The sequence below is a fragment of the Liolophura sinensis genome, chromosome 7, assembly GCF_032854445.1.
Source record: "Liolophura sinensis isolate JHLJ2023 chromosome 7, CUHK_Ljap_v2, whole genome shotgun sequence".
NCBI classification, from domain to species: Eukaryota; Metazoa; Mollusca; class Polyplacophora; order Chitonida; family Chitonidae; genus Liolophura; species Liolophura sinensis.
The window spans coordinates 34,132,171-34,204,259 of record NC_088301.1 but is presented as its reverse complement, the minus strand read 5'-3'; the positions used below and the strand labels follow the sequence as shown (position 1 = coordinate 34,204,259).

General features: G+C 37.3%; 2 protein-coding genes across 3 annotated transcripts; both read right to left on the bottom strand.

The window, feature by feature from the left end:
- Nucleotides 1–2,297: 2,297 nt before the first annotated feature.
- Nucleotides 2,298–21,057, bottom strand: LOC135470334 (coiled-coil domain-containing protein 78-like). Of its 2 annotated transcripts, XM_064749203.1 has the most exons (22): nt 20,945–21,057; nt 19,866–20,006; nt 18,986–19,203; nt 18,212–18,381; nt 17,538–17,681; nt 16,468–16,664; nt 15,532–15,706; nt 15,020–15,145; nt 14,557–14,688; nt 13,599–13,685; nt 13,280–13,459; nt 12,460–12,627; nt 10,907–10,957; nt 10,223–10,311; nt 9,892–9,970; nt 8,428–8,553; nt 7,568–7,767; nt 6,903–7,077; nt 6,363–6,392; nt 5,275–5,327; nt 4,440–4,619; nt 2,298–3,823 (listed from the first exon to the last, which is right to left on the bottom strand). In XM_064749203.1, the coding sequence occupies exons 2-22, from the start codon at nt 19,967–19,969 to the stop codon at nt 3,757–3,759; spliced, it is 2,751 nt and encodes a 916-aa protein (XP_064605273.1). In that variant the 5' UTR covers nt 19,970–20,006; nt 20,945–21,057; the 3' UTR covers nt 2,298–3,756. The 2 variants fall into 2 exon arrangements, with proteins under 2 accessions (XP_064605273.1, XP_064605274.1); XM_064749204.1 differs by lacking the exon at nt 6,363–6,392.
- Nucleotides 21,058–37,149: 16,092 nt separating this feature from the next.
- LOC135471529 (uncharacterized) lies at nt 37,150–43,301 on the bottom strand. The gene is made up of 5 exons (XM_064750795.1): nt 42,908–43,301; nt 42,059–42,238; nt 41,273–41,545; nt 40,320–40,558; nt 37,150–39,430 (listed from the first exon to the last, which is right to left on the bottom strand). The coding sequence occupies exons 1-5, from the start codon at nt 43,213–43,215 to the stop codon at nt 38,748–38,750; spliced, it is 1,683 nt and encodes a 560-aa protein (XP_064606865.1). The 5' UTR covers nt 43,216–43,301; the 3' UTR covers nt 37,150–38,747.
- Nucleotides 43,302–72,089: the final 28,788 nt, after the last annotated feature.

Genomic DNA, 72,089 nt, shown 5'->3' with positions numbered 1-72,089 from the left:
AATTTCCCATGTATGTTGGCGTAGGTGTTCAATGAATCATGCGGAGGCAGAGAGAGAGAGACGGAGACGAGCAACCGTATTAACTGGCCAACAAGGCTCTTCGAATACGCCTGTGAATAGGCTGGAAATTTTTCAAGGTACATGTACCACAAATGCTGGTATGGTAAAACAGGACCTGAGTGTAAATCAACCAATCAAAACTGTGAGAAAGGATGTCGGCAGTTTGACTCTGGAAGAGAGGCAAAGGTTTGTCCCCCTCCTGCAGCAATCCAAGGAGGTCCAGGGTGATTATATGGTATTAAATACCAGTGAGGTTGCAGATCCTGCCGTCAAACCTCACTTTCTAAACGTTCCGGTGTATCGATATACAGAGCAGAGCTCCCAGAGCAGTGAATATGGATATGATGACATCAGTGGGGAAGTTGTAAGTGTGTCATTGTATTTGGGATAATGCGGGTAAAACCAGGTTGTAGATCTGTCATTATTAAATATACACTGACGATTTCTTTACTTTAATGAGACTACATGAACTTTATACGAGCTGAAGCTTGTAAGTTAGGCTTACAAGACGGGCGCTGTATAAGCTCTCATGACAGTTGTTTGAGCTTAAGTTTGACATGAATTTAAGTTTGAACCCTGTCTCCCTCTGACGAGACGCCAGCTGTATAAGCTCTCGGACACAGTATAACTTAAAACATGAAATGACCGAACCTTGAACCCCCCGTCTTCCGCTTAGGAGGTGCATGCATGACTTGCATTTACAAGTCCGGCGCTGTATAAGCTGTGGGCTACAGCTTGACTTCAGACATGTACTAGTTCAGGATTAAATTCATGCATGCTCCCACTTACGAGGCGGACGCTGTCATTTGCGAGGTATAAGCTAAAATTTGCATTCAAAAATGATTGTAACATAAGAAAAACAGATTCATGCATGCACATGCTTCATTTTTAAAGAATACATAATTCTATAATGTATATAGAGCATCAGTTTAGAATCCATGTCTTTACATAAACACCCACTAAAATATATGGAAAATGTTTTTGGTATAATTTAATATATTATTATGAGATACATTATAAAATGTTATTATATTATGTTAAAATATTAATAAATTATACACACACATGTACTACCTGTGAGCATTTGCTTTGCATTAGTATGTATGGAGTGATATTGATCGAGCGACCAGAAAACCCAGTGCGACAACCTTTATATGACACTGCACACAAACAGCAAACATGTTGACGCCGTCGACTGAAGTATCGATCGTTCCCGCCGCAGCCGATCAAACTTTATGAGTGAGACAGCAGCTCGAATCTAGCGACCCCTGTTTCGGATGCGTTTTTGTTTTGTCAGGTTTCTTATGCACGAGGCGAAAGGTATGATTTAATCCGGATACCTCTTTTTCAACCATTCATAATCATCGTCCTTATGTGAAAAATAGTTCAGGTGAACTCAATATGCGCCAAAACAAATACATTTTCCAGACCTATTTATAGTAATATAGATATATATTATACATAGGGAATTTTGCATCCATGCAGGTTATCATAATAACCATACTAAGGTGATCGTCTAGAATGCCTGAGGACGGCTTTAAAGAAATAAAAAAAATTAGATTAATTAAGAGTATAGTCTCACGCGATTTAGGTTTTTCTTACGGGACAATATAAAAAGCCTTGTTCATAGAATTTGATATCTTCTACACAACATAAGCCTACGTGTGATTTTTACCTTTATTTAGTGAAGGTTCAAAGTCTCATTTCAGATCATTGGATATTGATAGTTTAATTGAAACTCAGAAAGATGCTACACAAATTATGGAAAAAATACGTGGTATCCATGATTAAAAACCCCGATACAACACCAAGAGACAACCAATGTACGGTGGAACTGGAAATTGGGTATCTTAATCCCAGGGTGGAACTATTCACATTACGTTTATCGCGGAAATCATTATCTTATTTAACAGATTTAAGTGTGTTGCAGCCATACTAAAAACCGGAGGCTCGAGGCATGCATTCGGCCAAGTATCCAAGCTAATCTGAATGACCCACTAAACATTATAGTCACCATGTAGCTTTTCTGGTTGGCGACCCAGCAAGACACGGATTAATACAAGGGGAGTTAGTCGTCAGACTACTAAAATAATAGTGAAAGCAACGTGAAATCCCCAGCATAAACAAGATACAGAAGATTTTTTGATGGTGTTTCATTAAGAAGTATGACCGCAGTAAAATTCGGACGATCACAAATACAACAATGACATTCTTTATTCTTTCAATAACGTATTTTATTTCTAAGTGACATGGTCGCTTTTCAAAATGAAGAATAGCAATCACAGCACCATCATTACACAAAAGTTATACAGTGGAAACGGTTTCATTATTACTTAAACAATAGAATGTATAAAACTATTACACCACTAACATCAAGTGATCTAAAGAGGCCATAGAATTGTATGGATTCTTTGTGGCTCAAGGGGACTGTCTTAATAATTCTTCATATACATGTCCACATATGCATGTAAGCCTAAATATATAAGTGAATTCTGGAGGTATGTTTTACATCCAGTACTATGCATGAAAAGTTAATAAAAATAGAAAGTATGAAAACATACAAATGTATACAAAAATACAATACTTGTATACAAAAATACAATTCTAAATGTATCACAGATAGGCAACATAAAGCGTAGAAATGTAAATTTAATACATTAAAATAAGTAATAAAACAATCTACAGAATCCCCTATGTATATGCATATCAATAACATATAACAAATTCCACATAAAAATTACCGCAATAATCACAGATCGCTCTTGATAATTCAATGAACTATATAAAATTAATAAATTTTACACATCTTAACTAAACAACTAACAATGAGGGAATTATTTAACTGATGATGAAGTCTCTCTTGTTACTGGTGTATTCATTTCACAGTGTATATTCTCAAACACTATAATGAACATATATAAAGCAGAAAATATTAAGGTCTTGACAGTAGTTCATTAAGTTTCATGTATATAAGGTTTTACACAAAATTATGGTACATTAGTTCAAACATGTAGTGCCAAAATGTACACAAAAAGACAAATAATAACAGCACAGACATCAAATTGTTTGATTTCATAATGAAATTGTAGACAAAACATTGTCTTTCACACTATGGATTGGTTAACAAAACAGACTGAGCTCTGCAATACAACTGCATGTGCTACATGAACAAGTAACATTCATACTGCGTTGATATGCTAGTTTTATGCCCAAACATTGCAATCTGCAAAGTGAAAGTTTACACAAAAGCTATTTTCCCTCAGATACAGCCTGAAAATTTTCTTGTTATATGCTATTGTCATAATTTTTTAAACCACACTGGCTATTTGAACCAAATGAGGCAAACTTTACATTTTTCCACAGTGAGCCACAATTCTCCCACTATCACTGCGTAGATTATTTAGTTTAATCACAAATACTGGTTCCTGTTGTAATTTCAAATCAGCAAAGAGAGGAAATTTGACATTTTCAGATCCTGATGAACTGTCCTACACAAGAGCAGATAATTTCTATCTCATGACATCTTATTGTGACTGGTAACACAACACTGTTCCAACTAAGACAAAAAAAAGAGGACACTGATAACATCTGGAGCACTATTAAGATACAGGCCAATCATAAGTATGTGGAACAAAAAAAAAGGGCCTTTCTGCTAATGATAGTGACGACCATTGTCTCTGGTTATGTACTTGGACATCAGAGGAGTACTTGTCTTTCATCTTCTCCATAGCGACGGCGAAGTCTAACAATCTCCTCTTTGTACCTTTTGGGAAACAAAAACCCAGATACTTGAGAAGGTTTCAGAATGATCAAATCATCACTCCAACACTGACTATTGCTAGACCCTCAAAGAAAGAAATACAGTTCCATTTATTTATGTAATTGTAAATATTTATTTATAGGCTAATCCATGAATACTTCATCTTAATGATACGGTGGTTAACTGACTGATGGCAAGAGAAGACCTCTTGAAACTCCCACATCCACAGTGTGGTTATGTGACACACCACGTGATATAGAGCCACATGTAAGCCAGGAGGTGGATTGAAACATTCCTTCGTCACTTAGACATTTCTTTTAACATCTGGCTATACTGGAGATTTTTGGCTAAAAAGTGACCATTGCAAATGCAATCAAAAGTTTGCTATTATTTTGCAAAAAGCAAAATAATCACCTTTCACAAAATATCAGGCTTGCCTGCAAGTGCCCATATTACATGTACCATTCAAAATTGGCAACTTTTTCAAACTTTAGGCTCATTTCAATACAATACATACTACAGGTATGAGTATGATATTTACAGAAAGGCAACATTTTGAGTTGACTGATCCTGCGCCCATGCGGTGACTCACTTTTTTGACGCTCATGCGGTGACTCACCTGAGCAGATGACTGTCAATGTAATTTTGACACTCCTTCAGCTGTTCCTCCAAAACATGGTTCTTGGTCAGTAACTCTGCTCTCTCATCCTCTAACTGCTGTTGCGTATTTAGAGTGAACTCTCTCAACTGCTTTCGCAATGCAGCCCAATGTTCTGCATTTCTCATACCACCAACTTGGCTAAAATGACATGAGAATACATCTAATCAAATGCGTATTCAGTAGAATGTAGTAATACAATTATGCCAGATGTAGATGATGACAGAAACCAAACATCTTCTGGAGGAAACCATATGATGACAGCATGAAACATGAAGTTATTGTCCTCAGATAACAGAGTGATGAGGCTTATACCAAGGCCTAGTGGTCAGTGTGCTTGCACAGCACTATGACTCGGGAGCCTCTCTCCAATGCGGTTGCTGAGAGTTCAAGTCCACCTCCTGCTGGCTTCCTCATCCATCGTATGTTGGGAGGTCTTCCACCAACTTGCAGATGGTCGTGGGTTTCCAATGAAATGAATAAGTATACCCAGTGTGGATCTCAACCACATCATTACAGGTATTAGACTAAAAAACAAATTCCCTCCTGCCCAGAGGTAGACAGTATTTATGCTCTATCTTCTTAGTACTTTGCCAATTAATATTTTTTAGACCGTTATCTTCATCTTTATTTAAAACATTTATCTCAAGAAACTCACATTTCTCAAACTCAAATTTCTGTAATTAAATTTTGAGGACATTTTTTTCTTATATCAACCTGTAAATTTCTGAAATTTTAAGATGTTGTGGAAATGCTACATGTATTACCCATAAAATATTGATGCATAGCAATTTACCCCATTTCCTTCTTTTCCCATGAGTCTACCAGTTTGTCCCCCACTGTGGAAAGCTGAAAATAATGAATAATGATGTTTGTGGACATAATATTGACTGTATCAACATGTACAGTGTGTTTGAATGGTGATAGGCCATAACTGAGTAATCAGGACTCTTTCACTGCTGTGAGGTCATTAAATATATAATCATATAAAACTAAAATAGACACGCACAACATTATAAAAAAAATGGAAAGGGAAATAATCTCTATTTTCAATACACAAATGACAATGTCTTAGATCAACACATTATTTTTAAAACGAATATAAACTTAATCATAAGTATAAAAAAACTTCACATGACGTTAACGTGATACCAAATAGGGTTATTATATGTACATGATACCAAAAATGCAAAAAAGAACTGAAAAACGAAGTCACTAGTTACTGTATTTGAATATCCACATGTACATGAACAGAAACTCTGGCTAAGTTCAGGTCCACTACTGGAAACAGTTCATTTCTTATTTATACAACTTGAGTATACACTTGCATTAGCTCCAACAAAGCAACTGCTAAAAATCCATCTAACATGCATTATGTTAATGTTATACATATGCTTGATTTAGCTGCATCTGTACATGCTATATAAATAGTAAATGGCAATATTGCCAATAAAGAGATTTCAGTTGAAAACAAAACATAATCACTACAAAGCATTAATATATTGCATTTCAAAAACATAAATCATCTTACGGAAATTTATAATTTTTTTTTTGTGCTATATGTGCTTATTCAATCCATTTTTTATTTTTGCATAAATGCCTTTTTACAGTGATATACATCTGTTATAATCGATGATTGATGGAATTATTTCCTATATGTTAAACCTCTGATATCTCAACACAGATTAAATGCCTTTGGTATTCTCTTGTAATCTAAACATTTAGCACACATACAAGTATAAGTTTACAGCCACCAAGCCGAGTATAAACATGAATACCCACAGCATGAAATGAGACCTAGCTCAAAGAACAACTTCTATAAACTATGACACTACAATGTTCATGGCTACAGGAGGACTACAGGATGCATTCATGATATCTCACCTTTTCATTAATAGCTTCATAATATCTCACCTTAAAGTTTAATGATAATCATATATTAAGACCATTGTTCAAAGCTCAGTTACTGGCACAAGTATATACATGTATTTACTGGCAGAATCCTTCAGGTTAACAAGATCAAAACCTGTAAATCTACAAACAGTAAGGTACAGTATTTGTGTTAACATGTGTTTTTTACCTGGGATAGACAACCTCATCTTTCCATGTAGGTTTTACATGTGATATCCAATAGTGAATGCATGAAGTGGCTAGTTATAGTGCAAAATACAATTTTTTGTGCTTAGGTTTACAGCAATACACTTCCTCAGGTTTACGGCAATACACTTCGTTAGCTTTCCAGCAATACACTAGGCAAGTGGGAAGTAGAAAGAATGAACAGTTGTAGAGAAAATCATATGACAAATTCATATTCCTTCCATAATAGTTAGATTAATACAAAACTTTCTATCATTTCAGGTCTTCCCAACGTGTCTGATTGCTATGATAAGTAAGGTATGTGTAGATGTCACAACATGTACCTACCCTCAGTTTAAGAGTGTCCACTTCATTTAGGGCTGTGTTCAGCTCATCTTTAAGGCGTCTGATTTCCAGCTGTTGTGTGGTTTGGAAGTCAGCGTCAGGCAGGTAGAATGTTGTTTCATCTGGCCCAGTCTCATCACTGCTCATACCCTGGGATCTACATTTGAACTGCAGGTTCCTAGATACATACAGAATTCAACTCATACATGCCTAGTATTTAATATTCAATGATTGATTCTTTGCTACATGTTCTACTTACATGTACATGTTTTGGAGCAACTGTTCATGTCCACACAGATAGACAATTAAGCCTCTACAAACATGTATACACAACCCAACCCCAACCTCACCCAAATGAACAAATAACCCTATTCATAAAATTCCATTACAGCAGTACAGCACTTACTTTATGTACTTTATCATTTTGCTTTATTTCATCAGTATAACTATTAAAGGCCATGTGATATTAAAGATAGCAAAGAATTACAAAGTCCCTAAGTAATTTCTATTGAATTTGCCTCAGCCATTCCATTCTTTAGCCCTTAAAATTAACTTATTGTATTAATATTTAATACACATGTACATAGGTATCCATTAATTTCAGTGCAGATCAAATCTAGATTGATTTTCATATACCAGCTGTTATATATTTATCAACACATAGGTACCTGTATGCGACGATGAGCTCTTCATGTTTTTGTATGGCTTGTTTCAGTCGGGCCTTGAATTGTTGAACTGCCTGGCCTAACTGCTCCTCTCTGTTCTTGAAAAGTTTGCGTATGTCCTTCAGCATTGAGTCCACATAGCTCCTCATCTTTGTCTCTGTCTTAACCAGCTGGTTAGTGTCATGGACTTTGTCCATGTATTGCTGTTTAACAATCATTGTGAAAATGCATTTTTTCAAATTACAGGTTGTGAAAAAATGGTAAATAAACACAGAACTTAGATTTGGTAGCAAGGCTACCAAAAGGGCTCCTCTGTTGGAGACACATGAATGCAAAACTTCAGCTCAATATATAACGTACAGAAATTGTGAATATGGTAAATTACGGGAATCAATATGCACACATTGTATCAATGATGGAATATCTCCATCGTGTTATTGTGCTCAACATGGGTGCAAACCCTCAATAAATTCAGTACTTTTTCAGATACCCAACATCCCCCAATCCCAATATTTTGCTTAACTGTGATTCTAAAACACAATACACTAAGTCAGGAATTTGGTAATTTATGGTATTTAATATGTACACACCGAATCAATGATGGAATATCCCCCTCGTGTTATTGTGCTCAACATGAGTGCAAACCCTGATCTCAATATCAGAAGTACTTTTTAGGATACCAACCCTACATGTTGTTTAACATTGCTTTCCTTGTTATTGGATGTCGAGGCTGAGTCTTACTGTGTGACATATGCTACATATATATTGTGTACGATTCATTGGAATTTCACAGATCTATACATGTAAAAGGCTTTTCCAATAACATGTGAATTAACACCCATTGGAAGTATAGTACTACTCACAGCAATGTCCTCCACATATTTGATGAGTCTAGTACGGCACTCCTCATTAACATCCTTCATTTTATGCTGGCTTCTGTTATACAGAGATTCCAACTGCTCCTTCTCACTTCGGATGGTGATAAGTTTCTACAAAAAGCCAAACACAGAACAGAAACAAGAAATGATTAATGTATACAAGGTTAACGGGAAAATAATAAAATTTAATGTTAGTTTTATGCTGGACATGTTAGAAGTGAAGTCTTGCTGAAAACAGAGAATTTCACGCAAAAATATATTTACTAGTCAGTCACATTTTTTTCACATCACTTTTATATCTTTGCAAATATCTGTTGCTGTTTCATCCCTATGATTTTATAAAAAAAAAAATCCTAAAATATATATGTACAGATTTACAACCAAAACTAATTGTTATAAAATCAATATAAAACCAAGCTGCTGGGCAGATTTTATATTCTTACTGAGGAACGACCCCTTCAGAAATACTGCCCATATAAGTTTTTGACTTGTTGTGACCAGATGGGTGAATGCTATCACAAACATTTCATATTTTTACAAGAAACATTTGCAAGATTTCAGTGTGTTAAACAAGTTATTCTGCTATTGAGAAGTTTAACTAAAACCAAAATACATAGGACTACTTTGACAATTTTGTACATGGTGGTATGTTATGAGCTTGCGGGTACAACTGCTGCCCTCATCAGATAAAAACACACAGTTTGGTTCACTCACCAGCTACATATACAAAAGGAAAGTTAACACTACAGTTCACAGCTTGGGGAGCTTAACGGTGTCCTATACAATATATACAGAACGGGTTTTGGATGCTGGACACAATGACTATGCGTGGACCAAGTGGTGTGTTCTTACACAGACTATCTGACAACAGTGAAAAGAAATTGAACATACTTAAAACAGTAAGGGCAAAAAACTAAGGGGGTGGGGTGGTGGTGTGTTCTTATAAAGACGTGGAAATAGGAGACAATTAAATATCAAACAAACAGAGGGACATTCATATAAGAGCTCACTTGAACATTCAGATCTGGAGTATGCAATATGAAGGGACTCTAAATAGGCAAACTTCAGAGTGCTGTTGGAGTAGTCAATGATTTTGAATGTCAAAATCTTTGGGTTGTGATTCTGATTGTCATTATGCTCAGCCACAGCTGACCCCTTGCTATTTTTGTGATATATACAATGTTTGGCAAACTTCTAAATTGGTCTGTATTGGTCATAAAATCCTATGACCAATATACTTTCCTTGTAAATAAATACTCTGTTTTTTCATCTGATGATGGCAGCAGTTGCCGTCGAATGCTCATAACATACCACTGTAGAAAATTGTCAAAATAGTCCTAAGTGTTTTCGTTTTAAACAAGTTCCTGAAGGAGTGGACAGAGGGGTACAAAACAGAATCAGATGGATGAAAAAAGACATAAATGATTATGTACATGAAGACAAACTTACAGCATTTAGCTCAGACACCTTCTGCTGTTTGTCCCTGGCAAGGTTTCTAGAATCCTGAAGTTGATCGGTCAAAGAAGCACTGCAAACAAGTAGAAAAGGAAGAGTAAACAGTGTGCCAATTTTTGTCTCAGTCATATGCTTTCTTAATTACTACATGTGAAAAAATTTATTAAAAACTACTAACGAACTGACTGGAATTAAAACAGGTGTGTACCAATGGGTCCTGGAGCATCAATGATATTATAATTAAATTTATACAAGTAAGCACTTTCATGTTATATTTATTTATCTGATTAAATATGAAGGTAAAACAGGTCTGTCATAAACTTACATCTTGTCCTCAAGCTTCTGCATGCTTTCCTCATGCTGAGATTTCATTTTGTCTATTTCACTGTCAAAGCGTCTCTGGTTTCCAAACAGCTATAAGCAGAAAGAACTATACTGTATATCAGAGATCAGAAATATACTTCTGTAAATGAAAACACAGCGTCCAGTTTCACAAAGATGTCGTACTTGTATGATAATCGCACATACAGTACAATGGTACAGCAGTAGTGAAGCACAAAATATCATAAGACAAATGGACGATAAAGAAATGACATACGCTGTTTTGTGAAACTGGGACCTGAAGTATAAATAAGCAAATGTATTATTTAACCGAATTTATTGGTGAGCAACCTGAATCAAAATGTTTTCACTGATGCAAGTGCAAAAAGGCAGTCTTAGTGTTAAATCTTTAATTCCATCATGTCTGTTGTTTATTTCAGTTCTGAAAACACAAATCAAAAATTTGGTTATCATGAAATTGATAAACGAAACCTTCAAAACTGTGGTCATAAATAATCATCATATCTATATGTAATTCAGAATACTTACTGTGTTAGGCCTACATGTTACATATTACAAATAAAATAAAATAAAAGATTGGGACTTTCTCAATTTCTGATCATGACTGCATGATGAAGCCATTTTTATCAAGGCAGTTTTATGTATACTTAAGCAACAGATATCATACCTGTCTTTCCATGTCTTCTCTCTCCCTTTGTGAGCCAAGAATATCTTCAGTCTGAAGAAGACAAACACATTTGGCATTTCTGCTTAACACAACCACTAACAAACTAGTACATGTACTTCAGAAAAATCAAGCCCTGAAATAGCTGAAAGTAAATTCTATCACCAATAAAAAAAAACCTCTCCAAAATAACAAGAGTTCAGGTGAACACAACATACAAGAAATGCATTTGTTTGAAATGTATAAAAGAATACCAGCATCATTGTGGTAAGTATAATCCCCATGGGGAATCTTCATGGGTGTTGATGATAGGTATGTGGTTGCCATGACAACTGTGCAAGTGTAAAAATGTGCATGTTCACCACAATAAAACTTTATGTGGAAAACAGTTGGAGTTGTAGCTGGGACACGAAATTGCATCTATTTATACAGTATATGTAAGGAAAATAGCTACGTTGTTACCATGACATCTGCAAAAATGGACAACGAATGATGTGAGACGTGACACATCATCATCTGTGTATATATGTATCCACCAAAAATTAAAACTCTATGCAGCAAACAGTTGGGGTCACAGCCAACTATGGACATAAAATCATATTTATCTATATAACATACAGAAGGAAAGTGGCTATGAGGTTACCATGACAACAGCAGAAATGAACAAATGAGGGTCGTGACACATTGTCATCTGTGTATTTATGTATCCACCAAAAAGTAAACCTCTCTGTGGAAAACAATTGGAGATGTAGCAAGGACACGCATAGAGATGGACAGAGGGACAAAACTGCTATAACATAATACGCTGTGCCTAAAGCTGGGAACACACAAGACTGATTTTTTGGCTCGTATATGCATACTTGGTGAATTTCTAAAAATCCACCTAGTGTGTCTGTGCCAGTGACGGCGTATTTCGCAGGCGATCTTGTCCGCCCTGAAATTCGCTTGCAGCAAACATATACTAGCGAAGAAATATGCCGGTGGTTTCACTCAGTTCTCCTAGTGTGTCCGTACCAGTGAATTTTAGCGATTGTGACAACTAAGCACACCACTCAAAAAATGCAGAATTGTGTTAACCTGTGACATTTTGTTTCTGTCACACAGTTTACCAGATCACATGACAAAACCTACTGAGCACGATCAACGAAAAAATCCACCTAGTGTGTCTGCCACTGTGCTGTGAATATCATCAACGTATTTTCTGGGCGAAATCCTCCTGATGTGTCCCTGGCTTAATGGTGGGGGCATTTAAAAAGGTAAATAATGATAAAATATTAAAAACAACATTTAAACTTTAAATTTCTTTAACTCTTTAAAGAAAGATTTCCATAATAAAAACATAAGATGTTTATGTCTCCTTTAGTTTTGGAAGATCTACTTCTTCCTCCTTTATACAGAACAATTTTACTTTGGTTTTGCAGGTGACATTTATACACATATTGCTTCATCTAAATGATAACAAAAACATTTAATTTCCAGAAAAAATGACCCTTTTTGTTTCACTTTATCATTTGGTGTTTTACGCTATGGTAAAGTACGCTAACGCTATTCCATACCTTTCTGCGGCTGTACCTGCCAACCATGGCCCGGACACGATCTACCTCCTCATCAGCATTGCCTAGCCGGTAATTCCTCTTCTCTGCCACTTCCAGTTGCTTCATCAAAGTGGCCTTCGCATTCACCAGATTCAGAAGCTCCAGACTCAACTCTTCATTCCTTGACACCTGTACAAAAAGGTAATGCAACTTACACTGAACCATAGTTTTTTTCACCCACTTAATGATCACAACATAAACAAAGTACTGTTATACTGACAACATAACCAAGGTACCGTTAGATTGACAACACAACCAAAGTACTGTTAGATTGACAACACAACCAAAGTACCGTTAGATTGACAATACAACCAAAGTACCGTTAGATTGACAACACAACCAAAGTACCGTTAGATTGACAACATGACCAAAGTACTGTTAGACTGACAACATTACCAAAGTAGTGTTAGACTGACAGACAAAAGCACTATCTTTATAATGACTGCATGTTTCAGTAATGGTTAGTCTTTACAGTAATTACTGTAATAATAGATAAAATGCCTCATATTACAAGAAGAGTTTTTTTTGTTTTTAAAGGCACTGACATTATCTAGGATAAGTTTCACAAAGTTGCGTATACATGTATTTGTTCTTTAATCATTTCAGTTTCAAATTTGAAGTGTGTAGCGCATTAGAGGAAAAAATCAACGACAAAAGAGTATATGCTGTTAGGCATTTTATTAATTTTATCACCCAGTGTTTTTTGATAGCATTGTTAAAATGAATGGTTGAATGGTATAAATCACCAAAATACAATTGGCAAAATGGCCAGAATACATACCTCTCTCTCGTGCTCCTTCGTCAATGCCAGGTAGTTCGTTTTCAGTACGACATATTCATCCGCCAGATCTTTGCGATCCTGCTCCAGTTCTTCCAACCTGTCTGTAGCATTCCTGTTCACTTTAGCAAGTTTATCTCTGGCAACTTCAGCTTGCATCAGTTCATTCTCCAGTGCCAAGATCTACATGCAGGAACCACAATACACATATGTTAGTTGACATCCCCTCAAAATTGTTCTATATTCAGAATGTTTTGAAAGACGGAATATTTCTTTCGCTTTAAGTTTGAGACTTTTGCTTTTGAATAATTTACATACATACCTTATTAGTGAGTTCAAACTTTGTGGATTCTGCTTCTTCTTTAAGTCGATTGTTTTCTATCTGCATCTCAACCAGAGACTGTGACACCTGGATAGGTTCAAAGAACTACATGTAGGTATGCACTGTAGACAATGAAATTGTGACTACATAATAATGAACAATACCTTACACTTACTGCAGAGAACAACATGATCTGACCAGACCTCAGAATATATCTTCATTGCACGGAAAGTATACAAAAACAAGTTTACCCTGTGAAATAATCTGAAAAATCCCCGAAATTGGTTGAATTTGTTCTGCAATACATTTGAAGTTTACATGTATGTTGTTATGTGCACAACTGCCGTCAGCTTCTAAATTTAGCTTGCCACTGTTTACATATGCTGAGATCAGGCCCTGCTGTCTGCATCTGCCTTAGAATGCTACAGAATACGCTCAGTTCGGTGCCTGTTTGTTTACATCAAGTGTTCAGGAATTTTCTTACCCTAGACAATTTCACCAGGCTATATAAGACCTATGAAAGCAGGTCAAAAAGAGTTTGGAATTTTGTGTATATTTCGTCATACACTCAGTTATACTGTGGATTTTCCATCTTGTGAATTTGCCTCTGAGCATTTATGCCTGTGTGGTATATATTGTGGAATATATGCGTCCGTTTGGACTTGACACCGTTGTACATGTAAGTATTTTAGTATTTGTATAGATACTGCTATCCTTTCTTGTTAAACTTAAGTACTTTAGTATTTGTATAAGTCTTATTATCTGTTCTTGTTAAAGATAATAAATTGTTGTAAAATAAAATCTGCTGGTTTTGGTTACTTTTTTTATCATACAGACAGTTTGGGTCGTAACAATGTATGTACAGTATTACGGTTATCTGGACTCAGTTCTAGTTCCTGTTTTTATGTTAGAACATATCAGGCATTTATTAATGGTACCTCTGAGCACATGTGTTTACCTTAAGCTTTTCCTCTTCTGTCATGAGCAGCTGCTGGGACAAGTCTGTTTTTGTTGTGGCAAGATTACCAAATTTCCCATTCATCTGATCAAGTCGTAGGGTTAATCTTTCCACTTGGTCTCGCAGCTGAACCTAAGGGCCACATACAAAATGGAAACTGATGCCCTGAAGACTATATACACAGTATTATTCAGAATAAATCCTTTTAGAAACAATTACAAGTTTACAAAACCTATACATACAAAACTGGATGCATTTTAAATCTATGATTTTGATCCTTTTAAAAATTGAAACATCACAAATTACATGCCAGTACTTTTATAACATATTTTAAAAGTTAAATTCTTCTTAACTTTCTTACATAGACATGGAATCAAATAGTCACACTATGATCTACATGTACACATAGGTATGAGATTATTTAATACAAAGGCAAAGCTTCCAGCTGAAATGTACACCTTACATTTTCTGATTGTAGTACATGGAGTTCATCTTTAACATTGCTAGCCCCAGCTGCTGGGCCATGGACACCCAATCCAGACTGTCTTTGTAACTGAAGCAAGGATGCTCTATACTGTGTGAGCAAGTTCTGAAATTGGACAATAAGATTAGGGGATACACTTCCATATACATATATGTGCATCGTTGTGTGATAAAAAAAACATTTTAGATATGAAAGATATAATAAGGCATTATTTTAACATTAATGAGTTATCTCTTCATGGGATTCAGACAAAGTAGGAATATTAAACATTCTGAAAATACTAAAATGATTTACATTATAAAACAAGTAATCTACTTTTGGTAAAAAATTTTACTGTGGTGACAGATATATTACATGTTTTAAAGTAAATTATAACATATATGTTTGCTTGTGTATGAATAGAAAATATTGAGAACATTTACTGTTGAGTTACAAGAAGTTATTCTCACCTGTAATCTAATACATGAAACAATTTACACATATTATCTTACCTGTGCAAAACTGTCATTGAGAATAGGGAAGTTTTTCACCTGTGACAGGTGAGAAGAAAAGCGCAGAACAGTTGAGAGGACATCTGGGTTAGACTGTGACTTTAAACACACAATAGCCTTTGTTTTGCAGTTGCCACCTATCTCTTCCTGCAGAAGTCGAGTCAATCTGGAGTGACTAGAAAATCAGACACAGTAATTTAAGAAATATATCCTTTAAAGATTAATCAAGTCAGGGCTTTCATCCTTATACAGTTTAATTTATTTTTACATCATTTTAACCATCACCAGTGTGGTAATCATTCAGTTATAATATCATTTTGAGGTTCTGTATTTTGCTGCCATTATGAGATAAAAGTGATATAATTATATATATATATACATAAACAATTTATAGTATATAGTAGCATAAATAATTTGTAAAACATCAACAATGGAACATCCCCCTTGTGTTATCATACTTTACCCAGGCTCTGTTCAATTTCCTCGAACCACAATGCTGTCAACCATCATATACGTGAAATATTCTTGAGTGCAGCATACACTGTAAAACACCAATCAAACTAACAAAATTATTGTACCTTACATGAATGCAAATCATGAGCTCAGTACATGCAGGGGTTTTTCAGATACCTAACATTAATCATAACAGTCACTGTTGTTGCTAGTGCCTGTGCCTTTGCTTTGATCAGGGGAAAAATGCAGATGGTTGTGGGTTTCCCCTGGGCTCTGCCCGATTTCCTCATGCTATAATGCTGGCCGCTGTCGTATAAGTGAAATATTCTTGAGTACGCCATAAGACACCATTCAAATTAATAAATAAATTGTTCAGGGGAGCTAAAAAGTGACAAATATTTGGTTTAAATGAATCATAAAAAGCAAAGGTTCTGTTTAACTTTGAGCATCATTATCATTAATATTGAAGGGTTGAGGATTAACCTGTAGTTAACAACCCTGTTTGGAGATGTATCTGTTGACAGGGCACTGACGACACGGTTAAGACTGCCCACAGCTTGCTTCACTTTTGGTCCATCTCTCATTATCAGGCTGTGGGTGTTCTCTGTCAGCTTTTCCAGACCAGGCAACTCTACCAGGGTGAAGCGGGATCTGTTAGGGTGTGGGTTGTCTCCAACATGCTGCAGATGGATGAAACAAAGCAGGTACAAAGATGCAACCACAGAAAGATGCTTGCCTTGAACATCAGCAGCCGGCTAGCCTTCCTGGTTCCAACATATTTATAGTGGTGTCCTACTGATGACACAAGGACATCCAGTTATATCATGACTATGATATATCCTCTTATACGAAGTGCCAAGCCATGTAAGTACCAAGACAGCTTGGTTTTTAAAACTTTTGCTTATAATGGCTCCACTAGGGCTTGAACATACATGTAGGTCTAATGCTCTCAGTCATTCAGTGCAATACTACAGTGTATAAAGAGGCAGAAGTACGAGGCACATATGGTGACTTAGGACAAGCTTTCCGACTATGTGTAGCTCCCCAAATAATACCACATACACTTATCCAATGGAAATAAAAAAATATTTATTTATTTGTTTGACTAGTGTTTTATGCCGCACTTAAAAGCAGGTTGCTGGCAAACCTTCCCACTTATGGCTACATAAGCTGGAGATGACCTCACAGCGACTGCACTGATGAAGCTCCTGGGTTATTGCTCTGCACTGGCACGATAACCACAAAAATACATGAATGTGTTCCTGATAAAAACTGACTGCCACCAAGACTAAAACTTGGAACAGGAAAAATTCTGACTTAAGTCCTATAAGAAACAAGCAACAATCATTCCCTAATTTTTTTGGTTTTATGTTTTTCTATTTTATAAATCCTCATGTCATACATCAATGTTATACCAGGCTTTTTTCAATTTCTGAATCATATTGTCACCGTTTGTTCTTGGATCCTAGAAAATATAAGCTTTAACAAATGACAAGTGTATAGGTAAATAACCTATCTAAATTCATACCTCAGAGGTATTACGCTATACCTACCAGTTGTAGGTCTATGTAAGTGATCACAGCTGAGTGTACATGGGCAGGTCCATAATCGTTGACCATCTCAGTTCTCCGGGACCAGCCCTGTCTGAATACTGACACACCATCTGTTGAATTTGAAACTGTAATGCGTGCACCATTCTGTTTTGCAAAAAAAAAAAAAAAATCAGACAGGAGTTAGATAAATAAAAAGAAAATAAATACATAAATAAAAAATACATTACCGCCAATAAACATTCAAGGAGATGACACACATAAGCAGCAGCTGCCAGCCATATGCATGCATGCACACATACACACATATGCACATGATATCACTTCATGGCCATGTGTGACATGCAGATGGTCGTGGGTTTCCCTTGGGCTCTGCCCACTTTACTTCCACTAAAATGCTGGCCGACATCTTATAAATGAAGTATTCTTGAGTATGGTGTAAAACATCAATCAAATAAATAAATAAATCATGGCCATGTACACCACACTGTGCAGATCAATGGATTACATTCCTATATGGGGTTACAATATTACAGGTAGAATCTTAGTTTCAATTCAATTTAAATGAATGTATAATGCAATGGAAACTTCTCATACAAGTATCTCCCTGAAAATCACCATTTTAATAACATGGGTTGTAAGTCTATAGTATTTAAAATGTGAACCAGAAGACATACTTTGACGTAGACTCCATCTGACGAGTTCTCCTCGAGATCCAGATAGGCAGGCCCCATCCCTGGAATCTGTAGCAGGTCTTTCACGGTCTCATTGTACACCTCATACATCTGCAGACTGACTGCAGCAGAGTGACGCTTCACCTTGGTGTCGTACATGTACCTATTATCATCTAAAAGGAATAAGGAAAGGAATATTACAATATTTATGATTACAAATTATAACATTGATAATGAAATTCACATGGTTAATGTACTATATACTATGATGCACACGAATTCTTTTTTTTTTTTTCATATATAGCATGATTTTGTAGGATAAGAAATAAGAACTATACACTGTGTACTGGTATTTAAACTCATATGAAACTTCTAATTTTCATTCTATTTCTCTTTTAGCATTTCTCCATGGATGTAGGAAAAAAACTATGTACAAAAATCAGGTCAACACTTTGTTACCTACTATCGAGCAAACTGATTTCTAACATGAAATATTTTCAATAAATGATCTACGGGATTGATACCGCTATAAAAAAAATAACACATATAATTCGAACAAGTCTACATGATGATGAATACTATTCACATAAGAGATCACTTGAGTGAGTTGATGTGATGGGAATCAATTGTCACCCTACAAATCATTTATCTGCAGCCATATTTAGCTGTCAGTGAATACATAAAACATTCTTTACCACAAAAAACAAATGTCTAGGGGCATATGCATTGATACACAGAGGAAGATAATAAAATATTATTATTCATAACTAAACACACCTTCGGCAAGTTTCTTAAAGACATTATCTATGACCATATTGGCGATCCCCGGACGACTTCCACAGTCTCCACCAATGGTAGATGACTTGCCCGATCCAGTTTCTCCTGTCACCAACACACAAGTGTTGAATCCAGCCAGAAAGAGGTCAACAAGAGAATCAACACAAGTCTGATACACATCATAGTTAGAGCTTTCTTGGTGCAGCACCTTCTGAAAACTGAAGTGTGAAACTATATTACAGTTAACAAGACACCGTGAAAAAGTACTTGTGCACAAAGAATGCAATTTCAAAATTTTAAATATGCAACCCAAATCTCTTAGTATGGAACCATTAGTTCAGTAATTCCAGTTTTTACATGGGTGTTTACATTTCTGACAAACACCATTAAATAATATTACCGTGTATAGTGTTACCCAACTAGGCTAATTAATCTTGATTTGATTCATTCTGAAATCTTTATTCAACAGTAATCAATTAAGAAGTAACATAAATTATGTAAGAAATCATCAAAACTTCTGACATGAAGGTCTTACAGAGTTAGTGATGGGGGCTACAAACACAAGGTGAACCTGAATATGATCAAACATCGACTATGTCCTGCTATCTCCTTTTTTTTTCTTAAATATATATATCCCCTCCAGGGATAGAGCAAGCCTGAAAAAGGCTTTATTCCCGCTGTAAATCAAGACTGTGTGTAGCCATGTCCATAATTATTGTTTGGGTGAATAAAAGAAAGAAAGGAAGAAAGGTCAAATGCCCAGGTTTCAAGACTGTACAAAATAACGCAATTGACTGCACAAGCCATTTTCCTTAACTAGTATACTGTGTTCATGGCGCATCTTAACTTCGCATGTACTAAGGTCTAAACACTTCCATACCTGAAGTAAGTTCCACCTGGTCCACTTGTGACTCTGTGCTGGCCATCTGTGTGGATGTTGGATGGGCCAGTAGCCCTTATTCTTCCAAATACATCAATATTCATTCTAATGAAACATTCACATTTGGTTTAGTTAAATCTTCTGAAAACAAAAATATGAAACCTTTAAAAAAAGAAATAAACATCTGCCTGACTTATTCAATAAATAAATTAAGAGACTTGATTACAAATCCCATGCAAAAGTGGGATATACATTCAACACTTTCTTGGTTGCACGTTTTTCATTAAATTTTTGGTTTCTTCATGTTCTTGTATTAAGCCCTGTACTACAGCAAATGGAGAAGTTTGTTAAAAAATAGTATTTCCCGTTTTCAAATATGAGCATACAAATTCAATTCTGATACGACCAATCAGCTTAAAATTTTGGCTTTAATATAGCATTGTGATAAACTGATAATTTTGACATACATCAGTTCCAGGTAGGTCCTCTCTTCAAATATCTCAAACAACACCATCCCTAATCTGAGATTGCTCTCACGTTAAATAGAGTGCGCTCTGAGGTTGATTTGGGGCCATCCTTGGCCAAACAAAATTTTTGCCAAACCTGATGTCAAAGCAACTCTTAGACTCTGTCCTTTCTCAAATAAACCAATCTAACATAAATAATTAAATAAAGATAATGATTCCATAATTTCATTTACAGCTTCACATTCCAATGACATCAATTTATTAATATGTATATAGAGTCTATTTCATTTCATAAGAAATTTGTGATTTGATATCTAGGCCTATATACTAGTGATAAAAAAAACAAGAAAAAATGACACTTACAAGCAAGTGTTTCTCGTGAAATGTCAGCCTTTTCCATAAATAAATATGTTTTGGGGCAAGATATCGGAAAATTCAGCGGGCACCTGTCATATTGTCTAGGTATTAATTATCACAAGACGACATCTTTATGTCGCTTTAAAAAAAAAAGTTTTGGGAGTATGAGGTAATTACCTCTTGAAGCGAACTGATTTCAACAAAGAGGAAAATATACGTTATTTGAAGAATGCAACATCAACATGAAAAACTTACATGAGTTTTCCCTAGTTTGGACGTTGTTTTCCTTCGCGACAACCTGCATTCCTTCCTCCTTTGTGAGGAGAGCGGACACAGATTTACGTCCCTTTGAACATTTTCCTGTATTCTGTAAGACGGGTTGGAAGTTGGTGGTCACGTGACCACCCTTTCCTGTCGAAAACAAAATGGGCGCCCAATGTTAAAGCGTTGGAGAAAAAGTCACATTTTGCCACTTCTCTAGCGACCAGTAAGGCTTAGTTTTACAAAATAGCACCACGAAAGCTCTGCAGATATACTCAGACCATCTGGGAAGCTGAAAATTATACAAATCCAACGGATACAAGATCGCTGACAGCCATTACAAAATAGGCATTTTCCTATGCAGTAACGTTGGGAGAACCGTTTTCTCCACCCACGCCGTTTGTTACTAAGGAGATCACATGGTCTCTAGCTTCCGATCCGTCCTACAGACATAATGAGTCGGCTGTTATCTAAGATCAATACCGCGGTCCAGATCGGTACGCTAAATGTTTACTATGTGGGCTTAACTACCGCATTTAACGTGGAAATAAATCTCAACGCCGGGCCCGGACAATATTTGATTTTTTTCAAAGGGCGTATTTGTATGATATGAACTACCGATACTCACTACAGAACTACATAACCTACAGGTTCAAAATTCGATCAAGAACAACATTTTAAACAGTGGGCCTCAACTGCCTTATAAATGAGGCTTTAAAAACACAAGTGTCCTTAGCAGTTTCCAAGGATAAACCTATTTTATTGTGCTTGGAGATTAGTAGGCGGGTAGTACCTGGCCCACTTCAGATAGTTTAGTCAGGTAGGCCTACTACCAGACTAGAAGATCGTTGGGAAGCATGGACCAGTCATGCTTGTAAAGCCTATAGCCAGATCTCTCAAAAAATTAATCTGTTAATTTTAACAGAAAATTAAGTGATGCTAGCACGTGCTATTCTAACACAATATTCTGTCATAAAAACACAATTTCCTGTTAGTCTAATAAAATATTTATGTAATAGAACTTAACAGAACAATACATTCTAGCATCACTCAGACAACAGACTTTCCGTTAAACTTAACAGATTAACTTTTTTATTGTATATATGCACTGATATCAACATATGTATATAAGCCAAGGTCTAAACTGACCAGGGAGCACTTTTAAGGATTTTTCTTGAAATTAGTTTTCGGTCGATGTTTTATTCGAAGTTCCGATTCAAGTATACTCCATACTGGCATGACACTAGTTAATTGATTGCAGGCCTAAAATTAGGAGACCAAAATAGATCTATATAGGCCTTACTCAAGAATTTTTCAGTCATATGGATAGTGGAAAATGGGACACCGGAGTAGGTCTAAAAGACCTAGGCACGTTCTACTGACCAACTTTTCCATAAGACATGACACATCAGAAGAATAAGCCGAACAGATATGAAAGTTATAATAAACTCAATGAAATCCCTAATATTGTTTGATGATTTTCGGGTGTTTTTCGTACGTTGCCCGCGAGGTCTGTGATGCGACGTTTTAAAGTCGAGATTGGAATATCGAACTTTGCGAATGAAAATAGGCTTATACATAGCTTATATATGCCGGCTTCGGATTAAACTTTGGATTCCTAGCTGTAGATGAGCGTTGAGGTATATATAAATGTACGCACGCAGTGGAAAATTTAAACAAAATTGGCTGGCTTCGAACACGTACAGGCTACGTTATACCTTAGCAAGTTAATCTTTGCAGCGAGACCAGCCAGTAAACGAATGAGTCCGGCAGTGCGCGCAAACCAGTAGATTGTCTTTGAATAGCGTTAGTCTCCCAACTAAATATGCTCGCATCTAATGGGTGAATCGATTAGGATATTGATCCGATCCCGATTTAACCAATATGTACAGAGTATTAGACCCCTGCATATATAAGGAAACCTTGCTTTACACCTATGAATCGTTCAATCTTTTGTCATAGAATCCATATTCAGTCTGTCCTCCAAATTTCTCGAGTTCACATTTAAAGAAACATTAAGAGAACGAATACACACGTTTATGTACAGGTATACACACTTACTGGCCCATACACAAGGCTATAGACAACAATACATTATGCATGAGAGCTCATCATGCACCTTCACTTATAGCTGTTGCCAACAATAAACCCTCTTCATGTGCCCCTCTAACAACTGTGTGGAATTGGGGAATGTGAAAATTTTGTCAGCGAATTTGCGACAGTCCCCACTTTCCGATCTTTAACAACCCCTTAATTTTGTATGGCCATCAACAGACTGGCTATATTCGCTCTTTGTATGCGTATGTAGGCTTATATGTAATGAACCTATATCGTCATCACGGAAAGGCATGCAGGAGAGTGAAGTTGACAAGTGATCATTTTTAATGTAAATTCTACATACTGGTAGGGAAAATATCTAGATGTTACGTATATAAATAACTATAAAATAAATGCATCTTATTATTTGTTCTGTCGCTCAGTGTTTATATGCGGGTATACGCGATGTTCTATATATTGTGGGTTTTAAATTGTCATTCTGGGCCCTCGAAATTATGGAAGAGTTATTAATATATGCACGGACAAGCTCGTCGGTTTTGCCCCAATGTATAAGGTTAAACTTGCTAACAAACAGAACGGATGTGCATGGACGGTTCAAAATCTATATATACGTGTAGGCCTACGCCATGTATTGATTTCCAACTAAGTTTCGATCACGATTATAATTTTCACTTACTTCCATCCACGAAGGCCACACATGTACAAGCTTATGGTTCAAACAAAGGAATACCGACACAGACGTGCCCCACAGTTCAGCGGTGTTATAAACAGCTAGAATAAACATTAACCTCATGCAAATGGCCATTGTTTAAGGATAGGCTTTAGGTGACAAGTTAGAAACAGGGTCGTCGTCGCTCAGTTCAAAACTCCTTTCTGTCATACATTTCATGGGTTTTACATGCACTTGGGATAAACTTGCAGGAATATAATAATGCAAAAGTAGGCACATCGTGTTCTGTAAAATAAAAAAAGGTGAATTTAAGCCATAAAAATATTCTTTTTTTTTAATTTCATAAAATATATTCATACATACAGATATAATTTAAGGAAAGGCTATATATTTCAACCCACGAGGAGTTAGTAGATAACCCTACGGTGTGTCCAACCATATGGCCAAAGGGAGATCACTCAAGCGAAGTTCATGATCATATTGCATGGGAAACGGCAACTGATAAAAGCATGTTGGCGAAACACGAATGTATTACATAAGCACGCCCATTGGCACTGACGCTAATTATACGCTTATATAAGCTAAACGTCAATGATCATTAAATGCATATCGATATATAGTGCACAGATAGTAGCACTGAGACTTCGGATTCTTCGCAAAAGACAATGAACACACGTGTATGTATGGGTTTACATAGGTACATATATATACGTGGGTCCCTATACATAATAGGGTATATAGTCCTATTTACATATATACTCACATATTTTCTATTTTGTGGTGTATGTATAGGCACATATATATGCTCAATGTAACTGCATCCACGTGTAGCGATATGTTCAATGTAACTGCATCCACGTGTAGCTATTAAACTCATTTATATTAATTGCGTCAAGTTCTCTGTTTTGTATGGAAACCTGACGGGGACATCTCGCCCTGCCAGCCGCAGTCCGCGTCACGAGAACGGTACCATTCGCGCACGATTTGCACCATCCTTCTGCCGCTGGCAGCGACCAGCGTGCCTACATACGTGTCTAGATGTATATATTCCTTATAACCTTACATATAAGGCTGGGAAAATGGTACACGAATGCAGTTATGAGGTATACATTTACAGACATTTGAGAGCAGATCCACACATGACCCCATTATCACTTTCCCATTTCTTTTAGTCACTGCACGCATACATCTTGTAATGAAGTATAAAACCGCATGCAGGAATAATTCTTCAGACTTTTACCAGCATGTAATGTATTTGCATTTTTCAATTACAACTTGTAACTTCTAACTAAAGTGTCTAATGATGTTGACGGACCATACACAATTCTCGTATATACGGATCCGACAACCTGCAGTTCGACAATGACAATTATAATCTTTCACTGAAATCTGACTTTACACTTAATTATACAATATCACCATTATATACAACTTACCGTAGCTGATCTTTGTTTGGGAATCGGCATTATAGACTTGTGACAGTTCTCATTTGACGACAATCAGTCCAGTTAAGCCAATATGGCTAAAGCTTGAGAACGGTACCATTGAAACGAATCATCTGACTCTGTAGAGACTGATTTATGATTTATTTTTGATTGTTGCTTAACACCACGTACATGCATGGAGTATTGACTATGTATTTGTTTATTTGATTGGTGGTGTTTATCATTGTACTCAAGACCTTTTTCTTATATACGTTATAATATAGTTGATCATCATATAATAATATACATGTAACTTAACTTGTATGTGGATGCTTATACATTCATGGGTTTCCTCCGGCTCTGCCAGGATTCCTTCCATGTACCATGATGTTTGAGTACGTCGTAAAACATCAGTCAAATAAATAAATAATATCACTTAAATTATCCCTCTTTCAGATGGCCAGCAATTAAAATACCTGGCATTCCCCATTTTCCGACAAGTTAACTGGCCAAATAAACCAAATACATGGCTGAAAGGCATATGTATACAACCATATATATGTAGGACATATATAGGACCAATGTAAGGTACTATACTGACCTATTTACACACTTCGACTTTTCCTTTGAGACAACCATGCAGATTTGGCAGAAAAGGATAGATATATAGTTATACACTTTGTATGTGTTTGAGAATTATGACTGGTACGTAGCAGATCAGCGACACTCCCCATTTTCCGACAACCGATCGAGCTAGCCATGTCTGACTGAAAAGCATATACACTGCTAAATATTAACGACGCATGACGTGTTTGTAAAAACGTGCGCAATAATGTGCGTTGTTGTTTCTATTTGAACGCAAACGTTTTATCCATAAACGCGTTACATGTATATGGTGGGACTACACACGCACAAGTTTTATTAAAACATAGACTGGCATTTTTTTTTATAGCATTGACGTTTTCAGGAAATCACTTCCAACGTTTTGTCCTAGACTTTGGTGTTTTATAGACGACATGTGAAATGTCTATTGGAGCCGTCAAATAGCTGTTTGTACTTTAACATGTGCATGCCTATCAGTCTTTTGCTGTGTAGCCTTAATGTACAAGGGCCTAGGCTTTGTTATTGTTTGTGAATATCCAGCAGATTTGCAACATTCCCGATTTTCCGACAACCGATCCAGTCACGTATGACTAAAAATCATATGGCCTGCATACAAGGGCCTAGACTTTGATATTGCTTGTGAATATCCAGCAGATTTGCGACATTCCCGGTTTTCCGACAACTGATCCAGTCATGCATGATTGGAAATCATAGCCTGTATACAAGGGCCTACACTTCGACGATTCTTTGTGATAAACCACCAGATTTGCGACATTCCCGGTTTTCCGACAACTGATCCAGTCATGCATGATTGGAAATCATAGCCTGTATACAAGGGCCTACACTTCGACGATTCTTTGTGATAAACCAGCAGATTTGCGACATTCCCGGTTTTCAGACAATCCTATAGGAGGCAGCCATGCATGGCTCAAAAGCATATAGCGTATACACTTTATTCTTTGTCTCAGAGTAGTCAACATACCTCTGGCAGGCATTCCCCGCTATCCGACATTCCAGTCAACCATACCAGATGCGTTGGAAGCAATTTGAAAGTGGTACTGACATCGGTAGACTATTCCCGCATTAAAGGCGAGGTTACAGGGTCCACCTAGTTTCCGGAATTAAGCCTTGGGATGCTAGACGGCTGGAGACATCAGGAAATCGTTTTACGGTTGCTTTTTTTTTTGTTTTTCGCATAAACCCATTGTAGTTTTATGTGCTTAACGGTCAACAATGCCCATGTGTGTGCATGGGCCTTCATTTTGTTGGTCACCATTAAATTGGTTCCACTGTACTTTTCATTCAATTTATTTAATTTTGTTTTTCCTTTTTTGCGTGTGTGTGTTGTTTTTTTCTTTTTTTTTTTTGGCCCAAAATGTACTGAATTGGCATTCGTGGTGTGCCATATGTACGTGATTAGTAAGACAGGCCTACGCCTACATATGCCTACATGTGCCTTCCGATGTTGAAATGCAGGCATACAGTCTAGGGAAGTACACGCGTCGGCATACAAACAGGTCTCGGCTGACCAAACCGACACATGGTTACAGGGAAGTAACTCCTATATTTTGAGCCACTGATATACATGCTTGTATGGTGTTGTCCAGATAAGAGATATACCGATCATCTCAGTATAAAAAAATCTGAAAGTTAAGCTGACAAAAAAACAAAAACAAAACAAAAAAAAAACCCCCACACACACACAAAAAAAACAACAAACAAAACAATCACCGCATATGGTATTTTTATAATGATCTATCGAAACAAAGCCTATCGTTTCCTTGTAATTATTCTCTGAATGTGGGGAACATGTATTAGTAGTCAGCACATTCGCGGCTGTCCCCGTTTTCCGACAATCCACCGGTCAGGATGGATCAGTGGACATATTGATCTCGATCTTCTATGCTGTCATATACAGTCGGAAGTCATCGTTGCCATCTGTCAGCGTTCGCACTTCATAATTTAGCCCCTTTATTGTTGAAGCCAAACAGCATTTTGCATTGTTCTCTAAACTTAATTGTTTTGTATATGTGTAAAAGGTGTGCGGGAATCGTGTGCCAATCTACTAAATGGATACCATAGAAAGAAAGAAAGAAAAAAGTAAATAATAAAAAATGCATAAGACTTTTACTATATAGAGTATAATACCAGTTGCACTGCATAAATTTTCTCTTGAAACGTAAAAAGAAATCACTTGTGCATAAACTATTTTCCCACAAATCAACGGATTACATGCATATATACTGTTAACAACACGTGTATGCGTGTCCCTGCATGGTGTGTGGGTGGCGTGCGACTATTTATAGGGGTAGGAGTTTATGCCTATAATGCTAATTGATGAACAATAGTTGGTGTTAGACTGACACTTACATATCCCTTCATTCACCTGTCAGAAACGTATAATCCCCTTTAGGGCTAAAGAAATCAGTGCAGGTGGTACAGGTATATAGTCTAGTCTGCTTATGGGGCGTGCATGGCCAGAGAACAAAGAAAGTTACGCTCGACAAAAACACATATAATTATAACATAGACATATACATGCAAAACTGAATAATGTACCAGTCCGTTCATTTCTTTTATTGTACATGGTGTATTATTGACTATATGTTCGTTTGTGCTTGTTCTTGGAGTATTTTATAATATAGGCCTATATACAGATTAGACCTAGGCCTACATCATATAGGGCTAATAGCCACAGCTCAGGCGCCTCGAAAGCACATAGGACGAATATACCAGCACAAACTGGGAGGGTCCAGGGGCCGCCCAGCTTTGGCAGCCTAGACAGCTGGAGAAGCCCTGACTGTTTTTTTTTTTTTATTCTTCGCATAGATCCATTGTGGTTTTATGAGCTCAACAGTCTACAGAGCACGTGTGTGCATGGGTCTTCATTTTGTGGCCATTAAATTAGTTCGACCCTGCTTTTGCTAGTTTTTTTTGTTTTGTTTCTCTTTTAAATTTATTTATTTTTTTGTGCGTGTATTTTTATGAAAAGTGAAATCCGCCGTACTGACGTCACTGCGAGCTGCATAACAGGAATTATAATATAAAAAAGCAAGTGTCTTGTGTCAGAATATTTTTTTATTAGTTTACAATACACGTACTTTTATTTGTGCATGTGTTCTAAACCTAAGCACTGAGGAGGCTACATTTTAGGCAAGCATGTTTGTGTGATTCGGTGCAAATAATATAGTTGCATGTAGGCGTCTTAGCTCAAAATTTCTGGTTGAAGTTTAAATCCAAATGTTAGCAACGGTTTTAAACAGCTTCGTATATGGGTGAGAGGAGTTCACCTGAGACTGCTTGTGCTCAACTGCTCGCCAACATGGTCAAAGGGAGATAACTATACCAAATGTACGGGAGCGAAGACGTGACCCACAACCCGTGCATTGCATGCATGCACATGTATAGGCGCTGGGATTTTACAGAATCTTTTGAGTACATACAGGTCGACTGAAAAGCTCAGTTAACAAGGTTATAAATTCTATTTAAAATTCTATGACCTCTGAACCAGTGCCCTCAAAACTGGAGGTGGAAACGCCATCAGATACTTGTTTACCTCTATTTATTTATTTGACTTGTGTTTTACTCTGTGCCGGTACTCAAGAATATTTCTCTTACATATAGGCTACGGCGACGGCCAGCATCATTATGAGAGGATACCGGGCATAGCCCGGAGGAAACCCACGACCACCCGCACGTTGCTGACATACCTTTCCACGTACAAATACTGGCCATGTTTTATATACATATATACAGATTACAGATGTTGATCCCTTATTATAATTATACCTCTCCACGCACCAGTTCCATGCAAATAAAATTACAAACATGTAATTATAAGGCTGTATAATTATGTCTGTTGAAAAGATAAACCCAGTGAAAAATTATTCAGAATTCGGAGTGTCCATATTGTAAAGTCTGCCGCCTGTCACACGTTATTTAGGTCCAGAACATATGTACGTGTTTTGCTTTTGATGATGTGTAAAAATGGGTTCTATAGCATGGCTTCTATAATAAAACCACAAAAGGCCTCGAAGATAATAATTTTAAAAGCTTTTTTTTTTTTACAGCATGCAGCATTATGTCGATAAAGAGGTCTAATACTGAGAGGCATATTTACTACCCTACTATATTTCAGCATATAAGATCTAGGGCTGTGGACAAATGAAATGCGTTATCACATGCCTGCATGCGCTCTCATTCAGCTGTATGACGTATGTCACTGAGTAGCCAGTACTTGTCGGAAACTGGGGAATGTGGGAAATTGATCAGCAAACCTGCGACATTCCCCATTTTCCGCACAATCCGGCAACTGAAACGACTGTGACATACTCCGAATGTCGAGATTAATCGGTCTTGATTCCGCGATTGTTCGTTATGCAGGATGTTATATATGCAACTTCATGTTTTTTTTTGTTTTTTCTCCAGGTTTGTTATATTACTTGTGGTCACTCGTCGCAGTTGTCATGTATATATGTTTATATTTATGAAGTACGTTTTATCTTCCTAAAAACAGTAGAATCTGTTTCAAAAACAGCCGTTAATGTAATGAGCAATAACGACCGCAATAAATAATCTGGGTGGGCCTATACGGGTGCGGTTACTGTCTGTGGGAGTGAAGTACAGGTTTACAGGCTACGTGATTCATAAAGCTTCAGGCCATGCATGGTCAATGGGAGATAACCACTGCCGTGACTTTCACAAGTGGGGATGCATTTAGTTCTATACAATATGACTGTGTTTTATAGTTTCGACTAGACACTGAGTCAAGTCAGCTTTTCTTGCCCAAATTTTACAAACACATTAAAGAGATTCACATAAACGAGCCGAAAATCCCACATATGATATAAGGGCCAAGCCGTATTTCCACGAATGCTTTTACCAGCTCTATCACGCGGACAACTATACGCCTATAGGTAAGTAGCAAAACTATTACTTTGCCCTACCATGTGACGGGAATAGTAGGCCTAGATCATAATAGTTGTAACTGATAGTGGGTCGCCATTTTATGACTGTACTTTTATACGCTATAGCAGATATAAAATACATCGTTTGGAAGCTACGCTGGTCGCGGGCATGCGAAGAGCCGCGATCGAATGCGATCGATGTTGCTCTTAAGCGTATGTAGGATAGAACTCAAATTCGGGTAAGAATTGACGCCATTTTTTACGTACCGGCGGAGACACTGTAAACAGCAGTATATATTAATTCATTTTGAGACAAATAATCACCAATTTTCTAGAGTCTTTTTCTTGATGAAAATTTACGTGCAATACATGTATTATGAGAACGAGTATGCTATTCTATTCTCAAAGAAGCCCTAAGCTACAAGCCTGTTGTGATCGTGCAAAGGGGATTCCCCGTACGGATTGACCGTCATTGGATATAATGCTTCGAGTCTAACAGAGTGCTTTAGCAATGTATACATACAGAGAAATCCCAGGAGTTACCTCCCTTTGACCGTGAAACGCGTGAAACTGTTGGCGCTTGCACAGGTTCTACTGCCCACATGCATAGTTACACAGTGCTTCACATCCAGGACTCCAATTTACCGCCTCCCCGATTTTTGGGTACTTAAATAGTCAACGGCATACCACGAACGAAGAAACAAGCAAAGAAAAAAGTAGAACACCATATATAGGCCTACATCATCAGTGCCATGCTTGTGTATTCACGTTAATGATGCAAGTGTGCGTGTGTTCATGCGACTTTTTAGCTTTTAAATCAGTGCTTTTGTTGAAGTAAATGTAACACAACAGGGATAAACGCATAAATCCGCTGAACTCAATCAGAAATCATTTCATACCAAATCGTGCACTCTCGGATATACAAACCAAAAAAATGTAACTAGCAGAGGCAAGAGATAATTGCTTATCCGAAGAAACAACACAAACGTTCGGAATCGAGGGAGTAGCTACTGGTTTATTTACATTCCCATTTTCGTAATGTATATTTACATTACGTGACAAACTGCTACTGACAGAAATTCCTCTGGTGCAGAAAACCTCTCTTACAGTAACTATTTTCAGCTGAAAAGAAAATAAAAGGAATCAAGGTTAAGCAAAAATAATTCATACAAATACCTAATATATGGTTCCAGTTCCTGTTAAATCAACTTTATAATTAACTGTACATTTTTGTTTATCGGCTACTTTATAAATCCAGAAACAAACACGACGTTGCCCCAGATGAGTATCCGGCCAGATGATCTCATGCTGAGGACCCAAACTGTCGGTCTTTCTCCCATCCCCGGTATTACAGTGTTTCAGACACTCAACTTAAAAAAAAAGTTTATGCAGGCAAAATCGCTACTGAATCTGATTTTCATGTAGGTCATATATATGACCAATTTGGTATTTATCTTCAGCCAATCTAACTTAAATCTAACACGAATTTATAGTGGGCTATTAAAATTGACATACCAATATAACCCTTTCTTGACCATCATATCAGTCTAACATATTATTTTCTCTATAGGATGGGCATCAGCTAAGGCTTGTTCCGTTACAGTACCCAATGTCAGATGAGTTCAAGGAAGAGTCCGCTGACCACACACTGGTCATTTGATTTTTATGTTATCCGCTAAGCACATTCCCTGAACACATAACAGCTGTCCGGAATATTTTAATGTACAAGTAAATTAAAACTACACTGTACCTATTACATGTATATCGTGATATTTTTTGACCATACATAAGCCGAACTGTTACCCAAGATCGGCTACATTCATACTTACATACCATGTACCGATATAGACCAATTTACAGAACAATTCAAACATAAATATTTTATAATACAAGAAATTCCATGACTAACTGAAAACTATACGAATGTGCATGTGTGATATATGTATCTCGGATTGAAACAATCAGATATCGGTATGTTGGTATTCATACAGACTAAGACTGTATCGAGTTTTATTCTGACTCAGATTGGTACATAGGTCATATATACTGAAGAACTTGTATGATGGCGTCTGGCTGAAATAACTGAAGTCATTATGGCCCCTTTTCAGTCATAAGTAAAAATCTTGACTGGAACAGCGGAAATTGGTTTCGAACTCTAGGTCAATGGTGTTGTACCAGCAATAAGTGTAAGCCATGCAGGATGCGCTGACGACTCCATGAGCTATATCGATCGATCGAATTTAATATAGGCCTACATACTCCTACATCGCTCAGTGTCAGCTCATATTATATATAGCTGGATTATGAAAAACTGTACAAAGGTGAAGGGAATAAATGACTAGGGTTTAGCAACACATCGACAGTAGGTGATGGTTTAATTAACCTTTGCCTAGAACATATAATGTGTATGCCACATTCTTCCAAAAAAGCTATTCACATATGAAAAACGGCAAATTGTTAAAGAATACCTGGTTTGAGCATGTGTATAGGTAGAATGAAAAGGATGTGACTTTGTTGCCTTGTGCTCAGTATATATATGGAAAATGCCTATTTATATATCCATATATTTTATTTTCATTTCACTAGGTGCAGATTCCTCTAGTAACGCACCTTTCATACACTGCACGTCACATATATATTTATATACCATCACGTCTGTTTTTGTTGAGTTGGTTTATTGTTGAGAAGGCCCAAAAAGAAGTATTCAAAAACACAATATTGCAGGCAGTAACCATTTTATTAATCTGGGTTCAGATTTCTTATAAGAATATGATTATATTCAAAGTAAAAATAAAAAGTAAAAAATGAACAGTGATAATGCATGTTCAGAGCTGCGATATTCCCAACTTTTTAACCATCCAATCACTGTCAGAGACAAAGAAATAGACTTAAATGAAAGTGTATGTATCATAATATCATTATGCATGTTTCTTTTAATTATGTTCTTTTTTAAGAGTGCCTGCGAAGGCCCAAAAATCTAAATTATAGCTATTACAAAAACACAATAATACCCAAATATCATCATGCTATTTATATACAGTCTTCATTCTTAATTCAAACCTCAGAACTGTACCACCATTTGCCTATAAGCCCGGTGGAGGCTAGTTGTCTAAAAGCTGTGAACAGGTACGACTGGTCACCATATCTGCGACACTCCCTGTTTTCCGATAATCCAGTACTGGCGAGATGCGCCCAATGCGTCCCTAACTGCGGAATATTTCAATATGTACAACGGCGTCCGGCATTATGGGTGGAGGAATCCTGGCAGATCCGGAAGAAACCTACAGGTTGCCGATAGACCTACCCACATGTACTTGCGCGATCGGAAAGTAAGCCAGCATAAGCTGGATTTGAACTCACACCTATCGTATCGGTGAGAGTTTTCTGGGTCATTATACGCTGCGCCGTAGCACGGTGCCCACTAGGCCACGAATGCCCCATATACACGAATTGTCTTTCACTCAATTTTGTATGGTCAGCAAGTATATAAAATAACCAATTATCTCTATTTCTTCCTAATCCATAATAACCGCTCATGCGGCTGCATGGTGTACATGTGTACACGGTCAATGGGAGATAACTCTTGTGTTGTGAGCCCCCCCCCACACCCCCACCCCAGGGATAAATGTTTAATCCTTTTGCCATTTTGTTTCTGTAATGGAAAATCATTGAATGATTGACTTCATAACATTGCTACAGACGAGCACGAAGCACCAGTTTGAAAACGTACGTGGTCAAGATAGCCAATAAAAAGAAGTAAAAAAGAATTTGTTAAATAATATTATTTTGTTTTTAATAAGAAATGTTAAGAATCCATTAATTATATTTTTAAAAAATTATACATGTATTTACAAAGTATGGAGAATATGAATATTTAGCCCTGCAAATAAAACATGCTCACCAGTGAAACTTCGAATTATTAAAGCTTGTTTGAAGGTTCGTATAGACAAATGTGAGTCAGCATTATAGCTGAATGGAATTCCTGGATGATGAGCGTAATTTACATCAAGGTTGTGTAGTGTGTTAAAACGTATTGCATATATCTGTGTTGTGGAGGATAAACAGTGGTTGAGAGACGAGAAAAATTTGGCGTTGATTTTCCTGTAATAATCATACTGTAAATCTGCAACGCTTTCGACCCCTAAAGCGTTTTTTCCATTGAAATTTATTCACACAATTATCATTATAAAAAATGACACCAAAATGATTTGTTTGTGTGACTAAAGATACAAGCTTCATAAATCTGTACAAAGTATTTCCCCACACCTTATAGTTTTTTCAAAGTATTGGTCGCAGTGGTGGTTGAAAAGCTTGAAGAATTAAGATAATTATATATGTACGCACGCTGTGAACTCTATGCATGAGTTGCTTCCCTTTGACCGTGGTCGTATTTTGGGAAAGCTACGTTTACTTTGCCGTTTGCGAGTAACACATACAGCCTACTTAAGGACACCATATAAAGGCCCACCCGGTCTCATGTGCAGTCACCCAGAACAAAGTGTTGTGCTATAGCTGGGCACATGAGTATATAGGCTACGTCTGTAAGTTCTCTATATAAGAATGAATCTGCATGAATTTACACTTTCAGATTTACATTGTGAGCTATGTACTGTGCAGGCCTTTCTAAACCTTAGGGCGTACAAAACCACCAAAGTAACAATAGGATTACACATCCCAGCTCCCCAGGAGTGTATATCTATACATCGTAGAGAAAACTTTTCCCAGGGTGATTTACGAAGGTAGCACCCTTGAAGCAGGAATTGTTCACTTATAACTTGTGTGCTATCTCAGCATGTATGGAACAATACAAAATGTCCTGGAAAACAAATGCGGAAAATTAGGATAATCCAAATATGATTTAAACGGGTTACCATGCAATGAACGAGAAAGATAGGCCTGTACAGCTTTTTCTTTGTTATAATGTAAAAATCTGTAGAGGGGCCCGGATATGTTTCTACAGGGTATAGTTTTAATACGTAGTGTATAGTATATAGTAGGCTATATAGTATATAGTGACTTTTCACAATATATATGTATATAACTTTATGAAGGCTAACCAGAAAATGCCAACAAATATGTAGTTGATGGAAGAGATATTATTTAACAACACTATTTTTTAGGTAAAATTGCAGCTATATGTATTTCCTGAAGGACAAGAGCATATATATGTTTTTTATGTAGATAAGCTGCAAAGACAAATTCCAGGCCTGCATGTATAGTGGGTAATTTCACCTTGTAGGCGTGTGAGCAAATCTGCGCCATTCTTCAGTTTCCGAGAATTCAATATACAAGTTCTGACACTTCCATTCGACTGCACACCGATATTTTGATGTCACATAAACGTCTGAAAGAGGAGAATGCCTCCGACTACTCAGCGGATCTGCGACATTCCCCATTTTCCTACTTCTCTCGGACAGAAACCCCAAAACACATGCATGCGCTTGAGTTCACGTGTTGCTTCTCAATTCTAATATTTTATATAGGCCATTTCATGCAGGATGAAAAATAAGTGACAAGGGAATTGTGTGAGAATTAAAGGTATAAGTGTATATGAAATGTATTAAACATTTATGAGTGAATTGAAAAGGTATATATCATACAATGTAGTTATACACATATTTGGGAAAGTTGTCACGTTTTTTAACTCACCCTCTTGGGTTTATGACAGTCCTTTTGTGTATGGCTATTTTTATACATACATAGGCGTTCACACTGCTGATAAAGGCAATTGATACTGAATGTCGACCAAAAGCAATCTTATTTTTTTATTTGATGTCGTGGTTGTTTGAGCTTGATGTTTTAAAACTGATTGGCCTTGTGTCCATCGCTCACCCATGGATATAAATTCTTACTGACATACATCATTGAAAGTTAATATCAGTTTTGATTTAAACACCAAACCAGTCTCATTTTTCAAGAATATAAATTTTCTTTATTTAAACAAGATTTTGTATTTGTAATAAATTTTGTTGTAAATTAGCCGTGTAGATGTTATTAAATACAACAAGACCCTTTATAGATCGTTGGAAGGTACAGGTGTATAAATGAACTTCTGCACTCATCGCTTATACATCAATGCATTCTCCAGGTACTTGATTACGTGTGCTCTCGCGCATGAAACACCTATAATAAAAAAATGTTACCTCCCAACTGTGATGTTGTTGTGCTCTGCAGTCTGAGTGCTTTTGATATGACAATTTTCATTGCGCGGGTCCATTGCACCTGTCATCAGTTTACGTGTGAGGAGTCATGGAGCGTTGAAGACCCGGATATTGGTATGACGTATGACTCCAGACTAACGTATATATTCTATAACTGGAGATGACAAATAAAAGTTTTGTAAACTGTTAAACACCTCATACAGTTTATTGGGAGTGTCCAATTGATGTTAGGTGAATCAACCAGACTTCCACGAAGTGGGGCAGTTTTTCTTTCATTCATTCAATAATTTCGTTGCAAGAATGTCATTTCATCTTACATCTCCAATTCGTTTGGTTTAATGGATAGATAAGCGGTCTAATATATATTTAAACTGATTTTTATTGATCTCATATTGATTTCATTACCATGAATTACATCATGCCAGTTTCTATAGCTGCATGAGTATATCCTGTAAGGTCATGATCTTGAATATGGCGTAAAACAGCAAAGAAATAAAAACAAGACCAGGGTACATACATGTACATAGTATTGAAACTGCATGTGCACAATGTAACAGGCTACGGTCTAACGTTGTATGTCGTGCATCACTGTTTTCAATGGCAGCTATTGTAGTCAAATGACATCATGTTAAGATTTGTCTTTTTGTTGGGTTGGGGATCCACAGGAGAAAATACTCACACCATGAGCTGTTTCATACCACGCGGATGTCTCCCCCCTGGTGCATGCGTGCACTCTCCCTATTTATGCATAAGCTACACCTCGTCCTATAGGTATGACAGTACAGCGGAAGAGAAAAAGGCTTTACTCCTATAGCTAAGATATCATAGCACTACGATGTAGAATATGATGCAGTATAGTCCTTATGATTTTTATAAGTGTTCAGATGGCAGGTCATTCATATGACACTGACAAACAGAACAGGCTCTTTTGACAGACAGTGATGCCGGCTCAAATACTAGTCGTAGGCCGTTGTTAGACATATACCGGTCTGTTCGATCGATTAAATCAGGCATTTGGCTACACACAGAAGGTTGCATGGATGAACTCCCTTTGACCGTCAGAGTTCGGCATGCATGGGTTGGCTCTGTCGCTGGGTAGTGTTCAGGACTCAGCTGTTGCTCACGGTAAGCTGAGAAACGCGGGCTGTCGTGCCTGGCAACCGACGGACAAATCTGTATTCTAGCCCAAGACCGACAACACTGTTATTAGCGAGGAAAATGTCTGCAGTGTAACAGCAAAAAAGAGTCTTTCCTAGCTCTGACCTGATGAGAATTCTACGGTCTAAACATATGACTGCCGTGCATGTAACTGGGGATGGCGACCTTCGTCGTGTGAGTGATTGTGGCGCTTGTGTGCCTATACATTTACGCTGTCTTATGTTTGTCGAAGACCATATCTGTATAACGCACATGTCTATGTTGCAAGCCCGAAAACTCGTCAGTAAGTTGTCAAAGGTCGGTGGTATGCCAGTATTGGGCGTATTCTTCTAAAACGCGACAAAGAACATGTAACCTTAAATATACAGTTTAGATCAACGTATATATGCTCTGTATTAATACGTGTGCTCTTGGTTAATTAGCCTACTGGTCATGTTGGCTTATATGGAAACAAATACGTTTTGAGTCAGTGACACTCACCACGTTTCACATGAAAGCAGAAGTGAAACACATTTCCTGAACACAGCAAGATATCAGCAAGCAATCAACACATACTATTACCACAACTTGAATTCAACATCAGATGAGGTGGTCGAGGTTCAGGTACAACTGTGAACTGAGAAACTATTCTGAAACATGGTATGGCTGAAGTGGGTGTGACTAGAAGCGATAATTCTGACATCCAAATCATACACCATGTTTTAGCCTTTACGGCAATGGACATGTATTTATATACATAAAACACCTTGTAATTTAGGCGATGGCTAAAGAAGGTGGCTAAGTTATGACTGCTTATATAGTGAACAAAGTATACTATCACTGGCAGGAAAATATGACAAACAATGTTAGCAAAGCCAAAGTAAACTTTTTGTCGGTCATTTCATATGTGCTTTCACCGGTAGATGCTGTATCAGCAAATCGCACATCTTTTCGAAAGACAAATTCCTTTCCAGCGGCCGAAGACACCAGGCTGTAGATCTGTCCATTGTTGTTCTCTTTAAACTGGATGTTACCTGCATGGAATTCCGGGAATATTTTGCTCAAAAACCATAAATTCCCAATAAATTTCCACCTGAAAACATCTTTTTCAGAAGTAGCATAAAGAAATGTCTGAATATTATATCCTAAGTTCAACTGTAAGGTGTCATTTGCCGTTCTGTTGATGAAAACGTTCATATCACCTACGAACCTGTTTCCGTAAACTCCAACATATTCCGTCAGGTGGCGCTCGGAATGAACTTCCTGTCTGCTGAACTCGGTGGAATTTTTAGACGATTTTACTTTCCATGGTTCCGGAAATGAACAAGCTGTGGTGGAGTTGAGCCATGGGGTTTCGCCCAGCAATAAATCGGAGGCGTACATCATTGTGGTTAGTTTTGGGTCGTCATGCTCAGCTATGCCATTTGTGCTGACAAATATTCCTAAGTCCTCGTCTGGGAATAGCCACAACAGCGAAGTGTAAGAATGAAATGCACCGCTGTGGAGGACAAGATGTCGACCTGAAAAACAGTTTATACAATCATTCACATATATACCTACAATAAAAAAAAAAAAACAAAAAAAAAAAAAAACAGATAGTGAGTCTTCCTAGCATTTCGGCAAGAAATTTCGGTTAAAAATGAATAAAACGCAGAATAGTAAGTCTAGATCAGTGACGTCAAACAAACTGCGATTAACATCACTGTATTTTTTTTTATCTAATCTGTCATAACCCATGATGCTATAGGGGACTTGTAATTTGCTACCATTTAAATTTACATGAACAGTTAGGATAAAGCCATAACTGAGGTAGACTAACAAGAGGTTGTATTTCGCCCGTTACGTGTGGACCATTTGTCAGCTATCACACTATCATTGCTGTTCTTGATTTACTCTCCATACTGTAAGTCTTTTATTATATTGGATTTATTTAGCCTTTTGTGTTGGTTAATACCATCAGTAGACTTTTTATGATCACAAAATGTAGGTGTAGTTTTTGAACATCAAGTGTCATTTGGCATGTTCAAATAAAAGAAAAGGCAAGAAACAATATAACCTTTCAGCTGTTTCGGAAGACGGATGAAAACAGACCCAAAATTGCCACAGCCATCCTTTTCTGATGTGCTCGCTAACTTTATAAATCTACTTTTAACCTGCAATTCTTACGAGACCATGAGATGTTGGAGAAGTCGTATTCACGATGTCACGTCAATCGTAATCTGTGCACATGCATGGATACAAGGCAAAACAGGGTTCCCGTATATATACCTTTGGTGTTTTCTTTTTCTTAACTTCAACGTGTCTGAGTGCTGTTCAGCATCAATAAATAAATAATTCCATACATAATTCAATAAGTCAACATAATACTTGTAAACGCAGGCTATTTGCACGATTGGCAACCTAACTTACCTCGATAGGCGCCAGTAAACCAGCCCATTCCGGTGGCAAAGGTATACATATCGATTGGAAATGTGGGTCTCTTCAGTCCCCCGATGGCCTGTTCTGGCGTCAGTTGGATTGGCTTCATTGTCTCGTTAAAACACGTTTCGTTGACGATATTTTTCGGTGAGCGGAGAAGAAACTGCAACCACTTAGCCATGTCTTTAGCTGACGAGCACACAGCGCCAGCGGGTTCCGCGGGATGGATACTAAATTCAGAAACAGAAGTGAGAACGGCTTGTATAAGCAAGAAGGCATTTCATATCATTAGATATTACAGATTAACAATGATTAGAGCCTTTGTTATAGCTTAGAAACAGCAACTGGGAGGAAGTCGTACAGTTTCATTTTCAAACAATTTAATAAATGTGTGATAATAATATATTGGTATATTATAACCCTTGTATTTTACATGGCTAGATTGTGGTTTTTAACGCCACATTTGGAAGTATTTCTGCAATGTAGTGGCGAGTTGATAGTCATCTAGTTGCACGCAAATGCTAGAATGTTAAGACATTCTTTCACGTGTATGGTGACGTTATTGATTTATTTATTTGTTTATTTTATTTAATAAGACCTTTGTCTTCCTTTTACATTTTAGTGATTTTTTTATCTAACTATAAAGAAAACAATCTCTGTATGCGTGTCTATCTGTACTTCGAGTTCTCTAAAGCTGTTTGTGAAGACTAACAAGAGCATCGTGTCAAGTATTGAAAAAAATGCGTATTGCGCAAACAGATTAGACATTGATGATGTCGCAAGCTGATACTGCACTAGTCTATACAATTCAAGAAATAGCACCGACACTGAGAAAGAACAATGGGTTTACAATCACCTTTTGCCCTTTCCTTCTCAGGACTGATATTTACAGAGCCCAAAATTGCACCAAGGGGAACCCAACCACTTTAACTCAGTGGTCTCACCTGAATGCTGCGGAGGAGAGTCTTACGAATTCACCATCAAAGAAAACATAGGGCAACGCCATCTCTGCCTTTGTTGCCAGTTCGTTAAGGTCCTTCAAGATAGCGGTAGAATCCATTCCCAAGGGGTTTAATACGTGCTTTGTAAGCAAATCTTCCCAGGATTCCTCTCCCTCGGCTAACACTTCCGCAACATAGCCCGCAAGGAAGTACATCCAGTTGTTATACTCGAATTGGTACCTCAGTGGCTGGGAAGACGGTAAATATCGAAGCTTTCTGTAATTTACACCACGTGGTTGAATTACACTTTGTATTTATATCGGCGGCACTCTCATTGTATTGAATACGTTTACAACGTAAAATTTGTCAAGCTGCACTCATATGGAGTGCTTTCGTGTGTGAATGTTTTGACAATCATGCACTGAGGAATCGAGACATAGTGACGTAAGGTTTTCAAAAATCATATATTATATAAAGAATGCAAGATGACAAGTAATTGTGTGAAAAACGTGTGACCGTTCAAATAAACATAGTTGACAGTACAATGGTCTAAAGCAATAAAACAGGAATCCAGATGAATTCATCCCTGGGACGAACAGAAATATTTAGATACTACTAAATGCATATATCATGGACCTTTTGGGTATCGGAACCTCTTGCTTAGTGCTACACATTATAAAACTCTGGGCCTCGTTTAGGCAAGAGCAGCCTAACATTTATTCAAAAGGCAAAATCGTCATTTCTTGGTGCATGTGTAATACAAGTATAGCCTACTTTGAAATCACTTACTTTGCCATATATGCCCGTGTGATGCTTTTGTTGTAACCGGCAATCAGGCCATAATTTTCAGCAACAAGACCCGTCCTATGACTGAGAATGTCTCTCAGCGTCGCGTGATCTGTCAGATCAGTGCTCGTGAATTTGAAAGAATCCCCCAGAATGTAACTGACCTTGGTGTCCCAAGACGACCTGCCGATTGAAATCTTGTACTTCATGAATTCATCAGTGAATATATATATGTATATAAGTGTATTTAAACTTGAGAATAAAGCCCCAAAGCGAGCTTTTTATGTATCACAAAGATTATTGTCTTAAAGAGTTTAAAAACTAATACATATTTAAGCGTGTCAAAATTTGTATTGTGATCAGTGTAAAAAAAAAAACCTGGACACCTGAAAATTTACTTGAGAAGTATCGCTTTTAAATAAGTTAATTAAAAAAAGGAAAGGTAATAATTCAGATTTATTAAGTAAAGCAGTTTTTACAAAGGCTATTGTATTGTCTTGTCTAGTTAGACATGTTTGGTCCTGATAAATAGTTTGATATATGTAAGCGTCACATATTCCGACATCTGAGATAAAACCTCTTGACATTCGTGTGGGTTTGAAGTGTTTTGCGTACAACAGATACGAACTGTGGACTTTAGAATCCCAGTTTTCTTGATTTATGATAACAAAATGGCTGTTGAGTAAGACTGAATGTTTTAGTATTGTTTCAAACACTGATATATACATATGTATGTGCACCTTTAGCATAAAAGATATCACACTTAAGAACATTTATGTTTTTGTGATCACATATATACTAAATAATATTAATCATTACCATTATTATACTTAGCACATGTACCATACTTACTGTGGGAACTTTGTAGGTAGGAGCTTTGCAAGCAAAGTAGTTGTCATTGCCTTTGTGACTGAGCCTATGCAGAAGAGGGTTTCTTCGGTTACGTTCAGTCCTTTGTGGACGTCTCTTTTCCCATATCCTCTGGTGAAAATCTCTTTCCCTTTCACTGCAGTTAAAGTGAATCCAGGGGAATGTGAACATGACATTACATCTTTAACAAAAGTGTCCAATTGTTGAACTTGCTCTGGTGTGAAAATATCTCCAGCACAGATGGCTAGAGCGGAAAATAAAAACACACATCGCCTCCCCAACGGATCCATGGACCTTGGCAATTCACTTTTTAAGAGACACGTCTATATAAATGCTACCTTCAACTAAAGGTCTTAATAGCTTGCAGAGAAAAGGCCCGATCATATTTCTACCTTGCGCCTTAAAGATAAACAATATAAAAATAGACTAAGAGGTGTAGTGATTTATAAAGGTGGATCGCGTGGATATAAAAGGTACAGGGGTTGCCAGAGCATTCGTACTATATACACAGGTGTGTGGGTGGGGGTGGGGGCAAATCACGAGGCATATTACACAATAGTATTCGTATGGACCGACATATCGCTGCTTAATAATAGTATAACATACTTTATTTTGTAAACAACAATGGGTCATCTAACGACATTGTAGTCTCATTTTAAGATTTCTAATTGTGGTTTTAAACACAACAGGAGTCAACTAGACAAAAAGACAAAAGTCAGTAGAAAATGACAACTACCCGCAATGTCGCACATGCCTGGCCTTTGAGGATTTTAATGTGATCTGGAATTTCAAAAGCTTGGAAGTCGCATGCCACACAATTTAAAGTGAAAATGCTTTTTTCTTAAATGATCTCTTAGTGTTTCTGTATTTAGACCTGTCTTTGGGGATCCTTTGGAAACACCTTTGATCCTAAACGCTTTTTATTGATTGATTATACACATGTATTAGTTCCACGTCGTTGTGAAGGCAGGAATTAATAGTTATGGCGACATTTCAACCGAATAACCGAATAGTAGTAATCTTCACTTTCACACTATTATTTTAGCTATATAAATGGTAATAATTAAAGGAGAAGAAAACTTTTAAAAATTACACTATAGCCGGAAAAGGGCACATTTTTTTCTGTCTGGTGGTACCTGCTGCGTAATCTTGCCATTTTCCCTCGCCAGACACGTAAAGCCAATGAGATTCGTTAAAACTGCCGGCCTGTTCGTGTAAACTCGGAACCTACGTCCAACATTCCGGTTTCCCGAGCGTAAAGCCGAAAACGAACTACACTTCGGCGGTTTCCGACGGCAATTCTCCTTCTAACACAGATGACTTCAGCACTAGTTCTTAGGCAAAATGGAGTCGCCCACAGCAGAGTTCTGACTTTATTTATAATTTCTCAACTTATTTCTGACTGGTTGACCCGTATCAGTATAATGGCTCGGGCGGGGCGGATTTCTTTCCTTCGGTAAGGCGTCTCAGTGAAGCAGCACTAAGTAAAAGAGCGATGGAAATCCGTCCTGAAACAAAGGAGGCACATTACATGCACTCTAAGGATTCCTTCGTCGTCATATGTCTGTATATGAACCACAAGCACTCACTCATGATGTTAACCAAGTTTGTCTTTATTATTTTATTTCATCCTACTAAGATCATAGGTATATGTTCGGATAAAACCAGATTCCACTATGCCATCTGTGACCCAGTGGGTGGGGCGTCTCACATATTTACATATATCTGTGAAATATCGGATTGTGAAAAAAACTGACAGCAAAAGCTGCGATAGCTGAATTTCAATTCTTTGCACTCCACTTGCCTCTTAAAACGCAAATGTTCAGGTCTCAACATGTTCTAGATTTTAACAACTATAAATGGTTTACGCTCCATTTGGTTCCCCATGGCTGATGTGTTGAAATACGGTTCCTTTTTTAGGTTCAAATTCACGACATTTTGGAATCGATACAAAACATTACTTAGTCTATGTACATGTAGTTTTATGGTTTTACAGTGTTTTCAAGAGCTTAAATAAGTAGGTTCAGGTACGAAAGCTAACATCCTTCAGAACAATGTTGGTATAGCGACAGCATTTCCATTTTCATCTGAGAACCTTACCATTGTTTCATATCTGGCCGGTCAATGACCAGTCAAGGGGAATTCATTTGTTATCCAGCCCTTTATAATGTATCATCGCCAACGCTAAATGCTGTTAAATGCTGGAACACATAAATCCCAAGATATTATCTTTTATACCCGATACTGATTGCTAATTGTAGGTTGTTACTAAACTTTAGATGACAAGCTTTTTAACATTTAAAACATGAAAATGTTAAATGTTATCTTTATAATCATTGGGTAAAGTGTTGAATTCATATTTTTTCATATAATCTAACATTACAAATGCTTTTCCTCCCAGCCACCAGCGCCAAAATGTAACAGATAACATTTCAGTGCTAAGAGAGTGTTTATGTGTTATGTCATCTACCAAAATACTAATACACACTTTTTCCTCCATCACTGGGGCAATCACTGAGACTTTGTCAACAATGTCCATTTTTACTATCAAATCAGTTTTTGTTATGTACCAGGAATAGTTCAAATTATTGCATTTCAATAGTTTGAAAAGGCTATATAAATTTTCGGAAATTTATTTCTAATTTTGAACAGAGTTATAAAAATCAGACAATGCTGATATTTTGCGACTGGTAATTACTGAAGAATTCTAACCGGTGGCTCGTTAGTGCCATTCGGAATTTTTAACACTTCCTAATGATTTACAATAATTCAGAGGACTTAATAATGAAACTTATTATTATGAACTTCAGAATTTGAAGTATATGCAAAAGGAAAATATTTTACACAAAACTGATAAATTCAACTTTATACTTTTAATTACAAACGAAACACAGCGAAGAACCTTCCGGGCTGAAACGTTTTCCAGCAGAGTAAACTTTTTCTGTGGAAAGTATTTTGTGGATGGGTATTGTGATGATTAGGACTTTGTATCGACCTGATAGTCTCTTCTTTTCTCCTTTTCCAGGTTCATACACTGTATTATTCGGCTCATATTTTATATACTCATCATAGTATGGCTGCCGTCCACATTATTGCGAATGTTGCTATTTGTTTAGATGTCATGTTGATGTTCCCTGCAAAGTTGGATCTATGTCGATAAGCAAATGGTGATGGAATGAAGGATTATCTCAGGGGACAGGTTAACCAAACGTTCCATTGTAAATCATAAATATTTAATTTAGAACGTGATCGACAATTCAAGTGTTGACAGAGTTGCCTAAACACGCACATTATTAAACGGGCGAGGAGAATGCAAACGTTTTCTCCCACATACAGCTACCGGTTTGGTGATTTACGTTGGCGATGAAACATTAGGGGCTTCCTCGAAATTATAAAGGGCTGGATAACAAATGAATTCCCCTTGACTGGTCATTGACCGGCCAGATATTAAACAATGGTAAGGTTCTCAGATGAAAATGGAAATGCTGTCGCTATACCAACATTGTTCTGAAGGATGTTAGCTTTCGTACCTGAACCTACTTATTTAAGCTCTTGAAAACACTGTAAAACCATAAAACTACATGTACATAGACTAAGTAATGTTTTGTATCGATTCCAAAATGTCGTGAAGTTGAGCCTAGAAAAGGAACCATATTTCAACACATCAGCCATGGGGAACCAAGTGGAGCGTAAATCATTTATAGTTGTTAATAGAATTGGATGAAGCCAACAAGTCCTGAGGTAAATACTGAACCAGCACACCTATCACCAGTCCAACGACGGCCGCCATAGCCGGCCTATGTTTAGACGAAAGAGTATCGAAGTTAGACTAACTTTTGTTGTTAAGTTCAACAAAATTTGTTGAATCCTTTCTCTAAAGGAATTTCTAGACTATTTCTTGCAAATGTGAAAAGGACGTTTCCCAACTTAGTGCGGCTTGCTTATCACACTTTAGTACAATTTGCAAAGAAGAAAGAAACAGTGTTAACAAAATGGATTAGATATATTAAGGTGTCGAAAGTTTAGGATAACTTATGGATATGTTTACAAGAAAAAAAACCCTGATACATTATAACTCACACAGATGAACATAAATTTGTAGATGTGAAAAAGGCGATATGCCGAAATATGGTAGATGACTGATACACCATAAAAAGTAATTGCGGCTTTCGTTGCGGCTTTAGGTCAAGGTATCTGGCGAAGGGTTGAGTGTCAATTTTGTGATGTCCATAGCATGCAAAAGGAATATTATGAGCGTAAAACCAGCAAAATTGTAAATATTGTTAATGTGGTTGAAACTATTGTAAATGAATCACAAAGATGGAAATCAAATGTAAATTACATCATTATCAGTGCAACAGAAAAACAAGATGCATATGAAATTCATAATCCTGTGGTCAAGGGGTCTCAGAAATTTTTTTGTTCGATCCAGTTGTGCAGATTTTACAGTTGACTTGAAGGATTCAAATTAAGAGGCCACCCAATTTTAGTCAGGTATGCCAGATTTGAAGAAAACAAGTTCCGTGGTTCTTAAAAAGAACATTATTAATAGGTTTTAAACTCATGTGACATCGGACATTTCGTTGTAACCGGCCAACGAAATTATGGTTAATAATCCTGACAATTTCAATAGGGTATCGCCCAGAGTGACGATCCCCTAAAAGTTCCTATGCTGGCCTCTAGTACTAGTCCCATTGTACGCGATACGTGGCAGTCCAGGACATTCCTTTTCATTTGTATCACATTTTTTCTCCATTTTTCTTAGTTGTCATTACTATCATAAATATAATTTATACAGAACGCTTAGAGCCGGTCCCGCAATGGCTGTCCTCTATACTTATATTTGCATTTGAATTATTTCTATACATTTTTAAGCTGAACAATTTGGTGTTATTATTTTGCTTATCCAGTGCTGACGAAGCCACCTGTAAGATTAATTTGGTTTTGAAATCAGCTTACTCTGACTTGTTATAGGATCGTAAATTGCGTAATATTTCAGGAGCGAAATCAGGTTGGTTAAGATCATGGACTTTTCCACCGGTGGTGTGTGTAGTTTTGGCTTTTAATGGAGAATAACTATGATGTCTGTGCTTTCTGTTTGTATACTTTCTCGTAAGAACAGACTTTCCGGTGACACAACTAATTGAAACGGAATCCTCTGTGGCTCATAAATCACCTTAACCTTACTTTTAACATGGCCTTGACGTGGAATTTGAATTATGCATTAGCCGACAGTGGAATTCAAGTTATAAATATAATTTTATGTCCCAAATCATGAAAATTTTCCTGCTGTATCTTTTACTGCTTTCAAATAATAACTTCGTTTGTATATTTATTTCCTATTTATATTCTGGCATTTCGATCGAACAGTCGAGAACACATGTACAATTAAAGAACGTTGTAAATCGATCTCATTTCCTTGCACCCCCGGGCTCTGCCCGGTTTCCTCCCATCATAATGCTTGCCGCCGTCGTATAAGAGAAATATTCTTGAGTACGGCGTAAAACACCAATAAAAAAAATAAATAAATCAATGCCTTGCAGATAAACAGGTGGAAAAGTGGGTATAAAGTTAACACACACGTACAATAGGAAAGGAAAAAATACAAAATCCTGTTGACATGAAGATAATATACAACCTGTGTAAATCATGATGACACCATTTGATACTGAATGGCCCCCATGCGACCCACCATATGCCAATGTTTTTGTGTGCTACGCCATTTGTCATAGGTCTCCTTCATCCCGCAAAGGTAAGGCCGGATTTTTTTTATCGCTCTATATAACCCATTGTGGGAGCAGCCGGTTTTGGGCAATGAAGACAATTACTAACTAACTCCATTGGACAATAGCCATTTATTAGTAAAAATATCGTCTTCAAACTGTTTGTATGCAATACTGCATTCGATGCTTCGTTTACAGGTGGAGATACATGTGGAGATACAATACAAGCTTCACAGACGGACGCTTTGCTGTACATTTCTGACTTAGGTCAAAATTAAAACCTCTTCTGAATGCGTACTTTTTGGTACTGAAAGTTGAAATTTAGACACATTTGTCTTGTTGAAAGGTGGACAAAATTTTGATTTCTAAAACCGAAAACTAAGCTTTAAAATTATATTTTAAATATTAAGTAAAGTCGGAAATGCTTTTGTGGAATGGGTCCCAGATCCCGAGATGAACGTTCACTTGTGACCAAGTATCATCGCTGGATGAGCTTGTATTGTTTATTTTATGATTACTTACGCTCATACTTAACAATTGTAGACTTGTGGAGTGGAACTGATATCTTACTTCTCTGGTCGAGGGGGTGAGCACGCTAGCAATGACCGAGGAGCGGCCGCTGTGATCTCAAATCCAGTTCGTGCTGACTTCCTCTCCGGCCGTAACTCGGAAGATCTGCCACCAACAAATGGTAGTGTTTTTCACCCGAGCTGTCCGCATTCCTCTCACCATAATGCTGGCCGCGGTGGAATAAGTGAAATATTTTTAAGTACGGCGTAAAACATCAATCAAATAAATAAATAAATAAATGTTTTGGCATCATGTATGCCAGTAATACGTATGTGTATTTAATAATATTACATTCATTTTTGACGTATGCTTATCGGAATGCTTATCAGGGTGTCGAAAATGTGTGAATATTTCATTTTATGTACATATGTGTTATTGAATATTCTGTACCGAAAATACAATATTATAAAATAAAATACCTATTATATTGTGTAATAGGGATATCTGGCTTAATTAAGATATAAACACACCCTTCGAAAAGGAAAAGTTATACGCCTTCAGTTCTAGTATGTGTTAAGCATTAATAATATCAATGGTCTAAGAAAATTGGGCAAAAGTTTCTATTGCACTTACATAACACTTACTCACATGTATAGAATATCTTTAATTATACACTGTTACAATGACCCAGAAGTTATCAAGTACAATGTGACGTGTGGAATACCCTTTTCAAATAACAAAGCAAGTGATTGACAGAGAGAAACCTTCAGTGCCAGTAAATCAATTATTCTCACAAGAAATATTATTAACTGAAGACTTTTGAAGCAGAGGTTAAAAAATTTTCACGTGATTGTGTGTTTCTTTTTAAACGATTTCATTTTTCTTAAAATGTCCAAGGTTTTGATAATAAAGTTTGCCAATTACTGTCACAAGCAGAATGGTATCTCACTGCAGGGCGAAAAATTATGGCATAAGAAGAATATTATATTCGTTTTCAGAATCGCTGCTTGACGTCGTTTCGAGAAAGCAATTAAGTTTGGACAGATGTAGCTGTGAAATCCAATCATTGCTGGGACGTGGAATTGCCTGCCATTGATTTATGATTAACGCTCTTACTACAGAACACATGAGATAATAAATCAAGATGTCTTAATCTTGTAATATCTTTTTCCTATAATTGAAAGTCCGGTTGTACCATTTCCTGTCCAACCACATTTCGCAGTAGATATGCTTATCCAAGACAGGATAGGTGGTTGATCGATGAGACAATTTTGTCCCATGGCTAAAGTATCACTTCCGGTTTTAATAATAAAAGTACATTGTTAAAACACAATGGCCAGTTGTTAAAGGGTAAAAACAGTTAAGATATTTTTCGCTACTGAGTTATCCGTTATTGTGTTAAAATACCTGAATATTTATTTTAGAGCTGTATGTAAAATTACAGCTGTCTGAATGAATATATGCCTTCGCAGTACTGCTTGCATGCAGTGCAGCCTTCCTGAATGTCCACCGCCCCCAAGCACTAACTCCCGACAGCTCAACTCATAGAGCGTCCGCTCGAGGGCCAATCCAGGTTCACAATTAAGCGTTAAAAGTGGAAGTTGTTGCTTCCTCGCTTGGCGTTTAGCATTAAGAGGATAGTGCAAAGGCTGATTGAAGTGCATCAGTAAAATGGATCGGGCGGGCGCCTTACCTGCCTTCGGAGAGTTGCCTCAGTGAAGCAGCACTACATGAAAGAGCTGTGAAAATCCGTCCTGCAACAAGCAGGCACATTATGTGCACTCTAAGTACCTCGTTAAAGTCACTTACCCCTGAATGTCCATTCACAAGTTAACGGGCATGCAGGAAGTCCTTCGGATAATATATGCAAAGGATTAGTCCACCGCTGAATACTATTAAAATAACCTACGTCGGGATATTACACAGGCATACAATCCTGTAACAACATACCGATAACGCTCCAACACCAGACTGGATAATATTTTTTTTACTGCCTTTTAATCCTGGCACCGTATTGCTACGTACAGAAACTTAAAAGAGGAGACAATAAATAGCATAATCTGAGTTATTTAGGGAAACGGTCAAAACAAACCTAAACGATCACATGATCTGTGACGGTTGCTTTGTAAATCTACTTTTAAGCCGGAATTCTTACGAGGCCATGATATGCGTCATGTTACACCGAAAATACGATGTCGAGTCACTCGTACCACAAAAGGCAAAACAGGATTTGGGTTACATAAGCGGAAGCAGACTCGTCCTCTGGATACATAAATCACTCGCGCCGGATTAAAAAAAAAATGGTATCGTTTCGGCGCTTTCAATTGTCTCAGTGTGCGTGATTTTGTCTACAATGAACTTGATATCTCTGTTGTGAACAGCACAAAAAAGTTAAACTTTTTAAAATTGCCCGTGGTATGCACGTATACATTGGGTCTAGTGTCTTTTCTTTTGAAAAGTTATCTGTCAATTTTTAGAATATAAGAATATGATACAGTCCTAAGTTGGGTCGTAGACTAAAGCACAGCTGAGATAAACACACCTTCCATGGGTCACTTGCGTAACACAGTACACCAGAATATTTGTCTAACTCACACGACAACAGCCGCTGTTCTCATACGAATGAACTGCACGTGACTGCCTGATCACCTATCCGATCTTTTTAAATGGATAGGCCCCCCTATGTGCTAGATTTTTTTAAATTGGTGCAGCTAAACACAAAAGGAGTTGCATTTGACTCTTAGCTAAATGTCCTAGGCCTACATTTTTGAAACATGTCAGTTTCTCAGATTATAACTCAGATTATGCTATTTATTGTCTCCTATTTTAAGTTTGACGGGAAAATCCGTCACTGGTGTAAACTGCCCGCGATACGAGATAACATGCAAATGAGGGAGCACATAGACTCTCACAATGCAACGTTCGCTTGCGGATCGCACATGTATTAACCAAACAGTATGGCAGACTGAAATATGATCTGCCTTTCTACTGACCATGTTTTATAAACTATTCATAATTCCCAACGGGGGCCTCCGTGGCTCAGTTTGTGAGCGCTAGCGCAGCGTAATGACCCAGGAGTCTCTCACCAATGCGGTCGCAGTGAGTTCAAGTCCAGCTCATGCTGGCTTCCTCTGCGGCTGTAAGTGGGAAGGCCTGTAAGAAACCTGCGGCTGGTCGTGGGTTTCCCCGGGGCTCTGCCCGGTTTCCACCCACCATAATGCTGACCGCCGTCGTATGAGTGAAATATTCTTGAGTACGCCGTAAAACACCAACCAAACAAATAAATAAATAATTCCCAACGACTGGTACGGCAGAATTGAAGTTACATGTAGTAGAAAGTAGAGCGACTTGCACAATAGGCTGCGTAATTAAAGCACAACGCCTTGTGTGACATTACAGATGGCTCTACAAGTGAAGGTATATCAGTCAAAAAAGTTAGTTTTCAATCATCTTTCTAAATATAGAAAACTTAGCCAGCGGATGAGTCAAAGAGAAACCTCGTATAAAACTGAACATTCCATTGGCCACTCAAAGTGATATAATTGTCAGTAGCCATCTGGAAATCTTAAGTATGTGTAGATGACGTTTAAAACTGGAGCAGAGTTGTTTTCCGTCGGCAATATGTCTTTTTAATAATGCAACATCAAGATGCTTGGGAAATTAACGACAACATCTGGAATCTCCTACAACTTTCTTTCACCTAAACCATGATGTGCAGGTAAATATTTAAATAATACGCAAACACCAGCATGAAGTGTAAAACATGGACAACGTCAACAGTGTGATGATCGAACATAACCGGTGAAACCTGGCCTCTTGCCAGTAAATCCTTAAAAAAGTAGCAATTAACAGGGCCCCTAGCACTATTGCTCAAGGAGAATTAAGTAAATCTAAATAACACGCAATGATGATAAAATGCAATTTATTAGAAGTCACTGGTCCAGAATTACTCAAAATGCTGCGTTGTATCAAAAGGTTAACATTTCCATGAAAACAGTGCAAAGGGACCGAGCCTCGGGAACTACTAGTCCATTAGCTCAATCCTCGTCCAGAAAGGCCCTCCGGGTTTAGAGCATTTGATATGTTGATTGACATGCGAGTTCGCTAAACCACGCTTCCGGGATGAATTCAATAAACATTACTGTATACATACATCGATGTTGAAGAGGGGCTGAAGTAAATTGTCAATACATAACATGCAATAAAAACGTGAGGAATATTGTTCTCAGAGGACAAATGGGTCCAAACGATATTTTCATCTTTTATTGGATAATTCCATATACAGGAACAAGGCGGTACAAAATACTTGCCCATGATGTTCAGTCACAAGCCCGTTGTCGTCGCTTGGAATCATTTGGGTGTGTTGTGTACTCATATTAACATGTATACTGTAGTTCTGCAGCTACAAAGACGGCGAAAAATTCGTGACATATGGACGGAAAGATTTCAAAAGTCATGAAACACTCTTGCCAGTGTTACGACTCAAACTGTCTGTATTATAAAGAGATGGCTTTTTCGAAATACAAGACAGTTTAGCCGCACAAAAAAGTAACCAAAACCAGCAGATTTTATTTTTCAACAATTTATTAGGTTTAACAAGACTTATACAAATACTAAAGTACTTAAGTTTAACAAGAAAGGATAGCAATATCTATACAAATACTAAAGTACTTACATGTACAACGGTGTTAAGTCCAAACGGAAGCATATACTCCACAATGCTGAAAACCACACAGGCATAAATAAGAGGGAAAATCCACAGTATAACTGAGTGTATGACGAAATATACACAAAATTCCACAGACAGGGTCCGTGTACTAATAAGCACCGTGTACACAAGAGCACAAATTAAATATACAAGTTCAGACTGAAACAAGTGCTCGGTGGAGATATGATATAACAAAGCCAGAGGCTATGAAGACACCAAAATTCAGCACAAAAGGCTACTAAGGTAACACACAGCGAAAGCATCCAAAACTCTCAATAATTCTCCTTTTCCCCCCTTTGACCTGCTTTCATAGGTCTTATATAGACTGTTGGAGTTTTCTAGAATAAGAAAATTCTTGAACACTTGTTGTAAACAAACACGCCCCGAACTGAGCGTATCCTGGAACATTCTAAGGCAGAGGCAGACAGCAGGCCCTGAGCTCAGCATATGTAAACAGTGGCAAGCTAAATTTAGAAGCTAACCGCAGTTGTTCACATAACACCAGCTATTAATTACTCTAAACATGTGTAGGATACTAATAACGAAATAGTCCGATATAGGGGCCTGTAATAGGAATTGGGTGTCATACACAGAACATTGACTGCCTTGCCTGCACCATTTGAGCTAAGTTTAGAACGCGACTCAACTGAAGAGTAATCGATTCCATAAAGCCTTTTCTGACTTAAGTCAAAACTTCAAACCTGCTCGCAACGCTTAGTGTTTGGTACTGGAAAATGAAATCTTGACAAATTTGTCTTCCGGTTATATTGATGAGTCAAAATCTGAACTCATAGAGCTCTAAAATTGGCTAAAACTTCAGTTGCGTCGTTATTTACAATACACGAGCGCTTATAAAAACCAGACACAACAGTAGGCGAGTCGTGTGTTAAGCTCTCGTGTATGCTGAGCTTAAAATCTGATGACGACTTCATTCTTACATACTACCAGCTTTATTTACTATTTAATATATATTATTTCTTATATAATCATTTGAGAACTGGTGTTATAGATTTTTTTTTCTCAATGTGTCTTGCAATTATCAGTATGGAAGTCTATTTCGTTTAAATACTGGACTTGACGCTTAGATTTATGAATGGTGTAGTTGCCGAACACACAATTTATCAAAGCCTTTAATAGGGAGTGTTCTTGTTGGTGACACTCATCATTATTTATTAAGATGCTTATTTGAGTGGGCATAGAGAACGCTAGATGAACGGGGATCAACAAAACGCAACACTAAAAATCTCGCTAACACGGAGGTGAAGATGTAAAAGTATTCCTTCAATATCAATCACAGTACTCTTGATAAGAGCAGAAATGACAAGTAAAGATTTCCTTCCTATACAGCAATGCACCCCTCTGCGGTGACCACCCATGCATCCGCATCCCCACAGAACGGCTTAACATGCTATTTCATATTTGTTTCGTATTCTGGTGGGAATCTTTAGGGGGATTGGTCAAGAGGGAAGTGATATTTCGATCTTAACAAGGCCATCACTTGTCAGATTGCACACCTTCTGAGTCAATGGGTTATTACAGCTTGTCAGTCAAAGTCTCTTCCAGACAGCAGCCATCGATCTGTGAGATTCTTCGGGGAAAGTTATTCACTAGCCCTTTCATTGTATAACGAGTGTAGTGGAAAACGAGATATGGTATCAGTGTTTGTATGTTATTCTGTCTGTCGGATTTTGCAAGACAATAAAACCGTGAATTGTAAGATTAAGTCAAGGGTATAAATAAGTCTCATAACTCCCCACAAACCCTAAAAGATAAGAGGCTCATGTGAATAGTTGATATAAGCTAATTTGACAGGCCAGTGACAGTTATTCCATCATACGCTCTTAACAAACATGCGTCTATTCTCGCCACCCAAAGAGACCATAACGACCTTTAGTAATTTGAGAAGGACATAACGTATTTCTTCCAGTTATAGATTATGCATTGAGTAACTTTCTGTTAGCATAAAGATAAAGATATCAGACTGAATGTCTCAAATAACATTCCAGTTGTTTCAGCACAACGTGCAATTTTCACAGGCTGAATATAACAGTGTGCAAGAAAGATGAAAGAGTTCCAGATGCTCATATTGTATATAGAATTGAAGGATTGTTGATGAATCGAAATTTAAGGTAATCTAATTACGTTGGTTATATGCAATCAATTCTTTATCTATTAAATAATCCTTTTTGGTGGTTATGAGATCATTAATGTAATACATGAGAAGTACAAAGCTGAAAGAATGGTACATTCTATTTCATCTTATTTCTCTGTAGTTTGAAATAATTATTGTTTTTCCGTGAATGTGGATGGGCAAGATATTGAATATATTTAATCTGCAAGTTTGCGCGTGTAATTTAAGTATACAAGTCAATTGTTATTGTATCCGCTCTTTGTTTGTCTGTGTATTACAGATGTGAAAAAATCAGCTGCACAAGCATTAAACAGTGTACTAATCTGATTTCACACTAACCTCTCTGAATCCTTGCATTAAATAGTCTGGAAATCGGTTTTTTCGGTTAAGTTGCCATATTTATACACCACAGGCATAGTTTCACTTTAGTCTCGAAGAAATGACCGTGTTGCCCGTGAAGGGCATAAGTAACACATAACTAAGTTTTTTTTGTAGGTCGCCATTTCAAATCAGGTCGCAACGTAGGTACATGTGGACTGGACTCGGCTGGTCTTTGAAATTAAGCTTTTTTTTTCAGAAATGGTGAGTAGATAAATTCTGTTAGTTATTAAGAGAATAATTAAAGCAAAACTCCCAAGCACATTGTCTAATATAATTATAGACATACAGCACAGAAAGTAAAACCTGAGCACCGACGACAATGTAATCGCTGCCAAATGGTGAAACGTAACCGGTGAAATACCTGTCAATTTACCTGTCTCGGTTTTATTCTTCTGTTCACGTACATACTGCAAATGTAGTAGCAATCTACACGCCCCGTAGCACTGTGGCTTAAGCGGGATTAGGTAAAAAAAAAGGGGAGGTTTGCAAAGATTGCCTGTTGTCGATGCAGTTGTATTAGTTTTAAGGTGACTTTCTGACCTTTATTATTCACAAAGAATTACGTGTTATGAAGTCAAAACTGCGCCAGGATAGTAAAATAATCCTGTTTTGCCGAACTCTGACATGTTGAGGTTATTTTGTCGCTCAGTAATCATAAGTAACATTACATTTAATCTCAACCGTCGTCCTAGGAATGGTTAGAATTACAACGAGGTTTATATGTAGAGGTCACCGTGCAGAGCCAAAACTGAATGATCTCCATAAACTGGTACCTGAAACACTTACTCTGCTTAAGCCACAGACCAACCAAGACACCTGACCTTCTTGTTCATGAGCCAGTCGGCAGTGCTAAAAGCTACGCTTAATTTAACTGAATGACCCTAAGGACCCACTTCAGGGGTAGGCTAGTAAGCGACATTTCAATATGTACCATATCTGACTTTAGTGATATTAGTATTATAACATATGATGCAACAAATACCACTGCGAAGGGAATCTGTGCTGTCATTGTGTCATCATTTTGATACAGTGCAAAACTCAAGAAAGTCTAAAAAGAAACCAAGGTACTTTGCCAAGCTGTCGTTTTAATTTGTAATGTATGGACTCTACAGCGGTGCAGGGAACTGTTCACTCAGTTAAAGTTACCGTGCATGGTTCGCCCAAGCGCCGAAATGCCAACAGACCAATGATCAAGCACCAATGCTTGTCCCAGGGATCAATGAAGTCCAGCTTTCTAACCTCCTTCATTGACGGCCAGTTTCTTATTGTAGAAAGCGAACTGTGATTTGTGGAATACTTTGCCAAAATCGAAAGCTTGCTTTCCAGTGAGCTGGAAGTGGGTAGGATTAGAAGCGTTGATTTGTGTTTGTTATATATAAGATATCTGGATGAAATCCATCACAGACAAAATTTCAGGTAACCAGTTCTGTGTCATATTCTGGTAAAAATTTACACTAACAAGCCTCCCATGCTCCTCTCGTCTTACACTGATAATCCAATTTCCAACAATCGAACCATTATCCGTGAATTTTGGGGAAGAAATTGTGATCTCCGTCTTAGCTTGAGGTAAATTTTTATGCATTGTAGGTGTAAATTCAAATAATTGGTATAATGATTTCAATGAAAGGCTGCCAAAATACATAGGAAAGTTTTTTGACGGAAATAGACAACATTTCTTGTCTTCAACATGACATTGCACTCACACATGGGGTTTAAAGGAAACCTGTTGCAAGCTCACTCAAGAAAACATAACCATTAAGCTTTTCAGTGAGGAATAAAGATACATAGGTTGGGAATGCACGTCTAATGACTGGCCAGTTACTCATATAAATATGTATTGCAAACCGTAGCAATAGCAAATGCGCTTTCAAGGAAAGGCTTCTCATTTGTGGCAAGCTAACAAGCAACAGCTTATCAAGGTAATCTGTTATGAATCCAACTGAACATCTACTGCTGTTCCGCTTCTAACAGTAAGTATTTCCTAATCTTTATGACATCCTTTAATCACATAAAAATGAACAAGCCGTGGAGATGCACCTTGACTTATTATTGAACACCTGTACAATATGTTAGTGTGTCAAATTCTACACACAATAAAACCGTGAATCGTAAGATTAAACCAAGGGTATACATAAGTCTGATATCTTCCCACAAACCCTAAAAGATAAGAAGCAAATGAGAATAGCTGATTTAAGCTTAGTTCAGTTTTCACTGATATTGAAGTATCCTGGTTTCTCTTCATGTGTCATGTTATTTATTTAAACATATTTTTATACTGTATCATTAACATCCTGATCCCATGTTCAGCATATTAATCTCAACCTTTTGTGAGCACACTCCTGAACGCTGTCCTCGTCTTGCAACGGTGGAGGTGGTTATTAAATATTTGTACATAAGGACTGAACGCAAGCTATTAGGTTACCATGTCAGCTGATTGTGTTCGTAGTAGTCTTCTTCCATGTAAAGATTATGATTTCTGTACACCTATGCCATAGTTTGATTTTGTTCCGTTATCCCGTGTGTTGTGTCGTATAAATATCACATTTTAACATCATCATGATGATTGTACTTTCGTGATTAGAATATATTTCTGTGTTTTTCCCCATGAAATCGTAGCATTGTTTTTATCTTTGTGACTGACCTTGTCTGCGACTCTTTGTAATATCATATACTCGACCGTAACATTTTCTAACAATCTACAGAATAGTGTAACTATTGACCGAAGTTTGGATATCATGCTATTATATGTAATATGCTTTTTCTATATGGCCTTTGCCCGAGTGAAATCCAGGTAAATTTAATCAACAAAAGACATATCCAATCCACCAGGTATTTCTCGTTTGTGACCGAAATAGCCAGCAAAATAGCTCACAAAGAAGTTCGTCAGGGTGGGGAGTGAAACATACCAGTACTTCCGTGCGTTTAGCGTGTTATTTGTGCGTTTGTACCCGTGCAATCAAAGAGCTCTTTCGGGAGATCAAGTCCATTGCAGCCACTCAATCATCGGTATGGAACTGCCGAACTTGGCAAGCAAATAGTGTGTCGAATGGCTGCGGGCCATAGTATCGCTCATCACTCAGCGAAGAGCTTCCAATTCTGCAATGCTCTAGAGTTAAATAAACCCAGAGATGCAATTAAGGGAATATATGTGGCCTGCTGGGCGATATGTACGATGGATTTACGGCTGAGGCCGGGTTCTGCGGGAGTGTCCAAGGTAATCTGCGCCTCTGGCTATGGCGAAACTAAGGAGCAATGTCCGAGGCGATGAGGCAGTAGGTTATGCATCTTATTTGAATGGGATCACACCTCGGGCTACTACCTCATTTGTCTTGAAATAATTCTATATCCTGACTGCCTCTATTTCGTTCAAAAGGGAACTGTTTTGACAAGAAGGTGACAACATCTCAGTTTTATGTCTTCCTGTCTGCAACAAGATACACATGACCGCGAAATTTATGGCACAGTTTAGAGACTGTGTATAGCTGCACCTGATCGGAGAGTATATAGTAATGGGGCGACGTCCTTATCTATACTTCGAAACAGACATTAGGATTTTATCCTATTGGACGTCACTTCTTGTGATTGTTCGAAGTTAATTATAGGAGCGGGACCTTCATATTCTTCAGAAGTGTTGGGTATAGTCTCGTCATTTTATCAAATCTTTCGTGTCGTTCATTCACTTCAGTCATGGCGCATCGATTACATGTTTATATCTTAATATAACGCGGGTAAATTGTTTTATTTTTATCGATTAGGAACACCACTAACCACTGGAATGAAGTATTTTAAGACTGCTTTTGTACCAGGCTAGTTATGGACCTCAAATGTATCCATAGATTGCAAATTGTCCCCTGCAGCGAGAATGTCGTCAGGCCAGTTAAACTCAAAAATAAATATCAAATCAAGGTACAGTTTGTTAATAAGCACACTTTGAATATCACATGTACGGTCTGAAATGTTCAGCATATTGATTACTAGTATATTGGGACTACCTCTTTAGTGCTTTGTGTTTATGAAATAAAATGGTTTGCTGTGAAACAGACCGTATACGCATCGTTACAAATGGGAAAACTTACTTAAGGGTATGTTCGTCAGTAACTTGCCAAATATTGGTGGTTTAAGCCGGATACAAAGTCTTCATAAATAATGAAATATATCCTCATGTAACATGGACAGCTACGGTGGCCTAATGGTTAGAGCGTCTGCCTCGAAGTGAGGAAGACCGGGATTAAACCCGTGTAGGTTCTGGTCATATCAAAGACTTTGTCTTCATGGCCCTGCCACAAGAAGACATAGTATATTGTAAACACAAATCACAGTTATACAGGTCACCAATCGGTTATAAGGCTGGAGTGTCGATAGTTTTATTCTAAAACAACGCGCTGATCAAGCTCAAGATCTTTTAACATAAGTCAGTATTGCCTCTTAACACATACCTCTTTATTCTGGCACAAAGACATTAGCAGTCAAAGGGAATTTTCCATATACTACACTTTCGCTGTTGTCACTCAGAAATAACATGTGATCAGATGTATTAGGCTTGGTATTGAGAGTGGTAAGAGATGACACAACTTTCAAAAACCCAACTCCCGATATTAAACCACAGTACTTTATCTACATATAATACCCAATCATCCATATATTTACCACTGAATATATTGGTATTCACTTAAAGATGTATTATTATATGGTTAGATGTTTACGGTTTTGAGATGTTGTTGTGTCATCTACAAATGCTGGGAAGGCTCCCCTATTTATACTCCAGGCCTATGGTTGCCTAAGTTAACCAATCTTGACATATCTTTACTGATCGGCTAGATTTAGAGAATTAATTTCCAGACAAAAATGCTTGAAACCGTAACTATAGAACTATATATAACAAGAGCTTTTGTGCTTATGTGAGAGCGTTTTTCTTAAGGTTTATAAAGCACCAAATATTTACAATGAATAAGGAAAACTGACAAAAAGCTCCAAGGGATCGAGAGGGTTAGGGCATGGCTATGCCCACTTTCCACATCACGCAGTGTCAACTGCACACCGTAGTAAGAATTATTTCGATCAGCATGACCAAAGCGATTTTGTTTTCTTAACAATATATTCTGAGGAACATTATTCCCCCAAAACTAATAAAATTCCATAAAAGCTCATCATACTTATCTTGGGAAAGAAACATAAACACAGTGGAATATCCCGCACTCCCAACTCCAAGCACTGCGCTGGGAGCGTAGGGAAATATCACGCAAAAATAGTCCTCATACATTCCTTGCATGCATCAAACATTGCTCTTAACAAAGTGAAAAATTATACTCAGTAATTCAGCTGGAACATTTTACAGCAATTCAGACATGCTAAACGACTAGTAACCTAAAAAATGAGCTGAGTTAATAATCGTATATTACATACACTCGCTCGTTGTAATCAAACAAAATGGCCGCCACGGGTGAGGAGAGAGGGAAGCCCACACAGACTTTACGCTTTTACACAGATATAGAAGATGTCAAGTCCTATAGAAGAGGTAACATAATATAAGAGTCATGTCAGACATTCATATACCATTTGTATACCAAGTCGATAATCGCAAGATCCATTTCCAAAACAACGTTTTAACACTAGCTCCCAAAGACAAAGGTATGTAAGAAATTATACAAATAAGAAATAAAGCCGGTAACACACAAGAGAGAAGCGGTCATCAGTTTTCAATGATGCCGGGCAGACAGTGGATATTCCAGGCATGAATTCCATGTTAATGTTAAAATTCGTAGTCCATGAATGAGTTCCATAACAATTAAACAAGTATCTCAGACGCGCTTTGATTGCAACTGTTCACAAAGGCATCATTCAGATGTAATGAGCATGGCTACCTTTACGGCCCCAAGCCCCAGGTTAAGCGGCATTAGATACACTTCGAAAATGACGAGCCTTACAGACCTTAACCGAACAGATTGTGATTCAATAGTAACGGACGATTACGTCTTTCCCGTTATTATGCAAAGATCTCATACTACAAGAGGCGCTATCTATAATGTTACACATGACATGCTGGTCTGTATAAAAGCTGTCTACAAGATAGACGGTTACACTGGGCAACCAGCGCCATCTATGTTGTTAAATACCATGTACGTAATAGACATGTACATAGGGATAACAGCGCCGTCTATGTGGTTGATCACAATGCAGATCGCCAGAGAATCTGAACGCTTTGTCCATACCTGCCAACGAAAGTGATATACTCATTGTAAAGTTTGAGAAATTTAGAATGAAGGCGTTTGATGGAGTATCCTTGATAAACTGTTTTTTTTTGAACTAGCAACTGGTGACGTAGATTAAAGTCATCACAATTAACGCAAGATCTGACAAATGCTACAAGGCGAGATATGTATACGCCATATGCAGGACCCTTTGGTATATTGCTATCCAAATAAGGATAATTTACAATATCAAAATTATCCCTTTTGTCGTAAAGGCGGCGTGAAAGGAGACTTTGTTCGTCTTTGTTCAGATATAGATCCAAATAAGATGTACAATCGGGACTATCTGTTGTCTCCTTTAAATCCAATGAAGGCGGATAGATTTCCTTCACTGCTTTAGCAATATGGGGGCTATTTAACGCCAGTAGATCATCAATATACCGCTTGGTAAATGAAAAGGATCGAGCTTTAAAGATATTACTTTTAAGTAATTTCTGCATATAGTCGTATTCATATGAAAACAGGTATAGGTCTGCCAAAAGAGGCGCACAATTGGTACCCACTGGAATACGTAGGCACTGTAGGTAAATGGTATCCCCGAAATTCACATAGATGTTATTAATGAGAAATTCAAGTAATTCAATAAATAATGTAACATCCCATGAGTGGTAACCTTCATAAATAGTAGAACTAAAGAAAGCCTTATTGTATCTGACGTTAATGTAACGGTGACCTGTTTTAGTAAATACCGAGACAATTAACGACTATATTCTTTCAATAAGATCTTTGTGAGGAATCGTAGTATAGACAGTAGAGAAATCCCATGTGGATACGTCTTTGTACGGTATATGCATATGAACATCAAGTTCTTCTGTAAGACGTTTGGGGTTGGTAAGATTCCACATGCAGTTGACACTTGAATTTTTTGTTATGGCACAACAATACTTACTCCAAAATGACTTTACTTCTTGTAAAGCTCTCGTAAGTAGGACTGACAAGAGTTTATGGTACAACTTCTTGAACCCGCTATAAATCGACCCTTGTATGGGGATGTATGCATTTTAGGAATCCAGTAAAGTTGTGGTATTTCTGTATGACGGGTAGGAATATTTATGCGCCTTTATTTAAGAAAGGTTCTGTGTTTGTTACATAGTTCCTTCAGGGTACATGTAGTAGCAGAATACGTGGATGTTGTTGTAGATGTACATAGCTCTTGAACAAGAATTTGATAATAATAATTTTTGCAAATAAGGTTGACATTATTAGGAGCCCTGTCTGCTACAGTGATGACAAATTTACTATGAAGGTAAGCGAGTGTTTCTTGCACAGTGGGATCCTTCAGAACCTGTTTACCTTTAGGCAGAGCATCAATGTCCAGACGGTGTGTAGCTAAACTAACCTTCTTTTTGACAATCTCAAGTCAATCGTTAAGTACCGAAGAATCAACTTTAGTTCTGGGGAAGCCTTAGAATATTATCCTTCAATGCACTGTGGAATAAATTAAGCAAAGACAAGCTGAATAGTTTGTCACCGAAAATTTGTAAAGTGAGCTACAAAAATATCGCACTGTTGTTACACATAGTATTATTCCTTACAATATGTACACATACCTAATGGCTCGTCGTTGTCATATGACTGCAAAATTGTTAGGTACGACGTTAAACCCCAAGCATTCATTCATCCATGTACAATGACAATCTAGTAGGTTTCCAAACGGAAACCTGGTTCCCCCGACGATTTGTGTCAGGGAGACTTGACAGCGTGTATAATACACTTTAGTTACAGCTATTCACGTATTAGATGACCTATTTGTGTCATTTTTGGTTGTTGTCGGAAGTATGTGTATTGTAGCCCTTTACACCGAAGAAACAGCTAAGAGCAGTCACTGAGGTAGCCAGATTTACACTAACATCCCATTAACCTTGCACCTAATCAACACTGAGTGAACCCATCTTTGACAAGTAACTTGATAAAAGAAACTCTCTGGGTGAACTAACTCAATCAGCTTTTATCCGGCGGTTACTCGGCGACAGATACAAGCACTGGCGGAGATGTTGAAATACGTGCGCCTTCCTAAGCGTAGAATCTGTTAATAGTAAAATCATGGCGGAAGCTTCACATGTGAGAGAGAGAAACACAGGGCACCACAGTATTTCCAGAATCGGTTAGGTAAAACAAACCTTTAAAATGCTAAGTAATTTCTAGAAGCATCATCAATAAGAACTCGAGAAGTTCACTTTTGCCTTTATTTTCAAATGGAAAAAGCATGTTCTCGATAATATCCACTGAAGACCGAGTTCTCTTATTAAACCAAATGCGTCATTCCTGCAACCCCGCTCTGTCCCCAGGAAGTAAGAAATACAAGGATTTTGTTTGTTTCATCACATCATTGATGTCGTTTCGTAGAATGGAGCGCTAATTTCTATTCAGCAATTTGATCTGCTGATGTTCTTCTCTAACAAATATGCCAATCGTACGTTGTGCAACATTTACTAAAAAGGTCAATTTATTTCTGTAATAGCCAACAAACACCCAATGACTCAACATTACATGAGTTTCAGTTTTGACGTAAATTATCCTTACTTGGACAGTAATATGCTGAAAGATCCTGCATATAGCGTCTACATATCTCGTCTTATTGCATTTGTTAAATCCTTCGTGTTATGTGACGATTTCAATCAACGTCACACGTTATTACTGCAATATCTTGTGTCAAGGTTATTTCATTAAACGCCTTCACTCCAAGTTTCTTACGTTTTACAAGGAGTATAATTGTCTTGTAAGTAAATATGGTCACAGCATCGAGATTCTCGGGCGCTCTGCCTCATGACTGTGTCTAATTCCGTTTAACCCAGGGCTAGGAGCTGTATGTTTATCGTGTTGAATTAGATCGCCACGTCTTTGGTTTTTAGTTCTTTGGTGGTTTGTGTTATACGTCGTTTTGGGGAATTAGTGTTGCGATTTTTGATCTGAAACCTCCTTGTTGGTTGACGTCTGGCATACGAATGTCTGTTTCGACGCAAGGATTCATTACCGCATTGTATTTGAAGCTTCTTTTAAAATGACGGCGTTTTCTTTTTTGGTATTCCAGTAAATATAACAACGCAAATTCCACAACTACGTTTTAGCGTATTTAAGACATGATATCTTAATGTATCGCATCTGTTAGCCTACATGAAAGCAAGTTGGTATTTTTGATACTATTCATTCATCTTATTTTGAAATGAAGGTAAATGAAGAAAGCTGTAATTTTCAAAAAGTTAGTCCTATTTGTATTTATGATCACTCTTGAAAAATTTCACTAGAGACATGCAATCTATGGCCTCAAACACAAGAGACTATCTTTGATTAAAAGAAGATGAAGGACTTTCAGATTTAGTATGATTTTTGACAGATGCATTAATTCTACTCAAAACAAAAACGTTTCCTCGGCGAGCTATGTACAGGGATATGTTAAATTCAATAGTGTTAGGGTCTATCGTTCATTCATCAGAATGTAGGATTTTTTGTTAGATCCAGTGACTTACCTTTATTACAAATGAAAACTTATGTTGTAAATATTAAGGTGTAATTCACGTTCTGGCACGTGAAATCATTGAAAATCCCACCTGTCATTTTTCTCTGCATCACACCATATCGAATATGTCTTTCTGTCACCAAGAACTGGCTCTTCACTTTTCTCTATTAGCTCTCTAGCGTCTATATTAGACACCTTCAACCAGCTTAGATTTATTCATTTCACTTGACTGATATTTTATGCCGTACTCAATATTTCACTTACTTATCTTGCATCGGTGAGTGGCTCTTAAGTCATTGTGCTGCGTATAAAGGCTAACCACTCGGACACGCAGGCCCTCAACCAACTAAGACACCATCATATATGCTCATATGCTACTCTACATGTAGCTACATGTAGCTTAATGTGTCATAAATACATATTTTAATTTTGTAGTACATCGGCACTTTTGTAAATGATCGGTTGGTCATGCCACTAGTTGCTAAGGATTTTGCCTTTAGAAGTTGATGGTGGGGGAAGCAGATGTCTTCCAACCTTTTTCTTTCTTTCCATTTATAGGCTAATTTTTTTCTTGCGTGATGTGTAATCCCATGTTGCACGAAGTGCTTAGTATCGAAGAGGCAGAACAAGAGACCGACATTAGTAATCTATTGTTGTCTGCAACTGCAGCAACAGCAGACTTTTTTTTATCAACCTAACTTTAAAACAGAAAAAAGAAAGTGCCAGTAAAAGGCGACATAAAAAAGTTAATAAAGCTAGAGACATATTGCGTGCACTTTCTGATTGGGTTGCGAATTTATTTCGCTCAGCATATAGTCTCTACTCGATCGATGGGTTTCTCAGACATCGACTACGTTATTTTCACTTACAATTTCTCACGATTCACACAAGGACTTGGTGCAACAAACGTAGTGTCCAGATGTTGATAACCGTTACACCAAAACCAAGGTTCCTTGATGAACATCAATGCACACTGTTTTTCCAGAATATGGAATTCTGGTAGAAACGACGGAACAGAGATAAGTGTAACTTTGTTAGAGGTTTTAATGCCTCTTTCGGGACTAACTGGTTCATATAAGGACAATATAAGAGCACACCTCGCGATTCCCACCTGTGAAGTAATACAAATTATCAGTGAATAAATATACAAAATTATTGACTACGCACGATTTTCATTTCGCAACATTGACCCTTAAAACCTTGTATTTCCACTGTTCATGGTCTGTGCTGGGATGTGACACTTACGCTAGCTTCTTATTGTATTTAGTTAAATCACCATTAAAAGTGGAATTAGATATTGTAGATATACCAAGAACAATATGTATGAAAATACAAGTGGAAGTGAGTGTGAAAGAATGACTGTTGCATATAGATGTTAATCATCTGATTGGTGATTAGAAAAAATAAGATATTGTAGGCCTAATTTGTTTAGCTCAGCGTCACGTAATTATTACTTATCAGCTGTCATTTCATTGTAGTTTTGTCGGGAAACACACCAATATTTGTCCAGTCGTGTTTCATGTGACACTTGATTGGAACAACCCGACCATATAAGTGGTATAGGCCGTGCCCTACCATGATGGCAGTGTACGAAATGAACTTATCAAAGAAGGTCTTCTATAGAAGGAAAACCAAAAACAACGTGTGTATTCGGCTAGGTTTAATTCTCATCAGATAATGTTCTTTAAATATTCTGAAAAACGTGACAGCAGCCCTTTAAGCAAAAAGCCACTACGGTTGAGAAAAGGTGCAATGAGTTTTCCATTAAGCTACAAAATGTGTCATTCAGCTTCAGGCTACGTCAAATTTCAGTCTCATCGCGTGCTTACTTCAAACCTTTTGCACGCAGATTGTTTGCAAAAGAAACCTGTACGTTGTGCAAATTGCTCATTTTGTTAGCCGGAACGTGATAATATGTTTCTTGAAGTTGTCAAAGAGCATAATTGAACAGAATAATTTCTGACTGAATTATGACAAAGATGTCGACTGATTGTACTCTATCGCCACCATGATTAACTGGCCACATAGTTCGTATTTCTGTTACCCAGATTTATATTGTCAATCTTGTAACACTGATTGATCAATTCCGATTGATCAATGACTCGTCCTTAATGACTGGAATCACTCTTCTGTCATTTTACTGCATGCCTTATAATTCTAGAGGGAAACAGAGATTGAGTTCAAGTTCACCTTGAAGAACGTAAGGATTGCGAAGAATTGCAGAACGTAATTACATGTAATGTTCATCATGCATAGATATAACATATACCATTCAACATTATAGGGTGCATGGCTGTTTGCTTTTATTCAGCGACATTTATGTAAGATGGAATGACAAGTGTATGTATGGCCTCCTTAGACTAAAACGCATTTGACTTTCTTCACAGGTATGAACTGTTATTTCTTCTATCGAATTATGGCACATATGGGATATATTTAATTGTTTAAAAGCAATATACAATAAAGAAAATGTGCACGTTAAGCGTCTTTGTTAGATTGAACGCAGGAGTTTGATGTCCATATTGGTTGTATTGGGTTGTATTTTACTTAGGGTTTTATTTATGTCTTCAGTTAAGTAAATGTTTTTATTTATTTGTCTGATTGGTGTTTTAAGCCGCACTCAAGAATATTTCACTTATACGACGGCGACCATCATTATAGTACGTAAATGATTTCTCTCTTTACTCGTCGTCGGAAAGTTTTATTGTAACATTCAGGAAAAGAAATTTATTAAATTATTTATACTATGGTTTGTCATTGACGTTGCCCTGTTTTCATTTCATGCCCGATTAACTTCAGACTGATATTAGTACCTTATATTTACATCGTTTAGAACGAAAGTTGTCCGTTACGGAACATTGCCTGAACATTCTTTGCCCTGTAAAATTTAGGGTTATACATACTTCGACAATAGATAGTGAAGTAATATATGTTAAAATCAGTTCATTGTACCCTTCTTATCCAAAATGTGATTGTTATAATTGCTATGATTGACCCATGTCATCTTTCTCACAGCAGGAGAGTGTCTCTAACTCCTTCCTGAAAGATTGTGACAAGTATTTACAATTTCATGCATATGAAACCCTTTATAACTGCTACAGTTTATGCATCTGTGTTTATGATGTGTTCAGGCCTGATATTTTACATAACCCTATATGAATACTTGTATGAATCAAACAAGCAGACAAACATTGATTTGGAGTTCCATATAGAACGATAGCTCGGACTGCTTTTTGACCCATAACCTTAAAAAACAGAAATGATGTGTAGGCCTAATTTCCTTTGGCTTCTGAGATATTGACTTGTCACTTTGAAATAAAAACTTAATATCTAATTCCTGTTATATTGTTCTCCCTTTCCCCTTCAAACGAACTATGACCCGACGGACATGAGAGCCATAATCTGTACGTAATTTATCGTCACAATCTCGGGTGTATAATGGTAGCGAGGGGCGGAGTTGGCTCCGGGTAAGAGATCTATACTCATATTCAACTTTCACGTATTCCGCTGCGGATGTAAATCAGAAAGATGGTTAGGTACACACAAAAAAACTTGTGTTGGAATCTAAAACAACAACATTCAAAACAGAAATGTGCTACCCCAAAACAAACGTATGTTAAATAAATGTGAAGTACATATGTTTATGTTACAGAATAATAAAACACAAACAAGACCTTGTGTTAATTCAACACAGTTTAGAGTTGTTCAAATATGACAAGAATGTTATTAGAAAGAACAAATGAAGTTGTTAGATAAAGTTTGTGTTCATAGAACTCAAGCGTTTTTGTGTGTACCTGGCGATTATATTATGTGGGGTTATAGATTAATACAAGATGTCTTAAGAAGTTTTAAAAGGACCTCTTATGTAAACTTTTATCGCCGGGTGGAGAATGTACAAGATTAGTTCACATGTTAAAATCATGGCCAAAACGGCTGTTGCAAACCAAGTTTGTACGCTCCGTCCAAAGGAAACTTGGCTTAAAATTTGCGTATGCATATTTAGGGAACTTTCGCCGTCCCGTAAATGCTCGTTATTTAAGTAAGCAGCTCTTGTATTTATATATAGCTTCGATTTAATGTCAACATTTCGCCCTTCCTAAATACAACTGTACCACGGTCTATACTCGAGCCATATATAGGTACACACATTTAACATCTAACGGTGTCCCGTTTCGTGCTACAGTGTGAAAACGATTTTGATCTTAATATCTGGCCATTGACCCAATAAAAACAAACTTCACTTGTCAGGTGTATATGCCTTAATTTTATCTGATCAACACGAATGAATATGATGGCAAAATCGCATCTATGGAAAGTTTTCGGTACTATATACTGCTAGTTCTCACGATTACATTGTGTGGACGCCCTTGTAGCGTGGTGAGGAAATAAGTTCATAAAATTGTGTGCTTTCTGATGCATGTCACACAGTGTGAATCCGTACGTCGTAAACATTATTATACATCCCACACAGTGTCAATTATGAATCCGTACGTCGTAAACATTCTTATACACACCACACAGTGTCTGTTATGAATCCGTACGTCGTAAACATTCTTATACATACCACACGGTGTCTATTATGAATCCGTACGTCGTGAACATTCTTATACGCACCACACAGTGTCTATTAAGAATCCGTACGTCGTAAACATTCTTATACGCACCACACAGTGTCTATTATGAATCCGTACGTCGTAAACATTCTTATACATGCCACACAGTGTCTATTAAGAATCCGTACGTCGTAAACATTCTTATACATACCACACGGTGTCTATTAAGAATCCGTATGTGGTTAACACTCTTATACATACCACACAATGTCTGTTACCAATCTATACGTCGTTAATATTCTTATAAATATCGCACAGTGTATATTATAAATCCGTTTGTCGTAAACATTTTATACATAACGGACCGTGCCTATTATGAATCCCTGTGTCGTTAACATTCTTATAAATAACCATACAACACAGTATCTGTATGAATCCGCGTGTGGTTAACATTCTTACACGGGTAGTGACGTCACGTCTCTCTGTGGTTAAGTTGTGTCTCATAGGGAATAACATTATGCGTATTCATGTATATTAATTATACACTTCCGGTATTCTGAGCGGTTTACACAACCAAGACATTTTTCACACTTAATTCCCATTTAGAGAAAACTGTTATATCATTTTTTCCTCAAGGATCTGGCTGTGATGAAGATATAGCACACTGCAAAAGGGAGTAAAGCAATGTAAAGGTGCAGTTGGAGAAATTTCTAAATGCGAATTCCACTTTCACTGAAAAGCATGACTTCCCAAAACAAACATTTCCCTCCGAATCACAGTTTAACTTGACAGTCTAAACGTCACAGCAGGAGTTTCCTTGTACGAAATTGATATACATTGAAATATAAGTGGAACCATGATCACAGTGGTTATGCTGGAAGATATATTTGTTGATCAAAAATGGACCGTGGGTATCACAAGACATTACACGTTAAACGTATTGGGAAGCATCGGTGGACCAAACTAATTGAAGTTATCTTGTCGGAGACATCAACTGTAACATCTCTTATCTGTGTGGAATGTTTCCCAATAGTATATCCTTTTAGTCCAGCAAAGCTCTAATGAAGAAGTCCTTCATTGCATCTATATGTAGAGCTTAAACTCATTTCCTAGATTTCGGTAGCTCTGGTTTCTTCTCTGTACATGTGATCACTTCTGTTGCTAAAAAGAGAAAATAGATGTTTTTTTTAGTAAATATACTTCAGGAACAAATATAATTAGCTTAGAAAAGATATTAGTACTTGCTATCCTGTAAGATAATATTTTATAGACTTCTTCATTGATATTTCTGTATGCCATGTCGGGTCACATTGTGCCATTTTCGTTGCTGTATTTAAGTAAAATATCTTCACCAATGTATATTACATATATCTTTGTAATATCACAGGTATCTAGCCAACTTTCCTGGAAGGCATACATTTTTTCACGCTTAAATATATTTTTAATTTAACAG

Coding starts and splice junctions, on each gene's coding strand:
- LOC135470334 (XM_064749203.1), bottom strand. CDS start 19,969: ATGAATATTGATGTATTTGGAAGAATAAGGGCTACTGGCCCATCCAAC. Junction 10,958..12,459: donor GCAGGTACAGCCGCAGAAAG/GTATGGAATAGC, acceptor TGTCTTCTTCAG/ACTGAAGATATTCTTGGCTC. Junction 7,078..7,567: donor GAGCTCATCGTCGCATACAG/GTACCTATGTGT, acceptor GTATGTATCTAG/GAACCTGCAGTTCAAATGTA.
- LOC135471529 (XM_064750795.1), bottom strand. CDS start 43,215: ATGGATCCGTTGGGGAGGCGATGTGTGTTTTTATTTTCCGCTCTAGCC. Junction 41,546..42,058: donor ACACGGGCATATATGGCAAA/GTAAGTGATTTC, acceptor TGTAAATTACAG/AAAGCTTCGATATTTACCGT. Junction 39,431..40,319: donor GTTTACTGGCGCCTATCGAG/GTAAGTTAGGTT, acceptor ACTGTTTTTCAG/GTCGACATCTTGTCCTCCAC.